Genomic DNA, 72,089 nt, shown 5'->3' with positions numbered 1-72,089 from the left:
GTAAGTTTCTGCATTTGGTTTCTGGAGGGGAAAAATGAAGCGTGGATTCCAACATCAGAGCAAAAAACGAGACCTTGAATTCAGTGTGTGAGGAAGCATGAGCCACGTGCTGGTCACCAAGGAGAGCTGTGGAAGAACAAGAAGGCAGTCGATTTGAGGTCTATGTCTACCACTTGGGCGGGCCACCTGAACGCTCTGATGCCACATTTCTGCATCATTTCTGTATCTCTAATAAGGATAAGGTGAGAGCAAAGGGGACTTGATAGGAAGGGACATTTAACTGCTGACATTGATGGGAAACAAAGCTGGACTCTGTTCCCCATCTCTGAAGCCCTACCTTTGAAGGCTTAAGATACTAACTCAGCTTGGGGCACCTGGGTGACTCCGTGGGTTAAAGATACTAACTCAGCTTCACTTTGTTTTCTTCATCCATAAAGTAGTGACAATACCACGAAGGGTGAGCCACAAATAGAGGGTTTGGTAGTCCACAGCAAGAGACATAGCTCTGACATTTAACACTGAGTAAGGGAGGCAATTATCAGATTGCACATAAGGTGTTATGTGTGTCCTCGTATAAATTAATATATGTAGGGAAAATTGAAGAGACACCCTTAGAATGGACTAGAGTTAGGGAGTCAGGGGAAGGTGGGGCGGGGAATGAATGAAAAAAAAAAAACGATGAAGGATAAAAGTAAACAAAATCATTGGCTGGCATGGACCATAGAGAGTCGTACTCCTGGACTGAGGAATGGGATTAATTCAATGCCACGGTCCATGAAGGGAACCAAAAAGTCACCATGCAAATAAATACTACAAACATGATAGCTGATGTGAACAATGTAAAAATATGCTCAGGAAGAAGGGAAATTGGGGAGCCTAACATGGATGTGAAAGTGAGCTGGGTGAAAGCAGAGGAAAGGACCTTCCAGGTCGCAGGAACGGCCTGTGCAAAGTCCCTGGTGCCATGAAGATTTTGGTGCATTCAAGGCACTGAGAGCCACGCGGCTGCTGCGTGAGAGCAGGAGTGGTTAGAGATAAGAAGAGGTAGACAGAAGCTGAGCTCTGCAAGGTCTTGTGGACCCCATGAAAAGTTGCCTTTTAACTGAAGTGTGATGGGAAGCTATTGAGAAGTTTTAAAAGCAGGAGCTGGTGGATAGTGATGGATTTGATGTGAATAGAATGTATGCGGCATGCTCAGATTTTTGTTGGCAATTCTAATTGCTGTCAGGGAGCCAGCGTGGACGTAGATAGATCTATTAAGAGCTTTCTTGCAGCTGTCCAGATGGGCCATGACACTGGAAAACAGTGTGGGCAGTGGGAATGCAGGGAAGGTAAGAGGTTGGGAAAATATTTGGAGATAGTATTAACAAGTCATTTAAGACAAACATGTCTTTGGCATGGATTATATATGTGGTAAGCATTGATATAAGCATCAGTCTTCTTTGTTGCAGGATTACACATCTCTTTCTGGTTGAGATCAGAGATAGCCGCATTACATTTATTTAGCCAGTGAATGTTAAATAAAGTAGTACATGTCCTTTCTAGGTAGAATTTTTAAGAGCTAGAGGATGTTTTGATATATTTTCCATTTCCTATGGCATGAGACCAGCAATGCCCTAGATGGAGGCTGTCTCACCAAGCTGGGTCTCAGCATGATAATGATGTGTGACCAAGCCTTAACTGACCAGTGATAAATGAGTGAGAAATTAATCTTCTTGGTCACATGTACATCAAATGCCTAGTAAGACTCTTGGTTTCTGCTCAGGTCATGATCTCAGGATCCTGGGATGGAGCCTTATGCTGGGCTCAGTATAGAGTCTGCTTGGGACTCTCCCTCTGCCCCCAAGTGCCACCCCACTCCCTGCACATATTCTTTCTCTCTTTCTCTCTCTCTCTTGCTTTCTCTAAAATAAATAAATCTTTAAATAGCAAAAGATTGAAGAGACACCTCACAAAAGAAGATACTCTAGTGGTCAAGGAACATGCGAGAAACCGTCCAACATCCTTAGTCATCAAGGAAATGCAAATGAAAACAAATGAGATATCACTACATACCCACTAGCACGATTAAAATGAAAACTTTGGCATGTATATGGAGCAACCAGAATCTTAAACATTGTTGGCAGAGGTGTAAAACGGCACACTGGCTTCCGAAAGCTGCTGAAGGGCTCAGCGGTTTCTTAGATTGATCTGCTCTATGACTCAGCAATGATAGTCCAAGGGAAACGAAATCATGCATCCACTAAAGCTTTGGATATAAGTGTTCATAGCAGCTTTATTTATAATAATCAGAGACTGGAAGCAATCCAAATGTGTATCCGTAGGAGCCTAAAGAAGCAAACTCGTAAGCTCATATAATTCAATACTACTCAGCAATAAAACGTGTGAACTAGTGATACATTGTAAAAATTAACCTTGCTATGGCCCTTCTGATCCAACCCTATATGGTCAAAACTGTGCACCTCTACTCTTGACCTTGGCATGCCGATTTCCTCTGTACTCACTATACTCCAGCCACAATGTCCTTTTTTCAACTGTTGTCAATTACTTGACAGATGAATGAGGATGGACTAGCATTGAGTATGTTCCTGTATCATCAGCCTTTCACCATCTGTAATACTCCTGAAAGCACACTCCATTTAGTTCAACATTTTACAGTGAGAATTTTCAAAAGTTGGAAAGTTTTACAGTAAACGTCTATATACCTACCACCAAGATTCTACCCTTAACAATTTATTAAGCTCGTTTTATCACATATCTATCCATTATCCATCCTTCTCTACCATGGCCCACTTTTATGCCATCAACTCTTCAGGGAAGCTGTCTCTGAACCCCCAAAGAAGTAAGCGCCTTATCTCCAGCTCGGTATCCTCCCTTATTATTTCTTATTCTTCTCTTAGGATACTTGATTTGATTACCATGAATAGCTTCATTTAATGTTTGTCTTCTCTGCTGGACCAGTGATTCCCAAATTGAGCTTGCAGCAAAATCACCTGAGAGGCTTGTTCAAGCTCAGGCTAGTGAGCCCCATCTCCCAAATTTCTGATAGAGCAGGTCTTGGTTGCGGGTTCCAAATGTTGCATTTCTCACAAGTTTCAGGTGATGCTGATACTAACGATTCACAGATGACACTTTGAGAACCATTGAGGTTGATTGTAAGCACCATAGATTCAGAGCTCAGGTCTGTTTTATTTATTGCTGATTCCCAGTAGTACCAGTGGGTACTCAGGTACTCAGGTGTTCTGAATTGGGGCCAGTACCTGAGTATACTCAGGTGCTCAGTGGTATGGGTTTGCTGAGTGAATGAAAAAATATATATATATATATATTATATAGTAAATATATATTATATATAGTAAATGAATATATGTAGTAAATGAATAACTATATATATACAATTAATAAATGAATATAGTGAAAATATATACACAATAAATAAAAAAATAAAAAATGAAAAGCATATATGCTTTTCATGTACTGTAATATAGGAATTCCTCATAACCATTATTGTCAATAAACAGCTTAATCAGTCATCACATCCTGTTTACTTATATTCCTCTGTTCTTAGATATTAACATTGTTCCTAGTTATATTCTGTTATATTGATTATAATTTTTTCCCAAATAGGCTTTGATTTTCACAGGGATTCCTTAACATCAGAAAAAAGTTTGTCACCAACAAAGGACAAAGTATACTTTCTGATTTTATGTATTTTTTTCTTATGATCTCAGGCATGGTAAAATCAGGGTATCATTTCCCACTTCAATGAGTTAGGAATTAAGACTTCAAAAAGCATATTTCTCCAGGGAAGAAGCAGAAAAAAGAGAAAAAGAAACAAAAACAAAAAGGAAAACCCTAAACATAGTTTGACTAATTGCAAACAAGCGAATGTTTGTGTGAGGTTTGATGCACAGGTGTGAAGGTGAGAGGTGAGGCCACAGAACGTGCCTTGAGCCACCGGTGTGTATCATCTGAACCGTGGAAACACCTGGTTCTAAATGACTGCAGGGATCCACTGTCACTAAAGCAATTGCCGGGTTTGGCTTCTTGAGATAAAGGATGCCAAAAGAACGGCCTTGAGTTGAGTGTGACTTGTTACAAAATAAACTTTATTAATTTATTTTTAAAGATTTTATTTATTTATTTATTTAAGAGAGAGACACAGAGAGAGCGGGAACACAAGCAGGGGGAGTGGGAGAGGGAGAAGCAGGCCTCCCGCTGAGCGGGGAGCCTGATGTGGGGCTCCATCCCCGGGTCCTGGGATCATGACCTGAGCCGAAGGCAGATACTTAACCCACTGAGCCACCCAGGAGCCCCTAAACTTTATTTTTTAGAGCATTTATTGGGTCACAGCAAAATTGAGAAGGTATAGCATTTGCTCACTTATTCTCAGCTCCCGCACGTGCACAACCTTCCCTATTGTCCACGTCCTCCACCAGAGAAGAAATTTGTTAGAGCTGATAAACCCACACTGACATCACCCAGAGCCCACAGTTGACATCACAGTCCACTCTTGGTGTTGTACATTGTATGGGTTTGGACAAATGCATAAGGATATGCATTCACCCTTATAGTATCATGAAGAATATATTCACTACCCTAAAATTCTATGTGCTCCACCTTATTCACCACCCCCCCCAACCCTTGTTAATCTCTGATCTTTTTACTGTGTGGATAGTTTTGCCTTTTAAAAAAATATCATCTAGTGGGAATCATGCCATATGTAGTCTTTTTAGATTGGCTTCTTTCACTTACTAATGTACATTTAAGCTTCCCTCGTGTCTTTGCATGGCTTGATATATCATTTCTTTTTTTTTTTTAAAGATTTTATTTATTTATTTGACAGACAGAGATCACAAGCAGGCAGAGGGAGAGGGGGAAGCAGGCTCCCCACCGAACAGAGAGCCCGATGTCCCAGGACCCTGAGATCATGACCTGAGCCAAGGCAGAGGCTTAACCCACTGAGCCACCCACGTGCCCCAAAGTAGACATTTCTAATTTGAATGGGGTCTAGCTGCCTTGTCATTTTTGTTGATGGCTGGACATGATATCCTGTAAAAGGGAATTGCAGTAAATAGGCCTTGAGGACTGTGGTGGGGAGGGGACATGTTTTATAATCCTATGGGTAGGTCTCAGTCTTTTAGTGGACTATGAACTTCACATATGATTCTCAGCTTCCCCCTCCGTGTTGGTGGAACAGGACGGCTAGAGTGGACTGCACTGGCGCGTTCCGCCCCTCTTCCTTCACTGGAAGGCTAGATAGAGATGGCTGGTGCTGGGTTGTTTTTCCCATCGTCCAAGGCAGCTCGCCTCTGATAAAACTCCAGCAAATCAGGCTTTAGTTAACTAGTTTTTCCTGAGGGCAGAGCTTAACAAGAAGAACCAAACACTCCAGCATCTTTGGAAATGGTTCCTTTGACCTTCCCCCTAATGGAAGTAGGAGGGGATTTTCCCTCCAAGTTTCCCTAATAAGAGCCTGGCGGAGCATCTGTTAAGGAACGCTCGGACAAGCGTGGGGTTTGTCTCCAAGGAGTTTTTGCCCCTCACGCTTGTCCACACGGAGTCTCCTGCAATTCACCCATGAGGACTCAGGTTTTCCCTTCCCAGCGCTGGTTCTCGTGGAGATTTCTGTTCCCGTAAGGGCTGCTTCTCTACACTCACGTGTTTGTCCATCCAGTGTGGGTGGGTGCGTGGGTGGGAAGTGGTTGGCTTCGTGATCTTCTCCTATGGATCTAAAGAGTTGATGATTTCCCAGTTCGTTTAGCTTTTTTACTTGTTAGGCTAGAGGGGAGACTCACCCCCTTTTCACGTGCTAGGCTGGAAGCCTGGGGATGACTTTTAAGTCTGCATTTGTTGTGGTTCCTTGGCTGCAATGTGGGGGCAGAAGGGAGGCATCCATTGCAAAATATCTTTGAAGTTTGCTAATTATTTCTGCCTGATTCAATGATGAAAAGTTTTCGAAATGATTTTTATCACTTTTATCATTTTCCTGCATTGGAATTGGGGAACAGAGTTACCCTAGGCACCGTTCTTACCCGATCCTGGAAGCTTCCCCCTCCTTTGAAAGCTGTCATGAAACTCCTTACAATGTTCTTTATTCAACGCAAGATAAAGTAGTCTGAGTAGAAGGCACAGCATTCATCTGTCTATAAATTCACCCAGCCTCCCTTTGCTGTGTGCCTTCTTGGTTACAGGTAGTGTGGGAAGGGAAGTTACATGAAACATTGTCTTTCCTCAAAGGATTTAGAGTCCAGAGAGGACTAGAGCTATATTAATCTTAGTGCATTGTGATGTCATCCTCGAGGAAATTACGTGTGAGTCACCTGGGGGAAAGATTGGTATTTAACCTGAGCATCGGGGAGACACTAAACCGAGTTATTTTTGTTTTGTTTTGTTTTTGTTTTTTGTGTTTTGTTTTTTTAAGATTTTATTTGTTTATTTGACAGAGATCACAAGTAGGCATTTAGGCGGGCAGAGAGAGAGAAAGGGAAGCAGGCTCCCTGCTGAGCAGAGAGCCCGATTCAGGGCTCCATCTGAGGAACCTGGGATCATGACCCGAGCCGAAGGCAGAGGCTTTAACCCACTGAGCCACCCAGGTGCCCCCTAAACCGAGTTTTATTTTATTATTTTTTTTAAAGATTTTATTTATTTGGGATGCCTGGGTGGCTCAGTTGGTTAAGCGGTTGCCTTCGGCTCAGGTCATGATCCCGGCGTCCTGGGATCGAGTCCCACATCCTTGCTCAGCAGGGAGCCTGCTTCTCCCTCTGCCTCTGTCTGCCATTCTGTCTGCCTGTGCTCACTCTCTCTGACAAATAAATAAAATCTTTAAAAAAAAGATTTTATTTATTTGTCAGAGAGAGACCACAAGTAGGCAGAGAGGCACGCAGAGAGAGAGAGAGAGAGAGGAGGAAGTAGAGAGCCCGATGTGGGACTCGATCCCAGGACCCTGAGATCATGACCTGAGCTGAAGGCAGAGGCTTAACCCACCAAGCCACCCAGGCAGCCCCCTAAACCGAGTTTTAAAGGCAAAATACTTTTAGTATAAGAAGGGTGGCCATGTGCATCTCAGGCTTACATATGTTCTATATCAATATTTCAATCAAGCGGAGGGGGAAAATGATGGGGGGTTGGCCAAAGGAATTTTAAGTGGAGGTAGCATCTAGGAAGACAGAAGGTATAAACAGAGCAAAGCTTTCCAAAGAACAAGAATTTTTCCATGTGGTATTGCTTATTTGAGATAATTCAGAAATTATCAGAGAGGTTGACCAGGGTCAGATCATGAATTGCTGAGAAAGTGACCAGCCAGGTTGACCCATGACTATCTCTTCAGCTTTATTTTACCACTTCCTCCTCGTTATCTGTGTTCTAGCCCCACTGGCCTTAGATCATTCTCCTAAATCTCTCTCATGCTTCCCCCTTCCTCTGGACCTTTGCACACTGCCTGGAGTTTCTCTCCTGCTTCCTTCTTTACTAACCAGGCGGTGCTGTCTGTTTTTTCAGATCTGGCCTCCACTTCTGTTTTCTCAGGAAGACTTCACTGACCCTTCAAATGAGATCTGTCTGTATCTTGCATCTTCTCTGTTTCCTACGCTCTTCCCACGTAGCTCTTGTCTTCGTGGGTATTTATGAACATGGTCACTCCCCCACTGTTCTGGAATCTCAAGCAGGAGAAAGGTCCTGTCTGTTTTCTTCAGGTTTATAACTCTTTTATGAGCAGAATTTCTGGCATATAATGAGTGTTTAACATGTTGTGAATTAAGGTGAAAACTGGTATATTCAATATCTGTATGCCTTGCTGTGTGTGCGTGCATGCAAAAGTTTTTTCGTTTAATCCTAACCCAGACTGCTGAAGTTGGTGGAATTATTTCTCTTTTACAGTTAAGATGCATTGGGTTATTGGGAGTTTGTGTCTTAGTCTCAGACTATGAACTGCAGAGAAACTGAATCCATCACCTGTCTGCCTTTCAAATGAAATTAGGAGTGCCTGGGTGGCTCAGCGGGTTAAGCCACTGCCTTTGGCTCAGGTCCTGGGATCGAGCCCCGCATCATGGGGCTCTCTGCTCAGCGGGGAGTCTCCTTCCCCCTCTCCCTTTGCCTGCCTCTCGGCCTACTTGTGATCAATCCCTCTCTCTCTGTCAAATAAATAAATAATTAATCTTTTTAAAAAATGAAATTAAATGGCCAATTATATTTACCAATTCCACGCATATGTATCTAGTACTTACTATGCGACAGGCACTGTTCTAGGCTCTGGGAATTCGGCAGTGAGTAATACCAACCAAATCCAAGTTCCTGTTTCCATGGAGCTCACACTCTAGTGGGATGTCAGTTAGACGCCCAAAACCTCAGAGCTTGGAAGTTACAGAACCAGCCTTTAACATTAGGTCTCCTTGTCTCCAAAACCTTTTATAGGCCACTGCTCTATGCGGTCTCCCTGATACAGCGTCCAAAATAAGTATATTTTCTCTGAAGATCACATTCAGCCTAGGATAAGCCTTGAACATTCCTCTTTCCCTGAGAGCACCCCTATCCGTTTATGAGGTGACCCAACTTTTTGGGGCCATCTTGGAAAGAAAACATTGCTTTTATCTTCACTCCCCTCATTGTTCTTTTGCTGTCTTAGCATTTACCATTATTCCAAAGGCAATTAACGTACTGTTTTTATAGTTCAAATATCTCCGCTCTAGAGGAATGGGTTGTGGGCTTTTTTTGTTTTTGTTTTTAATGTTTTGTTCTTATGTTTTTGGTTTTGTTTGTTTTGCACCATAAAAGGAAGTATCTTTAACTTCTTGTAAAATAGCAGACAACATTAATGCAGTCCATTTGTCTGGTGTAGTCCTTTCCTTTTGGACTTATTTTCTAGAGTTTTGGCTACTTAACCTCTTCCGAAGCTATTTCTTTGGCTAGAGACTTAAGTAATGATCCCCTCTTAACACTACCCTCTAGGGGCACCTGGGTGGCTCAGGGGGTTAAAGCCTCTGCTTTCAGCTCAGGTCCTGGGATCAAGCCCCGCATCGGGCTTTCTGCTCGGTAGGGAGCCTGCTTCCCCCTATCTCTCTCTCTGCCTGCCTCTCTGCCTGCTTGTGATCTCTGTTGGTCAAATAAATAAATAAAATCTTTAAAAAGAAAAAAAAAAAAACAACCACTACCCTCTAGACCAAATTCAGACAAGGCGCTTCAGGTGCTTCCTCTTTAAACGCTGTTTTCCTTTTATGCACATTTATAATTCTGGATGCTGCTTTTACCTGATATACATTTTCCTACTCTGAACTCCTGTCTCTCAAATGTCCTGTATCCTTTTAAACAATACCCCTAGGTGTCTTGCTCTTTCTTCTCTCTCTGACCATTGCAAGTATCATCAAGTTAGTCCTCTTGTGGGGGAAAAAATACGTAACAAAACAAAAAGCACTCCCACTGATGCATAGATCTCATGTTGTTTCTAGAGCTCTGTAGGTTACAACTCTGAGCTTCTGTAGCCTGTGCAATAGCTTGCTGGGGATCAGTCCTCCCAAGCATCTAAACTCCTTGTCATCCCTCTTTACTTCGGCTCCAGAATTTCTTTGTTCCTTTTCTGCTTATCAAGTCCTGCAGGCCCAGTGAAACTACGGATCAAGTTTCTCAAGCTTGGGCCTCCTCGTAGGTTATCTCTGATATTCCCTGTTAGGTTCATTGCCTTGCCTTCTCCACGCCCCCACCCCCCCCACCCCGCCTTCTTTTTTTCTTTGTGAACTGTTGCCAAGGATGAGTTTTGTAAAGTAAATCTTCCCTCCTCTTCCTGCCTCAGAGAGGCTGGTTTCTGCTGTTTTCCTATTGTACTTTGTTCAAGAGTTGCTGTTCTATTTCTCTTCACTGCTTCCTGAAATTTACCTTTACCTTCTATTTTTATCAGCAAGACCCTTCCTTCTGCTCTCCTTCAGGTCTAGAGATATTTCTTGTATATTTTGGGGAAGATGTTAAGACTTAACTTCATGAGTCTTGGCCTCATAGTATTCCTTGCTGCCTTTTTGTAAACTTCCCTGAATCATTTCGGTGTTTATCCCTCTTTTCCCACAAGGGTGAAACAACAAGTTCCTTTTTGTAAGGGCATAGGTATGTTCTTTTTCTTTTTCTTTCTAAATTTTTTTTAAAGATTTTATTTATTTATTTGACAGAGATCACAAGTAAGCAGAGAGGCAGGCAGGGGGTGGGGGGAAGCAGGCTCCCCACTGAGCAGAGAGCCTGACGTTGGGCTCTATCCCAGAATCCTGGGACCGTGACCCGAGCAGAAGGCAGAGGCTTAACCCACTGAGCCACCCAGGTGCCCCATTATGTTCTTCTTTTTCATATCACCTTTTTTCATATCACACTGAGAACATGTGGTTTCTTAATTCTAGGAATAGTCATTGTCTTTTAGAAAACTTAAAAATAATGTTTCATAATTATTTATCTAATTTTTTTCTAGAAATACCACAAAGCCAATATAAATGATTTAATCCCAGAAATTTGATTTTTTAAAAAATGTTACTTTAGTTATTCTTATTTGAGTACCTAAGTATTCAGATAGTATGCTATGTTCTAGGAAAACAAAAATAAATTTCTTGCCTAAAATGTACTCAAAATTTCACAGAGACATGGGAGTATAAATAATTTTTATGTGGTAAGTAAAGCTATGTGATAAAGAGTTATGGGAACATGGAGGAGACAGAAATTCATCTAGAGAATTAGAATTAAAGCTTCATAGGGGAGCATATCTTTGAACTGTGTATGAAACAAGTAAATTGGCATTACACAATATGAAAAGATATGAAAGCGATGTCCGTGTTGCAGAAATATATTTTATATGTAGAGGTAAAAGGTATGAAAGAACAGGGTACAGTTAGGGAAAGAAAACTTGTATGGCTTGAATCACGTAGAGATTATGCATTGAGGGGACATTGAAATCTAGTGGGCAGAGTCTATTGCGAGTAGATGACGGGGCTCTGTTTTGCCAGAGTTCAGGCTGTCGTCCAAAGTGAGTGCAGATGAGCTCTGGGAACACGCTAGGCTCGCCTGTAGAAATCTATTTGTTGGAATTACTCTATTCAGGTAGCTGAGTGTTCTTGTTTAGCAGTGGGCAAGGTTTTCTTGCTCTGCTTGATAATGTTGGTGCCCCCGCTGAAGCAGGCTCTGCCATCTTCAGTTCCCGGATGTCCACATCTGTCCAACAGAAGGGGAGGCTTTATAAGCCAGTCTTGGATGTAGGGTACTTTATTATTTTCTAAGGATTTGTTTATAGAGGAAAAGAGAGCAAGAGTGAGCACTTGTACACCTATGCCAGTGGAGGAGGGCCAGAGAGAGACTCTCAAGCAGTGTCCCTGCTGAGCACAGAGCCCCAGGCAGGGCTCCTTCTCAGGACCCTGAGATCATGACCTGGGCTGAAACCAAGAGTCAGATATTCAATCAACAGAGCCACCTAGGCACCCCTACTTTTATCCATATGCTGTTGGCTAGAACTAAAGGACAAGGCAGAAATCTCCCTGAAAGGGACACTGGGGAACATCGTGGAGTTGTGTGCCCAGGGCAAAAGTCTGCCCCAGCAATGCAAAAATTTTAAAGTGGTGAGAGTTTTCAAGAAAGGAAATGACCTATCTAGATTCTCACTTGAATGAAGAATACCAAGAGAGCAAGCTTGGAGGAAATAAAGCAAGTTTAAAATTGTATACGTTTGAGTTTGAGATGGTTTTAGGATAGGTATATGAAAGAAGAGGAAGCCTGGAGCTTGGAAGCAGTTAAAGTTATTGTTAATTCTTTGAGAATTATCCAAACAAAAGTGAGATAAATAATTCTTGTAATTTTAACTATCTGACTAGGGATAGTGTGTAGGGCGAGCAGAGAGCAAAACATCTGCCTTAAAATTTCTTATTTAAATAATTGAGCAAATTAACATGACTCAGAAGGGGGCACTGGTTGTCAGAAAAGTAGGAAGGAAACTAAGAACAATGTTACCAAAGCCAAGGGAGGAAATGGTTTCAGAGAAGGATTTATTCAGCAGCATAAAATGCAACACAAAATCCAGGTAGGAAAAAGACAAACCAATGAGCTTAACAATTAGAGGTTTTTAATGGCCTGTGAAAAAGCAGCTTCAATTATACTGTTGGAGTAGAGGCTAGAATGCTGTGGTTCAAAAAAAAAGAATGGGAGAGAACTATATAAAAATAAAGTATGGACTCTTGCAAGAAACCTGTACAAGAAGGAAAAATGAGAGAGAGAGAGAGATAGTGACTTTAGGGAGAACAGGGTTGAGATAAGGTTTTATTTTGAATTTTTAAAGGGTAGCAGATATTTGAACGTGTCTGTAGGATCAAAGGAAGGAGCAATGGAGGAGGTTTGAAATATCCAACAGACAGAATAATTGATGGAGCAATGCTTTAGAGGAGGAAAAGTTGCAAACCTAGGTAGGGGCATCAGCTTTAGAAAGAAAATGTCAATATTTTCTTTTGGAGAGGCAAAAAGAATGAAAAGTTTAAAGGATACAGTCATTTTCAGGCCAGAGGGAATATGATTCTGAAACTCAAGCTCTACAGTTATTTTCCTGAAGAAGTAGGAGGCAAGGTCTTCCGGTGAAAGTGAGTTAGGGGTGAGAGGAAAGTTGTTGGCTGGATAAACTGGAAAAGGTTTAGAAGTTTCATGGTAAAGGGCAGGAGGAGGTGTCTGAGGTCTTGGTGAAAGTTTCTAGACATTGCTGAAGGCCCTGCCAGGATAGCTCTTGCATTATGTCCTATATCTTCAGAACAAATCCTCCATTTAAGGCTATACTTTTCAGCCTCCACTCTCCCAGAGCCTATATGGGTTTTCTACGGTTCCTTTGGACCCACTACTCTTTATGGAGCTATTTTGGAAGACCAATTTGTCTGCCCTAATCTGCCAAACCATCCAATGTAATAGACCCGATGGGCAAGTGGACAAAACCTTAACCCTTTCCCTGTTTACTCTCATCTTCAAAATGCTTATTTGCAGATGACTTTGACATCCTCACTAAGATGGAGCAATAAAATTAGGTCTGTTACTAAAATACCTTAAGGTAACTTCTTTAGTACATATGCATTAATAAAGCATTAGTGATCACATTCCTTGTGATCGCTAATGATCACATTAGTGATCTACACTCAGTCAAGCTGGGTCTAACTCTTGAATTTGCTATTTCTTTGCTGTACCAGATCATTCTCCTCTCAACCTTTTTTTCTTCATCTAGAAAATGAAAATATTAATAATAACTATGACACAGGGCTGTCAGCTTCCACATTCATGACACTCTTTATCTTAAGATCTTGATCTGCTAGCTCATGATTCAAGAAATTGCAAAAGCTATGTATCTTATCATCTGAGATGCTGAGACAAGGAAGGAAATTGACATGGGGGTGAAACTAGGACTAAGAAGTTTAATTTTGATTCACCCTTAGCTTGGCCCTCAGATGTTTACATATTAATGGAACCATAGTTCAGATGACTACCAGTACCAAAGATTCCAAATCAGTTGTCTTAGTCTTCCCAGGCTGCCATCATAAAATATCATAGACCAGGTGCCTTCAACAATAGAAACGTGTTTCCTCTTTTTTCTGGGGACTGAAAATCCAAGATCAAGGTGCCAGCAGGGCTGGGATCCAGTAAGGTCCTCAGATGTATATGAAAATGGCCAAGATCTACAAGGAATATTTGACCCCACCCAGGGAGCTGGGACTCTTTCAAGAAGGAGAAGGAGAAGAAGTCATCTTCATAAAAGTCATGACCTTCATAGAAGGTCATGAGACTTTGCTGAGATTTAGCTCTTCTCACACTGGTGAGGCAGGGGATACTGATACAGAATTTGGGGGATCAGGAGTGACTGTAGACCTGGGTTGGGTTTGCAGCCATGGGTGTATATTATTAGTCAGCTGGAAGAAGGGGCTGACGCATCCTGTAGAACGATTCACTCCCCATACCGCACTTGATTGTGTTCACCACTTCTGAGAAAGTGTGGGAGAAGAGTGTGGGAAGACTGAAAGTGGAATCAGCATCTCAAGGTCAAGCCAGCTAATGATAGTGGTGGGACTAGAACCCGAGCCCCGAAATGTCCACGTGTTGTCCTTCCTCTGCTAGTATCTGTTGCACTTTAACTTTGAAGTCGGATGGACATTCTCTACAGGGAACAGAGACCTCATCTCTGTTTTCTCACTCTAAATTACTGTTTGAGACTTAGAGGATGAAGCAGCTTCTGGGATGATGAAAATAAGAGTTCACAATCTCCGAGTACTTACATGTCACCCGCTTTCAATATGTGATGTCATTTAATTCCCCCAAACAGCCCTGTGTCATAGTTATTATTAATATTTTCATTTTCTAGATGAAGAAAAAAAGGTTGCGAGGAGAATGATCTGGCACAGCTAAGAAATAGCGAATTCAAGAGTCAGACCCAGCTTGACTGAGTGTAGAGCCAAAGGTTATTACTAGGAAACTGGACACCATGTGCCTGGTAGGATCTGTTCACTCTCATAGAGCAGAAAAGCAATTTCATCTAAAATCTTTCTTGTATCAGTATTTTTACAGCATGTATTCTTTATCAATATATCCTTTGACCTGAACCATTTAAAGGTAATGCACATTTTCCCCTAAATGATCAATCAAACACTAATGATGAGCTTTATTCTTTTTCCTTCTCACAGACAATTTCAGAAACACCTACTTCACAGAGGTAAAATTAGGAGGCCTTCTCTAAAAGAATGAACAATTCAGAATCCCGTAATTGCCTAAAATAATGTCCTGATTCAAAAAAAAAAAAAAAAAGGAAAGAAAGAAAAGGCAACTGGAGGGTTAAAGAGAATAGAGGTTGAGATGCTCGTCCTAAAATTACCCATTACCCAAACTCAGTGAAACATCAAATGTACAGTTGGTCTCCTCCCCACCCCCCATGGCCAGTAGAGAGTTTCAATTATCCCCAGAGGCACATCGGCCTGCTGTGCTAAGTAATAGTCTCAGAATTCTGGGACTCCTGCAGCCCATCTCCACTACTGACTCACTGCATGATTTGCTAAAACTTGGTTTGCTCACTCACTGAGATGAGCTAGGAGAAATAACACTCCTTCTAATGTTTAAGGCTGTGAGCAGACAACCGTGCTCTCTGGGCAACGAGCAGAGGATGCTTAACAGATGTAATCTGTTTAGCGTTGCCATCAGAACCTGTATACAAGAAATTGTCCAACATGTAGTTAATGATATGCTTTATCATTATTCGACGGCATTGTAATTTGACCTAAATGGTAAACGGTTTGTGTAAATTACTGTATTTATTAGCAATGACTATCTCTTAATGTTGGTATGGCACTTTAAAGTTACAATGCACTTTACCATAGATTATCTCATTATCTCACATGAGAAGATCTAACGAGCTCTGTAAATATTAGTTTAATTTAAATCACTCCAAACCATGTTAGAAAAGCTGGCTAGTGATTACTAACTCCTTTTATGGGCGAGGAAGCCGGGACTTAGATAGAGACACACAGCTCCTTTGTGATGGGGCCAAAACGACAGTCAGATCTGACTTCCAGTGATGGTTGGTCTTTGCACAACCACATGTCAAATGTAGCACTTCTGAAGGTAGTATCAGTGCTAGGTTGAAGTGCAGAAATGCAGAGTGGGTGGAACTAAATGAAAAAGTAGCTTATCAGCTGTCCCTCTGCCGTTCAGGTCCCTTTAACTCGTTCAGCTGGCTTATCCTTCAGTCCTTCCTACAATGGGGTCTTGGACCACCTCCTTCTTTCAGTTACTGAAGGATAGATTTGTCCTCCACGTTCAGGGGGAGATACAAAACCTCCCCCTCCCAGAAGACTACTGCTACCTACTAATACTGTTACTATTAATAGAAAAAAAAATCATATTTGTATTGTGCTTTGTAATTAAGTTTTTAGAGCACTTTCTGTAGGTTAATGGCAGATGTCCAAATGGCTTATCACGGGAGGGTTTCCACTATCTTGCTCTTGTCTGCCCCCCTGAAATTAGCTCCCCTGTTCCTCCAGATGCACTCGGTCTCCAGTGACACAAAACTTAACAATAAACTTGAAGGTATTAAGGTATTTTGTACCCCCATAACTTTGTACGTGCTGTTTGCATGGGTTGCCTGTCCCCTACTTTATCTGAATTATCCGAAGGCTTATTAATTCCTTCTCTTCATGGCTTAGTGATCAGAGTGTCCTGGGGGTAATTTTAAGAAACACCATCCCTAGGCCGAGTCCTCAGCCAGTTGTATCTGATTCTCAAGGGGGGGCAAGCTTGGACGTCTGTAAAAATATCTCTGTTTGATTTTGGTGCATTTGAGGGTTGAGTATCATTATTCACATTTCTGACTATTCCATTAGGCCTTCAGCCCTTTGAGGAGATGGAGGATTTTATTCAATTTTGCATCCCCAGAGCCTACCAGGGACTTAATCCTGATTTCAAGATTGGATCTGTGTTGCTCCCCTAATTTGGGCTTAGAGGAAGTTACTCTGGACATCTGCTTTCTTGAACGGAAACCTGTAGTTACATCTGAGTAGGGCTCTCCATTTTCTGGGATACCTTTCTTCCCTCTGTCCATGTAGCTTGGTGACAGTGGCTTTGTGTCTCCCTATGATCCACGTTCTGGTGACAGCTGGTGCGTTGGAGGATGGGGAATTGCCTCCTTAACCCAACCTTGCTCCCAAGATCAGGGAAGTAGATTTGCACTTCAAAGAAGTAAATTTACATCAATGACTGTTAGGTCTTAATAGTTTCCAAAACAGACAAAGCAGAAAAAGCACCAGTAGGGGAGGGGATACACAGAGAACAAATAAGGAGATTTGCAAATAAATGGAAAAGAGAGAAACAACCATTCACTTTTTATCTCCAGTTGATCTAGAGAGGGGGGTTTAAGATTTTTTTTTTTTTAAAGATTTATTTATTTATTTATTTGAGAGTGAGAATGGGTGAGCAAGGGGGAGGGGCAGAGGGAGAGAGAAAGAATCCTCAGGTAGACTCCCGGATGAGCAGGGAGCCCAACATGGGACTTGATCCCCGGCCCCTGGGCTCCTGCCCTGAGCTGAAGGCAGATACTTAACTGACAGAGCTGCCCACGTGCCCCTTATTTATTTTTATTGGGCCTTGAACTCACAACCCTGAGCTTAAGACTTATGCTGAAATGAAGAGTTGGACACTCAGCCCCTGAGCCATCCGGGTATCCTAGGAGTTAAGATTCTTATTTTCTCATGTGGATATCCAACTGGCCCTGCTCCGTACTGAGTGAACTATCATATTGTCACTGCATTGCAATGTCATCTTTGTCATAAACTGATACTTTTTGTAGGTCCATTTCTAGATTCTTTTTTGGTGTATTTATTTGTTTGTCTTTGCACCGTCGGAAAGTATGCATTTTGGAAATCTTAATATCTAGCAGAGTAGCTCCTTCTGTTTTGACCCTTTGTATTTTTACATTATTAGAAGTCTCTTAATTTCTACCGTAAAGAACCTGCTTTGACTGGGATTGCACTGAATACATCAATCTATGAAGAGAGAATTAAAATTTTTATAGTATTTTGTAATCCAAGAATATAGTACGTTCCCATGATTTAGCTCTGCTTTAATTTCTCTTAATCATATTCTGTAATTTTCTACATAAAATTTGTACATTGTTCATAGATTTATTCCTCTTTTGATACTGCTGTAAATGTATCTTTTCAAATACTCATGTTCTACTTTTTATGAATATTTAGAAATACAGATGGGGGCACGTGGGTTGCAGAGTCACTTAAGCATCCAACTCTTGGTTTTGGCTTAGGTCATGATCTCAGGGTCATGAGATTGAGCCCAGTGTTGGGCTCTAAGCTCATGGTGGAGTCTGCTTAAGACTCTCTCCCTGTACCCTTACCCCACCCTCTAAAACAAATCTGAAAAAAAAGAAAAAAGAAATGCAGATGATTTAGGGGTGCTTGGGTGGCTCAGTCAGGTAAGCTTCCAACTCTTGATCTCAGCTCAGGTCTTGATCTCAGGAGCCTTAGTTCAGACCCTGCATTGAGCTCCACACTGGGCATGGAGCCTACCTAAGAAAAAATAAAATACTGGTGATTTTAAAGTATACTGACTTTGCCTCCAACCACTTCATTATATGTACTTAATAGTTGCAGTAGTTTGGGGCACCTGGGTGGCTCAGTGGGTTAAGCCTCTGCCTTCAGCTCAGGTCATGGTCTCAGGGTCCTGGGATCAAGCCCCTCATCGGGCTCTCTGCTCAGCAGGGAGCCTGCTTCCTCCTCTCTCCCTGCCTGCCTCTCTGACTACTTGTGGTTTCTATCAAATAAATAAATAAAATCTTATAAAAAAATAGTTGCAGTAGTTTTTCTTTATATTATTTTGAAAATTTTTTAATGTAATCCTATCATCTATGAATAAGTTTTAGATCATCCTACCGAGTTCCTTTAAAAAACGTTTACCATAAATGGTGATAATCAGTGTTTTTGTCTCTTCACAGTCTTAGGGAGAAAACGTTCTGTATTTCACCGTTCATTCACCATTTCAATCATTCACATGATTGCTATACATTTTGGGGGGAGAGTAGGTTTTGTTAATTATATACATTTATTCTCAGTTTTCCTAGAGGTTGTATCATGAATGAGTGTTGGGGTTTGTTTTTTTGTTTTGTTTTGTTTTAGATTTTATTTATTTGACAGAGAGTGATCACAAGTAGGCAGAGAGGCAGGCAGAGTGTGTCTGGTGGGGGAAGCAGGCTCCCTGCTGAGCAGAGAGCCCAATGTGGGGCTCAATCCCAAAACCCTGAGATCATGACCTGAGCCGAAGGTAGAGGCTTAACCCACTGAGCCACCCAGGCGCCCCTTTTTTTCCTTTTTTAATCTGTTCATGTAGTGAGTTCTATTGACTTTGAATCTTAACCAAGCTTTGTATTTCTGAAAGAAACCAAACTTGAATCATGGTATATTATCTTTTTAAAAATTTTTTATTTCTTTATTTTTTATTATCTGTCATATTGTCACTAGATTTGATCTGCGTTCCTTCCTTCCATTCTTCCTTTTTCTGGAAGATTTGCAGGTAATTTCATTAGAGAAGAAGCTTATAATTTTCATTTAATATCCCTGTCATCTTTTTAAATGGAAATTAGCCTGACTTCATCACAGGAGTTGGGATGTGGAAATCTCCGTGTATTTATTTATTTTTTAAGGTACATTGACTCATCAGGCAGATTGGTGGTGGGAAGATAAGACAACAGAACAGCAGAAGCATTGTGCACAGTACTGAAGGCAGTTTATAAAAGGATAAATGTCAATTGCTCAGGGAGTTTAAAACAGAGTGCATCTAACGTTTGGTGAGACCGGTGTTGGTTTATCTAGCACGTCATGGGTCAGCCTTTCATGGGACTCTTCTCCTTTTCATGGTGCTCGGCAATTTGTATAGATTATCTTAATCCAACCTATAACACTAAGTGGTAGATACTTATTTATTTATTTATTTATTTATTACTTACTTACTTATTTTGAAGATTTTATTTATTTATTTGACAGACAGAGATCACAAGTAGGCAGAGAGGCAGGCAGAGAGAGAGGAAGGGAAGCAGGCTCCCCGCTGAGCAGAGAGCCTGATGCAGGGCTGGATTCCAGGACTCTGAGATCATGACCTGAACTGAAGGCAGAGGCTTACCCACTGAGCCACCCAGGTGCCCCTATTTATTTATTTTTTAAGATTTATTTATTTGAGAGAGACCATGGGTGTGTGCGTTGGGAGAGGAGCAGAGGGAGAGGGAGAGAGAATCTTGGGCAGACTCCCAGCTGAACGCAGAGGCCTGATGCAGGGCTGGATCTCACCACCCTGAGATCATGACCTGAGCTGAAACCAAGAGTTGATGCTCAACGGACTGAGCCACCCAGGCATCCCAGTGCATACTTTTTAAATCTCCACTTTACAGGTGGGGATGTTGAGAAACACAAACTGTAAATAACTTGTCTAAGATGATTAAGAGTTCGTATTGAAGGTGGAATTTGGAATAGTGACAATCATCTTATTATATAGGTATTTTCTCCATTTTATTTATTAGATTTTTCCTCTTCAGAGAAATTGGGAAACTGCCCCCAACAGGGCACAAATAGGAAGGAACTGAGGTAGGTTTTAAACTAAGATCTGTGGGATACTGGCATATATGCTTTTCCTTCCAACCACATGGCTTCAGAGACCTCCTTGAACCTACTTTGCATACCATTCTCTGGAAAGAGCAGACTGCAGCTCTCCTCGCAAAGCTACACATTCTTGGAAATGGATGAGTGAGTACACAGGGCTCCTGCCCAGATTCAGGGTTCTTAGCTCATCTCTGCCACTCAGGAGCTAGATGATGATGGTCGGATCTCTGTCAAGGACCTGGGGTAAAGGAATGAAGATCATCCCCTGTTCTTTATGACCGTGTGGCAGTGGAAGCGTTGTTGGGAGACGTAACTATGATCCTCTCATTTTGAGCACGATGTGTTGGGTCTCACCCAAGTGCGCCCGGGCTTCATTTGTGCGTTAACATGTGTGTCTCCCAGTTTTCAAAAAATGTGGAGTGCTGAACACAATCAACGTAAGGTTGGCTCTACTTGCTATTATGGTAGTTTTCTTGAAAATGTTTCCATGGCACTACAACTGTCCTCCTTCCTCTGCTAAAACAGCAGTCAGGTGCAGTGATTTATGAACACAACTCTGTACTTGGGACCGGAGTTCAAATCCTGTCTCTGTCCCTTTGTAGCTGTGCGACCTTACGGACGGTTCCCCAACCTTTCTGGGTGCAGGTCCCTTCTCTACGTATGACGATTGAGGTGGTGTCTCCCTTATGCAGTCATTGTTAGGATGACACAAGTTCATTAAATCAAAGTTCTCTGAGCAGTGCCTGGCACTCACTAGGTGTTCATTTATTATTGCTGGAGGTGTGTTACTATTGTACTACCATATGTCTTCGAGCTGTTGCGTGGATAGTGAAGAAACATAAAAGCCAAGCCGTTGGATACCACCCGAGCTGTCAAATCCAACAAGATCTGCTTGGGACAATTTCAGCAGAAGTGTTTCAACATGTGGCATGAGCAGTAGAGTGACACCTTTGTCATGTATCATGGGAACAGATCACTTAAATGTACAGAGATATAGTTATATAGAGAGATAATTTTATAAAAATGGATTCATTCCACTGTTAAACTTCCTAATTACAGCACATACTCTGTGTGTGTGTGTGTGTGTGTGTATACATACATGGGTGATTACCTGCTAAGTAGTTTGTATGATGCCTGAGTACACAGGAGTACAACATCCTCACCTGTCCTCCTCCTCCGGCCATCACCGTGCTGCCTCCAGCCAGATAAGATAGCCGTATCACTGTTAACAGTTTTGTGTGAATCCTTTCCGTTCTGTTGCCATAAATAAATAATGCATTTCTTTGTACAGAAATGGGGTATTTGTTTTTCTGCAGTGTTTCTCATTACTTAATAATATACTGGAGAAATCTTTCCATGTGAGTGTATATATCTCTAGCCCACCCTTTTTAAACCTTGCATAGTATTTAATGGCATAAATGCACCCTAATTTATTTTACTATTGTCAGACATCTCAGTGGTTTTCTAGTTTTTACTATGAAATCAGTACTTCAACATTGTCACACATCTATTTCCATGCACACAGATGCGCATTTCTTTAAGATAGGTTTCTAGAGGTTAAGGGTTTTGGGGCACATGGTGTTTTATGAACTTTTTTTTTTGTAGTAATCACTGTTAAATATCTGCTCAACACGAGACGCAGGACTAGGAGTTTAAGTGTGTTGTGTCCTTTATTCTTTATTGCCAACTCCAGCTGTAGGTGATAAAAAAAGGTTCCCGTAGACTAGGCAACTTAGGCCAGTCCTACTGCTGATAAGTGGTATTAAATGTTCATTTTTTTGGTGCCCTTCTGAGTAATTTTTATGTTCAGAAAAGTCTATTCGGAGGTTTAAATTGTGTTTCAAAATTAATGTTTAATTTATTAAAGCAAAAAAAAAATCCAATACCTTTCTTCCTTATGCTTTTAAGTTCAGCTGACACAGTGTGATTCTGTTCATGAGTCTAGAGAATTTTAGCAATCACATATAAAGAGATTTTGCATAATGTTTACTTCCATTTACAGCCTTCATAATTAAACATCTTCAAACATTTTTACATGTATAAAACTTGATAAACAGGATTTTTTATTTAAGCATTCAAATTGCTGACAAGCCTTTGCAACTGCTTGCATAACTCCTAGAAACCAAAAAAATAAAACATAAATATGCTGTATCTAAAGTCACTTTCTAGTGTTGAACATAAATTGAATATGATTTTAACTTAAAATATATATCCAAATCAGTTGCTTACACATATCAAATGAGAGTAAGAAAAGTAGAATCTTATTTTAATTGGCTGAATTATATAAAACATGAAGAATATATAAGATTTTAAAATGTAGCAACTTTTTGTTTCAAATAATAATTTTATGGGTTTCGTTTCCTTAAATATGTCTAGAATTCAGTCTAGATCTTCCCAGAATTTAAGATGCTGAACCATTAAAAATGATGGGTTTTATCATATAATTTTAAGATTAATTTCTAGTAAACATTTTTGGTGATTGAATTCTCAGATTGCTTGAGGTCACATAATAACCAGAAATTGGGTGGGGGAGATACTGTCTAGCATTTTGTCAGTCCTCCTGACAAGATACACAGAACTCTGTCTAGTCACTTTGTTAATTACCAAAATGAGCTGTATGTTCATCTCCAACATTTTGAAAGAAGTACATTTCAAGCGCAGAAGAAGCTGAAAGTTTGTTACTCAAAATGTAATGTTTAAAAACACATATTGAAATTAACATTCGCTCATTTTCCCTAAGCTTCTGAGACTAATTGAACAGATGCCTTTAAATGAAAAGTTAACAGAAAAATTAACAGATAGTTGTTAGTCTTTTTAAAATATATTTCTCAGAAATGGAAACAAAGAATTCCTTTAATAATGTACACTAAAGTTAATTTTTTTAAAGCCAGTCAGACTGTGTGTTTTCCTTTGCTCTTTATAAAGCTAGAGTAGGACCCAAGGCCAGGACCATGGTGAAATAAACAAGGCACCCAGGGAGGAAACTTCAAGAAACCACTCACCATGGGGGTCATGCCAGTATCCACTCTATCCTTGCCTGACCCTGACCATGAGTGGCGCCTCCCTAGTCTCACACTGGCCTTCATTCTCGTCCACAATCCTAGCCCCAGTAAAACTTCCTTGAAATTGATGATATCTCAATTAAAATTAAAGACGATTCTTATGTTAGAACACAGCACAGTTTTTGTTGCAGAACTCAGAAGAGGCTCAGAATGATGGCCATTGCTATAATGAAACTTCTTTCAGAATAGACTTCTTCATGCTTACATAAAATGAAAAATAGGTATAAAAATAAATGCTAAATCCTTTCTTATTCCAGTGAGAAGTCATAATCCTCCAGGGATAAACGGACACTTTTTTTTTTTTTTTTTTAAGATTTTATTTATTTATTTGACAGAGACCGTGAAAGAGGGAACACAAGCAGGGAAAACAGGAGAGGGAGAAGCAGGCTCGGGGCTCAATCCCAGGACCCTGAGATCATGACCTGAGCCTAAGGCAGATGCTTAAGGACTGAGCCACCCAGGCGCCCCTAAATGGACACATTTGCAAACAAAAGCTGTGCATTAGTTCCCTATACACTGTAACAAATTGCCTCAAATTTAGTGGTTTAAAACAGCACAGATGTCCAGAGTCTCACAGGCTAAAATCAAAGGGTCCTCAGGGCTAGGGGCTCTCTTCAGGCTCCAAGAGAACCAACCTTTTTTTTTTTTTTTTTTTTTTTTTTGCCTTTTCCAGCTCCTGATGGCATCTGCATTCCTGGGTGTATCTTCTGCTCAGTCATTTCCTCTTCTTTTCTTACTCTGACTCTTTTACTTCCCTCCTTCTGAGATGACCCTGGGTGCACCCAGGATCAGGATAAGCTCTCCGTGTCAAGATCCTTAATTTAATCACATCGGGAACATCCTTTTATCCTAGGAAGTAACGTACCTGCAGATTCTCAGTATTAGAATAGAAGCATTTTCTGTCTACCATGACCCCATTCCACCTTATTAAGAGATGCATTTTAAGTGAAGTTTTAATACTTAATGAAAAATGTTTTAGTGACAGTGTTTTCTATCTCTAAACTCAGTTCTGTATGAATTATAGTAGTATGAATATCTCAACTCGAAGACCTGAATTTTAAAAATTAGACGCTTATGGTTACAGAAAAATGCAATAAGCAAATTGTACAACATCTAATTTTTCATTATGCAACAGTGTGCTAGAATGACAGCGTGGCAGTCCTTCAAATATAAAAATATGCTACACAAGGATACAGTTCTATTAGGATATGAAATAGATCTGTGAATTCAAAAGCAAAGTGTAATGATACGAAATTTTTAAATGTTAAAGACCTATTTCATGTCATCTATAAATGGATAAAGGCACGTGTCAGATCGTGAGTGGTAGAGTCCTTTGAATATATTGAAAATACAAAAAACTCTTATTTTCAAATATTAATATTTATAACAGGTTAGAAATGATATACTTTACAGTTGTTTGATCATATGATAGAAACTTTGAGGTGAAAATATAAAATTGTATAACAGGCTTCCAAAATATTTTATAAGATAAATGAGCAAAAGTTTGTAGCCTGAAGATGTAGGGTCTTAATGTCATACTGAAATATTGTTCTAGGTCAAGAGCTGCCCATCAGTGCCAGAGATTGTTACAAACAGAGTTTGATGCATGATTAGCATGTAAACTCTTTTCAATCTCCATCTCTCTTGAGTCCTTATCTGTGGATGGTGGTAATAGCACTAGCTTTGTTAATACCTAATGGGGAAAACTGTCTAATTTTTTTCATAAATGAAAAAGTACAATACAGATTATAGTTATTAATGTTGTTTACTCTTATGTAGGTACTAACCAGTAATAGGGCTTTTCCTGAACCCTTTGTTTTAGAGACAATTTTGCCATGAACCTGCTTTTGAGATCAAAAGATCAAGTAGGAAATTCTGACAAATGCTCCTCTTCTCACTCATTAAATATCCCTAAGGGATGACTTTAATGGGAACAACTGGTAACTGTTTACTGAGTTGTAAAAGTTCACGTCTTTGGAGATTTTCATTTTACACAGCCTTTCAAAGAGGGATTTTAAAGGTTACATTGAAATATGTCATCCTTACTCCTCAGTCTTCATGCCTCTGACCTCAGAAGGACACCAATAATAGCTTCGTGAGAGGGGGGATTTGCTACTCTCTAGAGGCATTGGCCATAATTACTTGGTGGGAAAAGCTAATGATTTTCTCACTTGTAAGAAGACTGGAGCTTCCATTGGTTGTCATCCCTTTGGTAAATTGAATGGCTTTTCTTATGGTAATGTAGAGAATGAATGAACTGCACATTAAGGAGCTGTCTGAATAGGGAAATGTATTGACGTTTCAGCATTATCTGAATTGTGTGTTAAGAGTGGCTTTGTCAAATTAAAATGAATGGCAGGTCAAAGCAAGAAATAGAGAAGCTCTTCCTCATTTCTCAGAAGACATATTAAATGTTCTTTAATTCTAAGAGTCCAAAAAATATTAACCAATTTAGATTACAGACACAAGTTTTCTTTATGGGGCTTGTGTTGGAAACATGGAGAAATGAGAGGTTGGAACAAACCTTCGCAAAGGCAACTCTTGCCTCTTATTTTGATGCTTTCCACCAGTTTTGTGTCTTAGCTCCTTACAGAGAGGGCGGCTTTGTGTTGTAGACGTGGCTTCAACCAGAGTTCATGAGAATCTGATTCCCTTTCTTCTAATTTACCCCTACATATGTGGCTAGTCCCTTTATTTCTCTGTTTCTCATTTGTGAACTTCTAGCTGTTGAGTCAGAGCAGCATTTTTTTTTCTATACCAAGCTACACACAAATTACGAGCATAGCTCTGCACGAACCCCACCTCCACCACCACCCTCCACCCCCCACTGTTTTTTTTTTTTTTTTTCTTTTTGGTGCTGGGCTTCAGATTCAGAGAAAGCCCAGCACTGATTTTATGAGAAGAAAACCTCTTCCCATGAACAGAAAGCCACATGACCTTTAGCATTTGTTTTTCTACTCCAGAAAGCCATCAAAGTGTCATTGGGGGAGGTGGATATTATTATACAGCTAAGCTTGCATGTACTTTTATTAATTTTAAAAAGTATATTTTTTGAGTGTGAAGTAACAGATAAAGGGAAGATAGATATCCAGGAAGGAGAAGGGAGGACCGGAGATGCAATGTGACTTCCCCAAAGACCTAGAGTCTTTTGCAAATTATCCTGTGAAAGAAAAGGCTTAAAGTTTAAAGAAGCTGGAAATCTCTTCCAAATGGCTTGGTGTTGGTCAGGCCAACACTAGATGAGTTGGATTAGAACCTCAGAAGGGAAAGAAGAAAGGGAAACCCTGGGGCCCACCTTCAGAATTTATTATAAGAAAATTTGCTGAAACTTCAACCTCTTGATGAGCAGAAAGCCATAAGCTAAGAACCATGGGAATGCTGCTTGTTGCATGCTCTGCAGATAAAAGCCTGATTGTGAAATGGGGAAGAGGGGTATAAGACTTGGAACACCAGCTTTGGAAATAATTGCATTTGCTGGGTATATGGAAGAAAGCTGGATGTGGTGGTGATCGTCAAGGAGCCTCACTGTGGCTACAGGGGCTGCTCTGGCTGAGGCCACCCGGCCCCAGTTTCTTAATGTGCCCTTGACCTTGAATTTTAAAGACTCCTGCTTTTTGCACTTGAAACTGCCACCCATTCTCCTAGCAGCAGTTTGCCTGGTAGTGGGGAGTGAGACCGGTCTGGAATACAGTCTCTACTGGTGATTGCTTTCGTGCTCATCAGATTCAGTTATTTGTGATTAAAAGTAATATGTCTTTAGGCCTCAAAAAAAAATAAGTAAATTTTAAAAATACTTGGAATGTTATTGCAAGTAACACAGCATTTAGCGTTAAGACGCATTTCTGAACTCACTCTAAGAACTATACCAATGACTTCAACTTTTACCAAGAGTCTCGCCTAAACTTAATGTCAAAAGAATTATTATTATGTCAAAGGAAAAGGTTAATAACCATTTTTAAACTTCTGCTAGTTAGCTGGCAACACCTTTGGAGAGAAAAAAAACAATGCTTTCAATGATCAATTAATTCTAAGAAACTCATCAAGCTATTTTTTTTTTTTTTCCCAAAGGATAGAGTCATCATAGGAAGAATATAAATATCTCTTGTATCCAAGAGTCCTCAAAAGATAATCCAGCTTTAGGTCTTTGTTTCTCTGTATGTCTACTTTCCTCTGGCAGAATTTCTTGGATAAAGATCCTGGCGTCTATCTTTCTCTTGGGCTCTTCCTTTGCTCCCTCTGGATTTTTTCCTGCAAAGGATGGAGCACGGAAGCTTTGGAAGCTGACTCTCCTATTACAAAATCCTGTGACATGAGGCTCAAATCATCTCTGCTCTAGGCATTGGTACATAATCTCTTCTGCTCCCATGCTTGTCTCTTCTCCTTGGCTACAAGTGATCCCTTGGGTCACTCTTTCATCATTGTTAGGATAAGGAGGCTTGGAATTCAGGCATAAGTGTATAGAGACAGGAGCAAAGTGGGGGTTCAGTCTGTTTGGCTTGAAGATTCCAGTCATGGCTTTAGCTGAGCAAAAATATCCTACAAGTCCAAGTCTAGTCAAACAGGCCACTATGCTGAGCTTTCAAGTCAAAACCTCACAGTAATCAAGTAAGTGCATTTGCCTGTATTTTAGTCAAATAGCATCTTTGTCCTTGCTTTTTGTTGTCATTTTATGATAATACCTTGAACTTCAATTTTGGCTTAGGTGAAGGAGCTGGTGGAGAAAGGGGATACAGAATCAGAAAATAGAGGGAATTTGATGAAGATAGGTGCCTTTATTTTTCTTGAGATAGGCTGGAAAGGGTTGGTATTGAATGAACATCTAAGAACATAATTTGGAGATAAAAGTTCTGTGTGTTCAAACAATCTTTTTCTCGGTGTGTTGTATTTTAAATACCATCTGACACTAGTTCTAGCATCTTTTATTCTAGGTCTTATCCTATCCCAGCCCTGGAGGAGCCTGGACTCCTCAGTATTTCCTCTGTTGTCTGATTCTTCATTCCTTCTTCCCCTACCAGCTTCTTCTTTAGCCTATAAACGTGCTCAAGTACTCAGTTGTCCTAAGAGAGTGAAACACCAAGGCCAGTGATGTGAATGTGTATTAAGCTGAAGTCACTCATGTAGACATGGCGGTTTAGGATGCCTGGCGACTTGGGGAATTGTGGTTTTGTTTCTTTATTTTTCCACAGATGAATACACTTCCTTGATCGAGGGCACCCAATCAAAACAAAACCCCAAAACCCCAAACATGTAAAAACCCAGGGTGCTAGAAATACAGAGTCATTCAAATTAAAGCTCGTCCAGACGCTGGTCACAAACCCTTGTGAGATGCATGTGAGCACCAAGTCAAGGGGGCGGGGAAGGAGTGAGGCCAAGAGAAAGGGTGGGACGGGGCCCCCATGGGCCCCCTAGGGAACACCCACATAGTGGTACCTCGATCTTGCCAGTGACCATGAAGATCTACTAGGCTCTGACCTTTTGATCCCCACCCCATCCCTGGCCAGGGCTTTGAATGCCAGTCCCAAATGCTTCTGCCCTCCCTGGCTCCGTCCTCAAGCGCTGAGACTTCCAGCCTCGCTCTTCGCCTCCTCCACGCTCTTCTCGGTGATTTGTAGCAGGTCGGTGCTGTGTGAGCCGCACTGAGGCTGGGGGCTGGGGGAGGCAGGGTGGACACAGGGTAAAGGGAGGAGAAGAGCTGTCCAGCCATCCCTGTCTTCACGGGATCCCAAACCGTACAACCAGCTCCTCTTTTGCGTCCCCTGGGATGTGAGAAAGCGCACTGTAGGCAGGGACAGCTTTCCTGGACACCTGCTGCGAGTCGGAGAAGGGGACAGGCTCACTGGCCTGGTGAGAGATGGCAGCAGCGGCGGTTTCTTCCAGCGAGTCAGGCTGCTGCTCTGCACAGCTGAGTGGGAGCTGTACTGCCTTGCCCGGTCCATGTACTCACGCTGCTCGGTGCCCCGGGAGGCCGCAGAAGACACGCCAGTGATGTTGCTGGCTGTCTCAGCAAGGATGGAGGAGAGCATCTGTGCATGTGGGAGGCAGGCTGTGGTAGTTGGGCTCAGCTCTATTGAGGGCTTTGGTAGGGGAGCTGCTCGGGTCCAGCAGCAGCTTCTGTTCTTCTCTGTCCCGGTCTCAGCTCTCCTTCTCGCTGCTGTAGCAGCACCCCGTGGCCGGGATGGGGCCCGCGCTCAGGCGGCGCCGAGGAGAGATGGTGTGGGTTGGGAGACCTTCCAGTCACATGACCCGTGGCTGTGTGGGTATTTAAGAAACTGCATGTGTGAATAAGCATGAGTTAGACTGTCCTTTGTAAACAGAGCCTGGTGCATACTCTCCATAATGTTTTGTAACTTTGATATCTAAGATACAGAGTTAAGAAAGGGCACCAACTTCAGAGAGCCATGTGTGCCATTGATGGTGATGCTTACTTATATGGGGAACAAGTTGTTTAGTAGGGTCATGTCAAAGAGCTATGGCATATGAGGTGATCTTTAAGCCCCTGAGTGTTCTGCTAACACTGTATTTAAACCCTGAGATAGGAGAGGTAGACCAAAACCTAGAGGTCCTTAAAATGGTATGTACAAAACCAGGACCCCGTTGGGAGCCTTGATGTGAAACGAAAAGTGTTAAAAGAGCTCTGAAAGTGGAACATCTTCTGGAAAATCACTGTGCATCTCTTTATAAGGGAGAAATTCTGTGAGGAGGGTAGATTAGCCATTATTTTTTTTTTTGTAAAGATTTTATTAATTTATTTGACAGAGAGAGATCATAAGTAGACAGAGAGGCAGGCAGAGAGAGAGGGAAGCAGGGTCCCTGCTGAGCAGAGAGCCCAATGTGGGACTCAATCCCAGGACCCTGAGATCATGACCTGGGCTAAAGGCAGCAGCTTAACCCACTGAGCCACCCAGGTGCCCCTAGATTAGCCATTATTAACACAATGTACTAAAACAAGTATTTGCCTCACAGAATTTGGAATCAGAATCTTTGAGGGTGAGATTTGAGCATTATATGCTTTTAAAAGATTTTATTTATTTGATAGAGATCACAAGTAGGCAGAGAGGCAGGCTGAGAGAGAAGGGGGAAAGCAGGCTCCCTGCTGTGCAGAGAGCCTGATGTGGGACTCGATCCCAGGACCCTGAGATCATGCCCTGAGGCGAAGGCAGAGGCTTAACCCACTGAGCCACCCAGGTGCCCCGCATAATATGCTTTTAAAAGATTCATCTGGAGACATTTATTTGTGCCTGACCTACACTTCATAACCTCTTGGATTTATGAAATTCAAGTGTTTCCCAAAAAAATTCTCCATTTAACTTAACGTATCTTTAGTGTACACATCTCTTTCTTTGGGGCATAATCCCAGACACAAGACTACCAAAGCCACAGTGAAAACAAATAAAACCGTGAAACTGCAGAGATTTTCATGGTCTGCTTGAATATCGGCATGGAGGAGCACTTGAGGGGTCTGGTCTTGGAACCTGTGTTCTATATACACAGATAGTAGTGATTCTGTGAGAACTCTGCCAACCACATGGTAAAGGGTTGATTCTGGGCACTCTCAGGAGTTCTTCCATGGTCCCTCAAACACAAGTTTTGTCCCGCTGCAGACACCAGTGGCTTGCTGCTTCTGCATGTGACAGCAGGACTATAGTCTGCTGGCAGGGGACCTTTCAGGGAAGAAGGTATTCTGGACCTTCTGATGACTGGGAATATGGCACATGGAAGACAGGGGTGATTGTAAACTGAAACTCAAAGCCCTGGAAAACACAGAGTTCATTATACTTGGCACTGAATTAGCTTTCTAGAAGCTGTCTGTCTTGCGTGCTTGTGTGATGGGGTGCCGAGTCCTAGATGAGAAAAATCTTGCAACCAGGCTGATTGGTTCCTCCACTAATGTATGGATTTCAAGCTTCCGTAGGCCCCTGGAACTACCTGGTAATTCATCCCTATTTCTCTTCCCTTCTCTGTTCCTCACAGTACTGTATCCTAAGAATTTCCTGCATGCAATTCAGTGTGTTTTGAAAACACTGTTTTTGTAAGAGGCTACTTTCTATTCCATCATATGGTTGTTTTCTAGTGTCTTTAAACATTCACTTATTGTTGAGCATGGAGGTTGTTTCCAATTTTTAGTTATGAATAAGGTTTCCATGGATACCTTTGTGCTATATCTTGAAGAAATCTATTATTTCTTTACAATAGATTCCTACTTGTAGAATTACTAAGTGAGAGAGTAGAAAATTTAAATATGTATGTGTACATAGTGTATAGGTTTATGATCTAAATAACACGTGTTTATTATAGAAGAAAGATACCGATAAACAACTATCATCTATAATCCCAAGACTCCAAGATTAACACAGTTAACATTTTACTAAATCTTTTGGAAATGCTTTATGCATACATAGTCATGAACTTTTTTCCCCTCAAAAACAAAAAACAAAAAACAAAACTAAAAAAAACCCACTCATTATATATACATCTTGCCAGATTTCTTCCAGAGGAACATGACCGTATAAACTCCTACCTCCTGTATATGAGCACTTCCATTATTATAATTAAATAAATATGTTGGAAGTGATATCTCATCTTTATTAGAATTTATGTAATTCTGATGAGATCAATGATCATTGTGCATGTTGGTTTTTTTCTGTTCCTTTCCCTTTTTATGGAGGATAATGTTATTTTAAAATACTTAAAAAAAAAGGGGGGGGTGCCTGGGTGGCTCACTGGGTTAGGCCTCTGCCTTCAGCTCAGGTCATGATCTCAGGGTCTTGGGATCGAGCCCCGCATCAGGCTTTCTGCTCAGCAGGGAGCCTGCTTCCCCCTCTCTCTTTGCCTACCTCTCTACCTACTTGTGATCTCTCTCTCTGTCAAATAAACAAATAAAATCTTGAAAAAATATATCAAAAAAGTACAAGGAAGAAAATAAGTCATAAGTCATTCAAATATCCATCACACAAAATTAACCATTGTTTTGTTTTAGTAAAATTTCTTTTTTTTTGAAGATTTTATTTATTTATTTGACAGAGATCACAAGCAGGCAGAGAGGCAGGCAGAGAGAGAGGAGGAAGCAGGCTCCCCAATGAGCAGAGAGCCCGATGCAATCAATCTCAGGACCCTGGGATCATGACCTGAGCCAAAGGCAGAGGCTTTAACCCACTGAGCCACCCAGGTGCCCCTAAAATTTCTCTTTTTTATAAGTTGTGTTACACAAGTAGTGTCTGAATACATTTTCTCTTTTTTAATAAAGAAGGCACCTTGTACATCAAACTAAAATCCCCTTGACTTTGATCTTATAATAATTATTTATTTTTCTTTCCTAAGAACTAACATGCATTTAAGGAGTCCTCTTCTAAAAATTACATCTCTATTTCTTTATCTATCTCCGTGAAAAGTATATAATAACGGTCTTGTGCCTGCACTGTTCTTCCCCTCTTTTTCTTCAGCCAACATGTTTCTGAAATATCCATATCGGTAATTTTGAACCACTTCATTCCTTTGAACTACCTCACACGCTGTTTGAATTCACAGTGTATGTAGACATAGATTTATCCTTTCTCCTAGTGTTAGACATTTAGTTTGTATAATTACTTAAAAAGAAGTCTCCGTTCTCCCCGGGTATATGAGGATGTTTTATTTTTTTCAATAACTACAATAGCCCTGCTCTGTCAAGCTTCCTCTAGCCCCCTCCTGCTGAGTCCTGGGATCCCTTAATGACAGCTCATTGGAGCCAGTGACGTCCCTTTCTGTTATTAAACCAGTTTCACTTCACTTCTTTAAGACTCAGTAATGTACCTTTTATCACTGTAATCTCCTATTCGATTCAAAGCAATATCTTTCATTGCTGCACTCACTCGGTCATGATGTGGGTCTAAGGCTTTAGACTGGGGATTGGGGCGGGGGAGTTGGTGGGAGGCAGAATGGACTGCCCAAGAACCCTCCTTCCTCTACCTTGTTCCCACTTTTCCTTTCCATTTTTCTCTCTCTTGGTGTTAGCCCAAAGGAGCGAGGGGGATAAAACACGTCATGTGTTTAAGAGCCCAACGTGGAGATCATCTCCTGGGTTGGTTGTAAGCACTTTCCCAGCTCGCTGATTTTACAGTAGAAGAGTGGCGGCAGCTTCCCACAGCCCAGCTCAAGGCCAGGCCTCTGTGGCTTTACCCTGCAGCTTGTCCCCAGCTGGAGAGCAGGGCTCGGTCTCCTTACCTTCTGTGACCCTTGACTGAGTTTAGGGAGACCAGCAGGTTCTACTTTCTAGATCTGTGGGAGTGGGGGACCTGAGTGGATTGTCACTGCCCCCAGCTGGCTGCCCCTCTGTGCTGTCCCTCTTGTGTTCTTTTCATCTGGAGAGGGGTTCTCCCATGACTAAGCAGAAATCTAAGTAGAGGTAAAATGTCAGTCTCCCTTTCTTGGAGACCTCCCCATACTGTCCCCAGAGATTCTCTGGGCTTTTCCCTTCCTGGGTATGGGAACTGGAAGAACAACTTCCCAGTTCTCCTGATAGGACCACGGGGGAGGAGGGGAGGTCATGTGTCAGTTCTACTGACCCGTTGTCTCTGTGTAGGCTCCAGGGGGAGAGGGCTGGACCCCACATTGGGCAGTTCACTGTAATGTCTTCTGTTCTCAGCTGTGTACTTTAGTTCCAGGAAAAAAGGAAATGTCCTGTTTGTACCTCATGGCATCTTTTTTACGACAGTTTTCAAGGTTTCATTGTCCCACACAATGCAGTTCTGAACATCCTTGTGCTAACCTTGGGCACACATGAATACTTGTGATCCAAGACCTCGAGAAGAGGGCCTGATGAGTCATAGGACACACACAACTTTCAGTTTTGACAGATACCACCAAGTTGTCTTCTAAAATGGCTTCACTGACTTGAACCCTCTCAGTATTGTAAGAGATTGTTTCCCTAAAACTTCATCATATTTGACATGACAGACTTTTTATCTTAGCAGTGGAAAGTATTATCACATTTTTAATTTGTCTCTCTTGACTTTTTTTCCCCCCAAAGAATGAATCTTTTCAGTGCTTCCCCCTTTCTCCTGTGGTACTGTTTGGCTTTTAAATTATTTGTATGAGATCTTAATTTTTGGAGAACATCAATTCTTTGTCATAATGTTTCATTACCGCCCCCCAAGTATTAGTAACTCTTCATTTAGAATAATTTTTCTAAAATGTAAATCTTACTGCAACTGCAGCACAGTCTTGCTTAAAATGTGGTGTTTCCAATTGCCTTCAATATAAATTTTAAACTTTAACAAGCATGTGAACTCCTTTAAAATGTATCCTTGCTAAACTTGTTCAGCTCATCCATCAACGTGGCCTGCCTTACACCCGTGTGTTCCCTGCATACTGAAACATCCCTGGCTAATTGTTATTCCATTCCTTCTCTTGCCTCTCTACTTTGACCTGTATTTTCCCCATTTTCTCTGGGATGGCTCTCTACTCCCCAACTTTTGTTTCTCTTTGAAGATTCAGCGGATGCAGCCTCTCCTCTGGTAACTCCTGTTTCTTCTGTGTGACTTGACTCTCTCTCGAATACTCTTCTCATAATTCTAACAATTGAGCGATCTCTTTTCGGCCGGGTTCCGGTTTAAGGATCCTTGATGTCCTCATGTTCGGCCCTGGGCTTGCACGTAGGATGACCTGAGGGGGGGTATATTTTAGGTGTATGAATAAAGAAAGAAGTTAAGACACAGAAATCACACTTATTGTATCATGAACTATCTGAAAGAAATATACATTTATGGGGCACCTGGGTGGTGCAGTGCAGTCAGTTGGCTGTCTGACTCTTGGTTTTGGCTCAGGTCATGATCTGAGGATTGTAAGATCAAGGCCCGCATTGGGCTCTGAGCTTAGCGGGTGTCTGCTTGAGCTTCTCCCCTCTCTCTCCCCTTCCCTCTACTCGTCCCACCTGTACTCTCTCTCTCTAAAATAAATAGATCTTTAAGATATATGTGTGTGTGTGTATATGTGTGTGTGTGTATATATATATATGAAGTGATTGAGAATATAATTATACTTTAAATAGTGGAGTTGGTAAGTAGAGAAGTTGAGAGGACAGATCAAGAATTGTAAAGATAAGTGATTCCAGAAATAAATTGCTTCACCTGATGGTATTTTACAATGGAGTTTTCTCCTAGGATGTAAGCAAATATGTAACAAACACCACAGCAAGCATAACAGTTTACGATGGAGAATTCACAGAAAGTCATGGTTGAAAAGTAGTTAGGTGGTTTATGACCATTCTAAATGCCTCTTCCACATCGAGCAGATGTAAATGAACTGAGGATTAAAATAAAAAGCTGTAAAGAGGACTTTGGAAAAGACTGCTAGTGGACACTGAGCTTTCCTGCCCATCTGAGGAAAGGGCTGGGTTGTGCCTGTCCTTCACTTTGTGCCCATGAAAGGGTCTTACTAAGACCATGTAGAGAGTTGACACACACACTGGCCTGAGGTCTGATTCCTGCCTGAGCGAGGAATAGTGTAAGAAATGGTCTGACTCTTGTAGACAAGAGATCTAGAGATGACTATACTGAGTTGCCTGCACCCCAACATACATCGGGGGAAGAATGCATGACTTTATTTTTCATGGAGCAGTGATGGATAAGATGGAGTTGGGGAAAAGTCAGAGGGTTGCCTGGAGGGACATAGAGCTATCTATGGAGAGAAAATGAAGGTATCACCCAGTTTTCGGAGGGTGAAGATCAAACAAGTGGACAGATGAACAAGAACAGAGATCAAGGGACCCCAGAATGGCCCCCACAGACTCCATGAGAACACCGCTGGAGAAGTCTTCAGTTCCAGACATCTGCCAGTTCTGGAGAAAAGCCATCCGTCCAGTAAGGACCATCCTTAATTCTTTTTCACTCTTTATTCCTCATGTTTCAACCCAAAGAGGTTTGGGATTTTGAACACACATGAAAGTGGACATTTCAGTTCTTAAGCTGAAACAATATTTCATAACTTAAGAATTGCCGAGACTGTCTTGAGGTGTGCCTGAATTTTCTATAAGGGTGGGAGAAGACAAAGACTCATTGAGTGGTAAACACAATGAGAGGCAATATAAAAGGGCTTTATAATTTCATTCTGAGACTCGTGCTTGTTCAACGTGCTGATTACACTTTACTGAGAGCCTGGTGAGCACCTGTCAATGGCGCCTACTGGAGGTGTCTGTGACAGGGCCAACTGTGTTAATAATTTACATGTTAGATCAGTTCTATTGCATTTTATAGACATGCAGATTCCTTTTGAGTTTCCCCCCCAGATATCAGGGCTTGGGTTCTTCAACTTTTGCCTCTGTCTTTTGAACCTCTACGGTCAGTCTTAATAAGTGAGAAGTTGTGCATGTGGTGAAGCTAGCTCAGATAAGCTGGACTAGATTTTCCTACTCTCCTGTTCTGGCCTCCTGGATAGAATCAATAGTATTGATCACAGTGGCTGAGTCGGCCAGACATCCACTACCCCAAGAAAAGGATCTCATCAGTCTGCGGGTGAAAACTCACAGGAAGACATGGCAACATTTTTCAGAGAATGATGTCTTCTGTGCAGGCCAGGTTAGAAAGAATTAAGGGGAGGATACTCTGTAGGGTCTTGTCTGTTTTTAGCATTGACACTGATATTTAGGGATGTTCTGTATTTATTATAAAATGATTGCTGATTTTTCACAAGAAATGAAGATCACTCTATTTTTAGGCTCCTCTATCAGTCTGAGTTCAGGCTAATGCGCAGCCATTCTGAGTGTCCTGGTAAGGAATTCGTTACAGGAATTAGACCTTCTGTGTTGGAGGGAGGAACTGGAGAATCAAAGGATTGAAAAGGGGAGTTCAGTGCTCAGAGAGGAAGCATCATGAACCATCCTGGGAGCAAGGGAGTGAGTTAGAATTTAGATGAAATCTGAAAGGCTCCTGTGTGTCTGCGACGGGACAGCTAAGAGATGCACCAGAGGATTTGGTTTCGTAGATGTCTCTGGAAGGCAGGGATTGTTCATGGCTGTCAGCTCTGTGACTTTGCAGCAAAGCATCTGGTGGGAAGCCTGGGGCACTGTTAGCAGGACTAGCAGCTGGGAAGGAGAGCTGGGTGCTGAGTGGGAAAGAGCTTGGCCCAGCCGGGATCTGCTAGGACCTCTGTATCTATCTTCAACATCTCTGACTTTGCAGAATGATGGTTGCTGCTTCTGTGTCCCAAAACTCATATGACTTAATTTTTGACAAACTCTAACCCAGAATTACATAGACAAGGAGATTCTGGAAAATGTAGTTCTCAGCATAACCAAGTTGACAATAGAACAACCCACCAGTCAACCCCTTGTCCAACTGGCATACATAATACACCTCTTTTACCTATATTTAACTTCAGATGAGGACAATAGCAAAATGAGGCCTCTGCCTGACATGATCTGATCATTTCTTTGTACCTCAGACATGCTAACATTCCCTCCAAGGGAGAGCACACAAACTCCCACTTCAACCATTTTTTGGATGATATTTATTCCTCTTCTGGTGAAGTCACACTCCCCCTTGACATCCTGTTACTTAAGTACTGAGTTATAAGGTTGACTTACAGAATGGGAAAAAGAGAACAAAGGAATTAAAAACAGAATTAACATTCTATGCAAATATATTTCAAAATAAGGAAGACTTACTCTTTCCTAGCTTTTCTGCAATTATTCACAAGATCATAGCTGGCCATTATGACTTCTTTCTTATTTATTTATTTCTTTATTTATTTTTATTTTTAAATTTTTTTAATTTTTCATTTTTTATATAACTTCTTTCTAATACATGTTTGATACTCCTTTTGCCCTTACCAAGCATTTCAGCTTGTCATGGTTCCTTGTTTACAAAGGTGATCAAAACCTTCATTTCTATATAGGGTTGTTGTAGTTTTCCATTAACTTTGACCACAGGCCATGGGACAGCTAAGAGATGCACCAGAGGATCTCCTGCATTCTAGACATGACCCTCCCTGTTCTTACTGTATAGATGCAATTTAATTTCCTTCTGTCAGGGAAAAAAAAATAGGATTAATCACCCAGATGTAGAGTAATCCTATCTTTACCCATTGTTCCACTGACTCACGTAGATCTAAGTGACCACATGACACTTTCCACTTTTATTTTTTTATTTTTTAGAGATTTTATTTATTTATTTGACAGAGATCACAAGTAGGCAGAGAGGCAGGTAGAGAGAGAGGGAGGGGGAAGCAGGCTCCCCACTGAGCAGAGAGCCTGATATGGGGCTCAATCCCAGGACCCCAGAATCATGACCCGAGCCGAAGGCAGAGGCTTTAACCCACTGAGCCGCCCAGGTGCCCTCAACTTTTATTTTAATGGCATAATTACTAACCACAGAGGAAGCCTTTTTCTCTTGGGAATGAAGACCTGTAAATAAACAAGAGGGCAATGTTACAAGTTTGGGGAAGAATTAGCTAGATAATCACTAGGAGAAATAATGAAAGTGGCCACTCCCATTTCCACCTCTTGAATTTCTGATCTTCGAAGGAAAGATAGCATTGTATGTTGGTTGCAGGTACTGTGTCTTTGAGGCCGTCAACCCAACCTTGCAAAATGTTGCTACCCAACTAGGACACTGGGTCTTCATAAGTGCATTCTACAATTCAGCAACTTCAGGGTGTTAAGGGACATGGTAACACCAGTAAACTGAGTGCAAAACTCTTGCTGCACTGGTCAGATTTCTGTTAGAAGCAGCGTTCTGTGCTATCATTGACACAGTGGTTCAATGTCAAGGAGAAGCACTCATGGACCCTGCAGACTAGACTCTGAATTAGCAATTAAGAGTTGACTAGAACCCTCAGGGAAGACAATGAATGGGACTGACCTTGCCCGATGAAAGTAAATTGTTTTCGGTGGTCCGCACTGTTAGGTATATGGAGGAAAATCATTCACCAGAATGATAGCTAGGTACCAGGTACCAGTTGACTTAGTCCATCAGCTGTAATTAAAGTTCTTACCATTTACAATAATCCCCTGGTATTTTCAGAAGATCCTTCTGTCTTCTTTGGAAGGTGGAACTCTTATATTTTCTGAGGCTTTGAGGGTGGCAGTAATATTTGCAATCTCTCCAAGAATGCAGCGTCATTTTGGTTTCTTATTTTAGGAAGTAGACTCAGTTCTGGTGGCTTCCATGTGACATTTTCGACAAGAACAGCCATCACATTATCTGTGTGGAAACCACTGTGGGAATCTGCCAGTTTCTGAGATGTCTATTAATTTTAGATTATGGAACAGAGGAGATAAGCACAGATTGGGTGTGGGGGCCCACTGTGCCTGCTGTGAGGTAGACCTGGGCCAAAACTTCATAATCACGGGGCCTCCGTAAGCCCCTACTCTGAATGGTAGATCACAGTAACATGTTAAGTCACCAGAAATTAGTGTCAGTTCAGAGCTGTTGTGTAATAATTCCTGAAAGACCAGCATAACATTCCCCCACTTCTTCTTTCCAAGCCAACTCCCTAAATGGTCACTGGTCACACTGGAGAAGAGCAGGAGAAGGATTCGAGGCATGCATTTTTAGCATGCACAGATTCCCTTCTCAAGGGGACTCAGATTCCTCTTTACTCAAGTGACTAGGTCTATAAGCTGGCTCAGGTCAAGTTGGAGGCTGCATTTTGACCATTCAAGACAGATTTCATCTGATCTAGAATCTTTTTTCACTTATAAAAGTCAAAACTCTAATTTTCTGATCTTTTAGTCCCAAGGACAATATGCTAAATTAGCCAACATCAGCGATCTTTGTGCTTTCAACCATTCTGATTACTGCTTTGGCTCTAACCAAATTGGAATTAGAAAAATCTCACATTTCTTTTTATGTGCATAGGGCTCCTTTCCATGGGTTGTAGTTTGCTTCTGACCCTATAGGTCATGCCAGGACTTGGGCCTGGAAACAATGGCAGGTGGTGGGAGAAGGTCCTGAGGAGGACCAGCAATCCCCTGTAGGTAACTACCTCATGGGAAATAAATGCACGTGCTTCAGCCATGGAGAGATGCTACTCATATGAGGGAGTAAGGTCTGCTTCTGTTGGAAAAGGGAGCTCAGCAGAATTTTCAGGGTGTGATGTGCTCAGTTTCATTAGACTCTGCCCATTAAATCCCGCCATCCAGATTTCCAACATCCTGCTCCTTCTCCATCAATACCCTCACTATAACATTTAAAACAAAACCAAAAAAAAGCCCTGTGCAATTGTGGATTGCATCTGTATTGTACTTAAGTCACCCACAGGATTAGACTTTGGTTTGATTTTCAGAAATCTTGTGCCTATGGTTATAGGAGATAAGGTTTTCTTTTAGGGCAGTTACTAAAGCTTTCTGATTTTTTACTGGACCTTGCAGTGGGAATTTAAAGCCACAAGATCATAATTGTATTTCTCTGAGTGCTCTAATGCATTTATAATTGGCCAAGTAATTTCCATATGCCTTATTTTAACTAAAAATGTTTATAGCAGCAACCACTTGGTCCTCCAAAGCACTGCCTTCTATGGGTGCTTGAATATAGATGTCTAGAGGTGACAGTTTAGTTTTCTGTATTGTCACTTGGATTGTCGATTGGAATTCCTTGGACTACCAGTGTGCTAACACTGGTGACAAGGTCATTAATGTCCGTAAGTCTAATTAGATGTTAAAGCCAATTCCAGATCCCCATTCTAAAGATTCTGTTGTCTTAGTGCCACTTCTGGGACCCGTCACCGTATCAGTCATGGTTCATTCAGGGAAGCAGAGCCACTAAGAGTGTCACAAAGTGAGAAAGTTGTTATACAAATTAGATGCTATGCAATTACAAAAGGAGCTGGGGAGTTAGAACTTGTAGGGGAATATTGAAGCTGGCATGTCTAGCTGTTAGAGTAAGACCATCAAGAAAGGCTGATGAAGTCTGTGAATGTCTTTGCTCTTCATGGCTACTGCCTTTGAATTTTCAGCAAGGCATTGGATAGGGTGCACCTGGGGTTTCTTTTGGTGAACAGATATATTAGTTATCGGTTTATGTTAGTATGTAACACATTATCACAATGGATATATTAGTTATCTGTTAGTATGTAACAAATTACCACGAATTCACCAGTTTAAGACAATATGTATTTATTATCTCACAGTTTTCTGTGAGTCAGGAGTCTGGACACAGGTTAGCCTGCTCCTCCTCTTAGGGTCTAACAAGGCTGCCACCATGGTATCGTCAAGGGCTGGAATCTCATCTGAGGCTTGGGGTCTCTTCCAAGCTCATGTGGTCGTTGGCAGAATTCTTTTCTCTGTTGATGTATTTATCAGGGAAGCCTTGTTTTCAAGGCCAGTAGGAATGAACCTCTCTGAACTTGACCTTCTTTTAAAGGCTCTGGAAGATTAGGTCAAGCCCATCCCAGAGAAGCTTGCTTTTGATTAACTCAAAGTCAGCAGATTGGTAACCTAGCTGTGGGAGTGGTAGCCTATCGTATTTACAGTCTGCATCCTCCCTCTAGCCACCCAGTGGCAGGTCTTACACAAGGGGAGTCCACCAGGGAGCCAGAAGCTTGGGGCTTTTTTGGAACTCTGCCTACCATGGCAGGGGTGGCAGCTAAAATAATCTGGGCAGACTGGAACCTGCCAGCACATCTTGGTCTCTCATCACCTGCAGCCAGTAACCAACGTCAAAGGGTAACAGTCATGTAGCTGTACTTCCTCCTCACCCAATTCCTGCAACTTCATCTGCCTGACCCAGAACCTTACAGGAAAGTGAGTTCTGGAAAATGCACTTCCCAGTGCAACCAAGCTGACAACAAAAAAATTCAGCACAACCAGGGTGGAAAAAAATGGATTAACTTGCACTGGGCAGGGCACACCTACTTTCCAGAGAATCCATCATGTATAACAAAACAAAGTTACTGTTTTCTTTTTCTTTTCATTTATTTAAGTTCAATTAGCCAACTTATAGTACATCATTAGGATCCCATGTAGTGTTCAATAATTTATCAGTTGTGTATAACACCTAGTGCTCATCACATCATGTGCCTGCCTTAATGCCTGTCATCCAGTTACGCCATCCCCCAATGGCCTCCCCCTCCAGCAACTCTTTGTTTCCTGTAGTTATGGGTCTCATGGTTTTTCGCCCTCTCTGAGGACTACAAAATGGTGTTAACTATTTTCCTATGAAGAGATCTTCTTCCTGTACTGCTAATAAAGCCAGCCCCCCTGAGTTGCCTGTTAGTGAAATGAAACTAGCCATTTTCTGTTTGTTGCAAGTACAAAGAATGGTGTTTCCCACTCTTACTTTTTTGACACAGCTAGATCAGAATGGATATCTTTCTACAATGAAATTTTAAAGAAGCCACTTTTTTTCTGTTTCATGCAATTTAAATGAACATTTGATAGTAAGAGAAGATGAGATTATTTGCAATATTGAATATCTGCCTTTGTCTCCATAGTGCCTTTCTCCAAGGAACTCAGGTGACTCTATCTCTGTAATGCTTATTATCATGTATAAGCAAGTGCAGGTTACAGCTATATTATCATTTTATAGTTGAGAAACAGGATTTTGATTAAGTGAAGCACCCTATAAAATCAGAACAAATTATAAAATGCCAGAAGATACAAGGACTTTCAAAGAAATTCATCCAGATTTGGAAAAAATAAATTAGCACTTGGTTGGAGAGAAATGTAAGAAATTGGACAGAAGGCAAAAAGCATAGACGGGGCCTCAGGAGGTTTTACCATAAGTTTCTTGTGGGACCCTCATTAAGTTGCTTCAGATTTCTCTGCCTTATCTCCCCGCTCATCTGAGATTTTTCCATCTCCAGAGCTGAGGAAAGTGCCAGATACATTGTCTGTGCTTCAGACCTGTTGAACCATTCAATCACCCAATAAATGGCTCAGAAATCCATGGAAGGATTAGAATTAATTTTTGCCCAGCTTTGATACTCTACTACCTCTTCTGTCTGATTGTATAGTTAGATTTTCATTGACCTTGGTGATTTTTTTTCCAGAACAAAAGTGGGGGTTTCTCAGCTGGAGCTATCCGCTCTGTGCTAATACTTTACATCCTAGAATTCCTTACATTTTGCTAGACTGTGTATACTCTGGCAGTCCCTAGATATCAGGTCAGTTCTACAATTACTGGGTAAAATGCCAGTGGGCAGAAGCTCCCAGTACTTGCTATTTCTATTCCTAGTCTTAGATTGTTCTATAAAGTTAGAAAACCATGCCGCCTCAGCTCTGCAGAGATCGGTCTCCACCGAGTCCTCTTGGCTGCTTGCTAATCGTGTTGCCCCGTGAAGAGTCTACTCCTCTCCTGAGAGTAGCTCTTCTAAATATTCTACTCTAATAACTATACGCATCTACCACTCACATGTTATTTCTTTTTTAAATTTTAATCCCAGTAGAGTTAGCCTACAGTGTTCTGTTAGTTTCAGGTGTACAATATAGCGATTCAGCATTTCTGTGCATCACCCAGGGCTCATCATGACAAGTGTGCTCCTTAACCCCCATCACCCATTTCACCCATCCCCCCACCCACCTCCCGTCTGGTAACCATCAGTGTGTTCTCAGTAGTTAAGAGTTTGGGTTTTGGTTTGTCTCTCTCTCTTGTTTGTTTGTTTCTTAAATTCTACATGTGAGTTACTTGTCTTTCTCTAATTGACTTATTTCATCTAGCATTTTACTCTCTGGATCTATAGAAGTTGTTGGAAATGGCAAGACTTCATTCTTTCTTCTGGCAGAGTAACATTCCATTGTATATATATATACACACCACATCTTCTTTATCCAGGTGTCAGGGGACACTTGGGCTGCTTCCTTAATTTGGCTGTTGCAAATAATGCTGCAGTGAACATAGAGGTACGTATATCCTTTTGACTTGGCGTTGTCATATTCTTTAGGTAAATACCCAGTAGTGGGATTGCTGGATCATAGGGTAGTTCGATTTTTAATTTCTTGAGGAACCTCCATCCTGTTTTCCACAGTGGCTGCACCATTTTGTATTTCCAGCATTGCATGAGGGTTCCTTTTTTCCACAGCCTCACCACCACTTTCTCTTTCTGCTACTTCATTATTAGTGTATAGAAATGCAGTGGATTTCTGTACGTTGACTTTGTATCCTGTGACCTTACTGAATTCATTTGTTTTTGTTTTTTAAGATTTTATTTGAGAGAGAGAGGGAGACAGAGTACCAACAGGGGGAGAGGCAGGGGAAGAATCAGACTCCCCACTGAGCAGGGAGCCCAACATGGTGCTCGATACTAGGACTCTGTTCTCGATCATGACCTGAGCTGAAGGCAGATGCTTAACTGACTGAGCTATTGAGGTGTTCCTCTTTTGTCAGTTCTAGTAATTTTTTTGCAGTCTTTAGGGTTTTCTATATATAGTATCATGTAATCTGCAAACAGCAAAAGCTTTAGCGCACCTCCTTATCAATTTGGATGCCTTTTACTCCTTTTTCTTTTCTGATTGCCATGGCTAGGGCTTCTGACAGTACGTTGAATGAAAGTGGTGAGAGTAGGCATCCTTGTCTTGATCTTGACCTTAGGGGAAAAGCTCTCAGTTTTTCACTATTGAGTGTGATGTTGGCTAGGTTTTTTTTTTTTTTTTCTTTAAGATTTATTTATTTATTTATTTTAAGTGGTAGAGTGTGAGTAGGGGGAGGGGTAAAGGGAAGGTGAGGAGGAAGGCCCCCCACCACCGCTCCATATACACACACACTAAGTGCAGAGCCCTACACCAGGCTCGATCTCAGGACCCTGAGATCCAGACCTGAGCCAAAATCAAGAGCCACACACTTAACTAAGTGGGCCACCCAGGCACCCCTTTGCCTATTTTTTTTTTTTTTCCCTTTCACTGCCTCAGCTTGATTACTCTGTCTTCCAGGTCACAGATTCATTTTTCTGCTTCTTCTACCTACTATTTATTCCATCTAGTATATTGTAAATTTCATTTCCTGTGTTCTTCATCTCTGATGTGTTCTAACTCTCTTTTTTAAGGGTCTCCCTGATGTCCTCCACTCTCTTCTCAACTCCAGTTTCTTTATGATCACTAATTTCTTCATCAGACAGATTACTCCTGTTTTGTTTAGGTCTCTTGCTGTGGGTGGGTCCTGTTCTTTTACTTGGGGGAATATTCCCCTGTCTCATTTTGTGTGGCCCTCTTTGTTTCTGGGTGTTAGAAAGTCAGCTCTATGTCCTGCTTCGGAAAGTAGTGACCTTATGAGGAGGAGGTCCTGTGGCATCCTGGGGTGCAGTCTCCCCTCTACACCGGAATCTGGCATTTCCAAGGCATCTCCTATGTGTGTTGCCTATGCCCTGCTGTTGGTAGCTGGACTGCTCTTTCCTTCAGTGCCGTCATCTGCAGTAGCTCTCTTTGCCAGCTGTGGGCAGTGTTTGGTCCCTGGACTGTTAGTGGGCCAGGGCAGGGCTGCCCAGGCTTGCCTGGAGTCAGATCAGGCATCTGCGAGGTGCAGTAGCACCAAACTGCAGTGTGCTTTCCCTGTGTTGTTCCCTAAGAAGCTTCCATTGGTGGGCAGGCCTGCAGGCTGACCACCTGTCTGCCCCTAGCCCCTAGCCCACTCCTGGGACGGAAGTCCCAAGGTGGCCATATACTTATGCTGGGGGGTAGAGGAGGGGAATGGCTCCTGCTGGCTCCTTTGTTTCTGGACGAGTCTTCCAGTGATCTCTGTCCTTCTAGGACCCCTCTGAGATGAGTAAAGTATCTCTCTCTCTCTCTCTCTCTCTCTCTCTCTCGTATGCCCCAGGCATTTTTCAAACCATCGCTTTTACACGGTGTTTCCTCGGGCTCTTTCTTGTGCTGTCTCTTAAAGGGCAGGGACTCCGCTTCCTCTTGGTCAACCAGCTGTCCTTGAGTGGAGCCACTGATTTCTTTTTTAAATTCTGGATTTTAAGTCCTGTGGGTTGTAAGTCATCTTTCCTGGGGGGACTCCTCAGTGTGAGGGCCTGTTTCTCTCCCCTCTCTGCACCTTCAGGTCCTTCCCTCCCGTGGACAGTCCTGCAGCTCCGTTTAGCTCCCCACCCCACCTCCACTTTTCCTACCCTCTTTGATGTGGCTTTTTCTCTACATTTAGCTGTAGAGTCTGTTCTGCCGGTCTTTGGGTTATTTTCTGGGTTACTTACCCTGATGTTAGTGTTACCTAGTTGTAGATAACACTGGGGCGAAGGAGTTTAGGTCCCTCTTACTCCACTGTCTTCCCAGAAATACCCACCACCCACGTGTTATTAAAGCAACCCTCCCTTTTCTACTTAACACTTCTTCCCTCACTTGTTTACCTCCTCATCCTGCTTAAATTGGCTCTAAAAACTTGCTAAAGTGGTTTTTTTTCCTCAATTTATTTTTTGCTCATCTGACTTGCTTTCTCAGCTTCAAATAACACATCGATGCAAATGATTCCCAGATCTGTGTCTTAGATGCAGATTTATTTCCTAATTTCGAATCCCACATTTCCAGATACATGCTAGATATTTTATTTGAAGTTTGTCCTGTCTTCAAATCAACATGTTTTAAAAGGAAATGATGATTTTTTTCCTCTGGTTCTCCCACTAATGCAAATGGAATCATTGCTCTTTCCATCACTTGGGATTGAAAACTTGGCATCACTCTGGACTCTTTTCCTTGTCTCTTTATTTCAAAATGTGACGTTCTGTTACTCCTGAGTTAATTCTTCATGCAGCTGGGTCATGCTGCAAGGCATTCTGAGACTACTTGGTTGTGGAATACAGAAGATACAAAGAAGGTGGGACTAATTGGAGAATGTGATCCGGGTTCACAGGGCTGCCTTCTTTGGAAAGAGCCTTATGGACCCTATCTATGGTCCTTACCAGGTGTTGCTAGAGGAAGTGATAAACTCGGGCTATTGAGACCGCTCTTGAATATCTAATTACAGATATGCAGAATAGCTGATTACAAGACAGGAGAACTCTGAGGGCATAAACAGTACTTGAAGTCAGTTACCAACCAGTGAGAACGCAGTCCTTGAAATCAATGGTTGGGAGACCAAGACTCTGCTGATGCACACATATCCTGTTAATCTTGTACCAGAGCCTCCATCATGTTGGTTGCCTAGTCAGAAATCTCCAGAGGCTTCACATTTTCAACCAAATGGTATTCAAACCTTTCTGTCAAGCTTTTAAAGTTCTCCATTATTTTAGGACCAACATCCCCTTTCTGGCTAACTGTTCACACTCTACCAATTGAAACTTGGGATAACTTCCCAGCACCTACTACAGAAAATAAATAAAAATGATCAAAGATGCCAGATGGTAACCAGGTCTATGATGAAAAATGAAGTTTAGGTGATGGAGAATGAGGTGGGTTGGAATATGTATGCCGTTTTAGAGAGCCGTTAAAGGAAGGTTACTTGGATAAGGTAACATTTAATAGGATGTGCAGATGCTGTGAGGGGGAGGCATGCTGGTGTGCTCTAGGAACACACAAGAGGCCACAAGGGCTGGAGAGCAGTGAGTGAGATCAAGGGACACCAGCTCTGGGAGGGCCTTTTAGATATGGTGACCTTAAGTCTTCCAACCCTCCTAATCTATGCTTGTCTTCCCAGAGAAATTTTTAATGATTCCTTTTCCATGCTCCAACATGTCCTGGTTTGGATGGTCCTTACATTATCTAGTGTTCTTTGGTGAGTGTGAGGAAAATAATACCTACTTACAGGGAGAATTATATGATTGTATGAGGTGGTTCATTCATTCTTTCAACGAACACTTAGAGAATTTGCTATCTGTAGATACCAAAGTGATTAAGAACTGGTTATAGCTCTCAAGGAACTCGTAGTATATGAGACAACCAAAAAAATTAGTAAGTATGATGTTTTAAGGGTGATGACTGCATGTAAAAAGTGTAGAAATAATACAGGGTGGTTGACTTCTGGAAGTTCACGCATGTTCTAGTAAAGGCTTCATACAGACGATTATATGTCTATGGAACTTTACAGAGTAAATGGGAGTTTGACAGTCAAGGTTGGGAAGAGATCCAGGTGGAGGATAGAGCAAATACAGAATCAAATGGTAAGAAATAGTCTGTTTTATTTAAGTACAAATGAGTGAGTGATACTTTAAGAAAATCAGATGGTGGAATGGAGGGAAATTGAGTTCTAGGAAATGAGACAAGAGAACGAGGGAGGGGCAAGAATTTAAAAGTTTGTTTTTGGAACTCCAAGGAATGTGGACTTATATCTAGCCAATAGAGAGCTGCAGGAGGGTGTCCCTGGTCATTAAGAATGTGACAGGATCTGATTTATATTTTTAGGATTACTCCAGGGCCATCTTAAATGGATTTTCTGGGTAAAGTCAGGGAAATGAGTTAGAAAGTCATTATAATAACTCAGAAGAGAAATATGTATGAAAGACATATCTGAGTATACAATGCTTGATGTATAGTAGGTTCATAGTAAGTGATGGCTTCCTTTCTTGTACGACAATTCTCTAGGTTAGTGATAGCAGCTGTTATGATCACCATTTTACAACTTGGGGAATTGAGTTGCTAGTTCCAGTGACTTTCCCTGGGGGGGTTTAGATTATAAATGACAGGCCAGAGCCACTACTTTCGTATTTTTGCTTTCAGATTCAGTATTCTTGCAGTATCTAGGAGCTTTGAGGATGGAAATAAAAATAGCAAGTCTTTAGATAAATAGAATATACATTTTGTGTATATGGTCTTCAAGGGTCCAGGTATGAATCAGACCTTTCCTTAACCAAGTCCCATCTCTATAGTTCAACTATTTCATGGGTACTTGTGGAGAATTTATTATAAGCAGAAAATGGGGACACAGTGAGGAAAGAAACAAAAACCTTGCTCTAAGTGAGCTTAAAATTCTTCCAGATGTGAGACAGTCAATAAGCAAGTGAATAAATGGATCCTATGATTATAAGCAATGGTAAAAGAAAACTATGTAACAAATTAATAGAAGATTAGGGGATGGAAAATAATGGGAGGTTTGTGTTAGAAAAGGTGATCAGGAAAGACCTCTCTGAAGAAGTAACATTTGTGTTGAGACAAAGAAGTAAAACTTGTGAATTCTGTAGGAAGAGATCATTTCAAGGAGGCAGAAAGACCCTCACCAATGAAGGCCCTGAAACAAACTACGTTGTATGGTTAGAGATCAGTCAGATGGCCAATGTGGGTTGCACTGAGAGAATAAGATGATGATTGAGAAAGAGGGTCGAGAGGATCACAGGAAAGAGTTTATATTTTAGCTCAGTGTTGGGGTGTGTTTGTGTTTCTTTTTCCTGAGAGTGAATAGTGATGCTGTCTACTAAAAAGGGCATGGATGAAGCTTCAGGGTAAAATCAAGATATGAGAGGGTTGAGAAACCTCCAAAAAACCCAAATGGAGATGAACCACTTGGAATTAATGGAGAACTCAGGGAACAGTGGACAATTTTAGGTAGACTCCTTCCTTAGATGATCTTATATAGAGAAAAGGGGGAAACACCATCTTTTACAAAGTTTATATTTTGGCAATAAAAACCAAGAAGCAGCTGATGAAGAAAGAGAAACACCAGAATAACGTGATTTCCCAGTGACAGAAGGGTTTTAAGAGAGAGGAAATCGTCAATTATGTCAGATGCTTCCAAGACCTCAAGTAAAAGGAAGACTGAACATTGACCAGTGGGTTTGGGCAAATGAAGGATATTAATGACCTTGACAAATGGGGATTTGGCAGAGTGAGGGGGTTGGAGGCCAAACAGAATTGGGTTAAAAGAAAAAGGGAAATCCACAAGTGAACACTGGTAATTCATACCTTGTCTGAGAGTTTACCAAATGGGGGAGCTGGGAAATAAGATGGTAGCTAGGGGAGGTAATAGGGTGCTGGGGAGGGTATTTTAAAATGAGAGATATTATAGACCTTTTGTGGGATAACAAGAATGATCCTAGAAAGGGGAAATTACACTTCTAGGGAGTATGGGCATGGAAAGTCTTCTCAGATGAATTCATGCTGGCCTAACTAGGTAGACTTGTAAGCAACCATACTGAGAAGAGAACCAGAATTAGCTAATAATTTATTGTATACATACTATGTGGAGGCATTCCACAAAGCATTTCCCCATGTAACACACTACAACTCTCTGGTGTAGGCACTATCATTTCTTCTAACTTACAGATGAAGAAAATGTGTCTTAGTGTTCCAATGACTTGCCCCAAGGTCACACCATTAGTAAGTGGTAGACTCATTTCAGACCTGGATCCACTGGTTTGTGCACTTAATTCCTCTACTGTAATGTTAAGGAAAGGAATCAGGACTTCTGTCTAGCTCTATGAGTAATAGCTGTAGATAATTAAGGATGATGATATATTTCTTACTCCTAATTGCTGCATGGAATTGTTATTAAAATTTCCAGGTGGTTCAATAATAGTTTGATATCTCAGAGTTTTGGTTAATACTGATTTCAGAGTTGCAGGTTATTTCTGCAATCTGACTGTGCCCAGAAGCTCAGCCTAAAAGTCACTATTTCACAGAAATCATCCCAAGAATAGGTTCCTTGAGCGTGTACCATGTAATGGGCTTTTTACCATTTTGTCTGTTATTCTCCATTGAATTAAAACAAAACAAAAAACCCACACCATTTTATTGATCTACATTGAACCAGTGTAGTTGGTGGATATATATATAGATGAACAAGATAAAGTTTCTGTCCCCAAATGTTCAAAGAAGCAGATTCAGGGTGGATAGTGCCTTATATAGGTGTTCCTTCTGTCAGTAGAATTCAGCTGGGTTCTTTGAGGTCCTCACATCGTTTATGCCTTGAACACAGCTATACCAAGTCCTTGCATTTTGCAACAGAGAAGGAAGTCAGACTACCAGTGACAAAACATTTTTTTCAAAGAAAAGGGTGATTAAATGATTTTCTACTTCATTCCAAAAAGAATTTGAGGAAGTTTGCAAAGATACAGAATACAGAGTTAATATAATTAGGGACAGAAATTAGGAAAAAGAAAAATAAGATGACTTCAGAATAGGGACTGAATACTTCTCATAAGTTGTGAAGATTTGGCCAGAGGTAGGAAAAAAATTCATATACAAATACAGAGCAGATGCTCTCTAATTGGATAGAAATGGAGTAATTATGTTAATCTGTCTTTTCTAAATCTGAAAAGGCCCTTAGTTCTTTATATAAATTTAAAATTAAAATATATCCATATTATTTGGCCCTTGCCTCAATTTCTCCTCTTAGGACAAAACTGCCCTCTGGTGTCACCTTCACTCAGCAAGATGTTTCTCATGTAGCTCATATCAGCAGGAAGTCTTCCTCTTCCGCCATTCCCATGTGCCCACCTGGCTATTGGGCAGATGTTCTCCTGTAGGGTACACAAATCTCCCAACATTAAGTTTTAATTGCATCTCCATAATTGTTGTTTAAATGTTGGCATTCATTTTATGAGCTGATTCTGCTATGCTAATCAGTGCTCAATTCAATCCAGAACAAACAAACAAATAATAACAACAACAAGAAAAACAGAACTCATGTATTTATAGCTTTTGACTAAAATATTACCACAAATCACAACTGTGACTAATTGCCTCACGTCTATCACAGAACCAACACAGACACCCTCTTCACAGAGCGTGCATCACGGTAAACAAAAGCTACTCTGATTTGTTTTAGAATAAATTTGACTTGGGGAGGCACTGGGGCTCTACCAATAAGCCACAAAAGACAGTTTCCTTTGAATGGAACTGAGGTTAGGCCTTGAAGAGCTTGCTTTTCTCCTTCTTAAGGAAATTGGGAGAACCCAGCTGGAAACTCCTTCCATAGTGGCAAATGCAAGAACCAGTTGAGAGCCTCAGATGCTTTTCTTCAAACACTTTGGACAATAAGAAAAAAGTTGCATATTGTCAAGGATGTGATCAGTCCAAGCATAGGAGAGAGCTTAATGGAATGAAATGGGTCTGGGATTTGGAGTCAAAGGATCTGGCTTTGATTTGGCCAGGGTATAGATAAAACCCAAACTATTATGTGATTTTGGGCAGCCCCATGTCTTTGTGAAGATTCTTTTCTCAGATTCTTCAGTGGCAGGATGTGATGATAAATAATTTAATCTCTGTATGGCATTGTTAAGAATTAAATGAGAAAATATAGTTCAGTGTTTTATAGATGATTGAGTTAAACAACAAGGAAACATTATGTCTTAAAATAATGTTTCTATACATATTTGATGCATAACACAGCTTTAGCCAGCGCTTTCTAGACTTTTCTGATTGTCCTGTTCCAATTCCAGTTTTAGACATAGGAAGGAGAGATTTGAATTCTGTGGTTTAGAATAAATAGATATTTCTATTGCTGTGCTCCAGATTTAAAATTCAATAAATTATAGATTTGTTATGTTCTTAAAGTTAGAAAAATTCGATCAGTGTTAAACACCAGTCTCCAAAATAGTTGTTTCCAAGACATTTTCTTGTCTGGTTGACAGGGACCCAATTTTTCACGAGGGTTTTCATTTCAGTTTCAGGTCCTTTGATGAAAGCTCTGCTCTGTAATATCCAAGTACATCACTGGAATTTAGCAACCAAGTTCATTATTGGAATTTAGCACTGATCTGATAATGAGTCAGAAAAATCAGATATGTTCTTGATAGCCCTAGTGTGGATTATAATTTGTCATCTTGACAGAAGGCCTAGGAGGCAAGAGTGGGGGATAGAACTTTATTTACAAATGTGCTCATTGCCAAGAAGGCTGCTCTGATTTTAAAGCAGATGTAAGTCCTGGTCTTAGGCTGCCAGAAGAACATGGCTTTTCTTTCTGAGTATTGTGGGTTTGTCCAGAGTCTTTTCCCCACCTTGATTTCCAGTTCCACGTGGTCTGCTTCCTGAGGGTGTTTCAACAGGTTATTGACATCTGTCCTCCTCCGTGTATAGGTTCGGGCCTTTTCAGGGCAGTTAAGGCAAGGTCAGGCATGGCCGTTGTCTTAGTCTCCAAGGGTCCAACCTCAGCAGTATAAACTTGGGTCGGGAGCAAGAGTAGAAGCAAGAGGACCAGTAAGAGGGGGCGGGGAGGGTGACTGTGATTTCCCAAAAATCGTCTCCAATTTTAGTGTATGGAAGAATTATACAGAAATTTGTCAAAGTGCAGATTTTAATGGGGTAAGGCCCAGGGTTCTGCGTTTCTGTGAGCTCCCAGGCCCCGCAGGCACTGTTGGTTCATGGACCCTCTTTTAACAGCGAGGATCTAGGATGGGTCCAGACCTCGTTGCTACTTCTGTGCTCCCTCCTCCTCTGACTTGACCCTTCAGGGCAGTGGTTCTCTACTGAGTTCCCTGCATCTGAATTCCGACTAGAGAGTATTTAAAAGAGATATCGATGTCTGACTCCATGTCCCTGAAATTCTGATTTAATTCTTGATGGTGGAAGGCCCAGACATATTTTTTTAAAAGCTCCCCAGGTCATTCTAGGGCATAATCAAGACTGAGAAGTCTGGCTTTGGTTTATTTGGCTTGATCCCAGCTTCACACTTGGACACTACTTTCAGATCTCTCTTGGCTCCATACTTCACAGCACGCAGACCAATTACCCCATCCCGTAGACCCCAGGATCTGAGCGCTATGCTGTAGTCCTGACTTGTCCAACAGAGAAACTACAATAGATGGCCCACTCTCTTCATCTGATGGCCTCAGTTCTTGACACCCCACAGTATCTTTATTATTTTATTTTACCACAGTTTGTTTATGTGTCTCCCCCATTCAGCTACTCATGGACAAGGACTGTATCGTATCTATCTTTATTTTACCAGGCCCTAGTATAGTGTACACAGTCTGCACAGATGTACAGAATAAATGAAACAAATCACTGCAGTGTGCTTAGTGGGCTCCCGGAAGACCTCCTTAAAATCCTTCAATGAGGCATTCAGGTATGGAATGTGGAGGGTATACACAGCTGCCTCCATTTCCCAAAAGTGGTCAGGAAAAACCTGACTGAAAAGAACACACACTAAATTAAACCTCAGTTAACAACCTGACTTCTTACATATTCACATAGAATTGTCTTACTAAAAATTTAGCAAAACACTACTGCTATCCTAATTTCTAACACTCTTTTATAGAGCTTATTATATTATTGGTTACTTTTCCAAATGTAAAAATGTGTGTGTGTGTGTGTGTGCGCAGAATTAATGGGGTGTGTGTGTGTGTGTGTGTGTGTTTATAGCACATGCTATTATGACTTCCCATTTTACTGGTGAGATGATCCCTGGCTTGGAGGGTTTCTGCGGTTTGGCTTAATCACAAATCTGGTAGGTGGCAAAGCTGGGATTTAAACCAAGCAATTTGAATCCAAAAATCACTCCCATAAAAACTACCCCACAAGCCTGCCTGCCACAGATGGTCTGAGGAGTCTGGAAGCCAAGTAGAGCTCTCATACTCACCCTAAACACCTGTAAAAATACCTCTCCTCTCCCGCTTTTTTTTTTTTTTTTTTTGCTTGTTTATTTTTGCTGGTTGTATCTCATGGTATGCTCATAACCAACTTAAATCTAAATTTTTAAAAAGATTTTATCTATTTATTTGAAAGAGAGAGAATGAGTAAGACAGCATGAGCCAGGGGAGGGGGAGAAGCAAACTCCCCTGTTGAGCAGGGAGCCTGACCTGGGATTTAATTTAAGGACCCTGGGATCATGACCTGAGCCGAAGGCAGTTGCCCAACCAACTGAGTCACTTGGGCACCCCTTAAATCTAAATTTTTAGATGTTAACATATACCTTAAATTATTCTTGTGTATTCAATCACTCCCTATAATCTGGATCTTCCCTATCAGCTTCTGAAAACCTTTGAATGGTTCCAAGCATGAAAAAGAAAGGATTTCTATGTAACATGGTAGAGGTACAAGTAACTGTCACTGTAAGGGCAATTATATTACAATATATAAATGCATCAAATTAACATGTTATACACCTGGAATTTATATATTATATGTCAAATGTAGTTCTACAAAATAAATATTTAAAAATACCCATGAAGCTTTACAATTAAATTCATATTCCTTTTCAGTTGCTACCTCATCTCTCCTCTTCTCCAGATGATATTTTATAATAACCCTTCATCCACCTATGATTTAATCCTTAGCCCCACGTAGCCTGATATCTACCCTCATCACTCAGAAACAGCTCTCACTCTGCCACTCATGACCTCCACGCCATTAATCTCCTTTAACCTATTAATTTCAGGTCTCACCTTACTTGAAATTTCCGTACCTTCTGCCTGTGTTAGATGCTGTCTTCTTAAAACACTTACTTCCTTAGGGCGCCTGGGTGGCTCAGTGGGTTAAGCATCTGCCTTCGGCTCAGGTCATGATCTCCAGAGTCCTGGGATCGAGCCCTGCATTGGGCTCTCTGCTCAGCAGGGAGCCTGCTTCTCCCTCTCCTCCGCTCCCCTTGCTTGGGCTCCTCTCTCTCTGTCAAGTAAATAAATAAAATCCTAAAAAACATATAAACAAACAAACGGAAGCACTTATTTCCTTGACTTCCATGATGCTATGCTGCTCTGTTGGATTATTCTGCTTCTCTGGCTGTGTATCCATCTTCTTTGCAGATTCGTCCTCATTTGTGCAACAATAACATGACAGATTCCTTAAGCTTTTCTCCTATGCCCTCTCCTCTTTTACTCAGTGCTGTCCTTGTAGATGGTGTTTCCCACCCTCAGATTTTCTTTCCTACTATATTCAAGTTAGACATTGGCTTTGAGCTGTCAATAGTCTACTTTGATTGATTCTCTAGGATGTGTCAGGGGTCCATCAAAATGAACATGTCCCAAACTGAACCAGTTATTTTCCCCACCTGCCCTCTGAGTTCCCTAATGAATCATCTTCCTGGGTCCTCTCTCAGGGGATGGGGAGTCCTCCATGGGGGAATGCTCCCACACATTCACGAGTCATCTTTGGATCCTCTCTGACTTCTAGTCTATAGCCCTTGATTATACTTTCTCAGTACACTGTTATTAATACAAGTGCTTTCTATACTTATGACAATTCTTGGTTATTGGAATTTCCTCCTCCTCTGTCTTCTAGGAGTCAGATGCTTATTCCAACCTGGCCAATTCTCTGGAGGCTCTGAAACAGTGTTTACTTGAATCCTTAACTCTTGATTTTCTTGAGTACTTTTAAAAATTCTAAGTCGCACCAAGCTGTATCCATCACTAAATGTTGATGTTGACCCTTCCAAGTCACCATTTCTGCCACTACAGAATCCAATTTTCTCTCTGACGCTCAGCCTGAACTCTGTGCAGACTGTCTCTTGATTCTCCCCTCCTGCTGATGAGCTCATTCTGGGGGAGAGAGAACACAGAGACCAGGGCTTGCTTGCTTCTCTTTTGCAGCAGTCTCTTTAAGGTTCACATCTTGCTGGATTGACAAATACTCAAGTCTGCCTTCTATTTTTCTATTTCTGGAGGTTTCTGAGGGGCATTTAATGATTTTTCAAGCATTTCAGTCTTTCCAGTTGATTCTCCCCTGCCTGGCACACATGGTACATGGACCCACACATCTCTGAGGCCAGATCCATCCCAGTCTCTTACCTGAGTGGAAACAGATGCTCACTGCAGAAATAAGCTTCAGAGGGACGCACATAGAATAATCATCCTTCTGAAGACAGACTCCCCATGGTAACAGGGCCGAGCATGATCAGAGCAGAGCTGAATAAATGAAAACGAAGAGATTAGCAGCCAGGGGGCCACATCTTGAAGGGATACCCATTGAGTGCCAGCAAATCAATGCTGTAACTTAAAGATGATCTAGTTCAGCCTTTTTGCTTTACAGGTAAGGAAACTGAGTCCTAGAGAGTTGAGATAATTTGCTGCTAGAGCAAAACTAATGATGGCAGTGCAAAAATCTTTTGCTGCCCAGACCTCCTTGGATCTGGGCTGGTACTTGCTGGTAGGGTCCTATGACAGACCTGCTTCTCAGGATGCATGTTGCCTGTCCCATCTATAAGCAGTCTGGCTCCCCACACCCATCCTTTCTTGTTCCCTTTCTCTGTGAATTAAATTTGTAAGAAAAAAAAAATTCTGAAGCATAACAAGTGTTAGAATTCTTTTGTTCCTTTTTTTTTTTTTTTTTAAGATTTATTTAATTCTTTTAAAGAGTGCATGAGTGGTGAGGGGGATGCAGAGAGAAAGAGAAGAGTGGATGCAGGGCTTGAGCTCATTACCCATGAAATCATGACCTGAGCCAGAATTACGAGTCAGATGCTTACCTAAGTCACCCAGGCACCCCTTTGTTTCTGTTCTTGGTCCACACACACCAAGAGTCATCCTGGGTATTTTTGACCAACTGTCCTTACACTGGTTAAGTTTTTCTACCTCTTGAACCAGATTTCACCTGGTATTGGGCATTTGGTTCTAAGAAGTGAGGCAAGACAGCATTGAATTAGCTGCAGTGGAAGGTAGTTTCACGTAGCAACAGAGGGTAAATAATTCATTTCTGTGGTCCTCTGACCATGGTGATGTTATCATATGTAAGAAATTACCAAACTATGGAATAGAGAATGTGGTAAGAGAGCTCAGTGTCTAACCCCATGGGATTCGATGCTATTTTCTCACCTTTATCCCTGTATCTGTTTTTACTTAACAACGGACTAGAAAAGCTAAGGAGAATGTCTGAGTACATGTGGAGAATGCTGTCTTTACACAAGTATTTATTAAGGACTTGTGATCTATTAGGCACTTTTATGAATGTCTGACTCTTCCCCTCTAAAAAAGTAATCAAGGTAGAGGTAGACCCTTTTCATATTTTGCTTCTATTTCAACAAACGGAAGTGGCTTCCAGGCCCTGCACAGTCGTGAGGGATCATCCTAGCTGCTGAGCCATTCAAGGTAGGTGGACAGTGGGAGCACAGAAAATGGTAGAATTACATTGAATGGCTGAGACGAATAGCTAGCTAATTTGAAAACAGTATTCTTAAACCTGTACTAGATTCTAATCCATATCCATCCTCCACTATTTTTCCTGATCTAGGGAGATGTCCCGATCTGTTTTTTCCTGCTGTGATTTCAGTATCCCTTCTGACCATATGTGGTGCCATCCATTGGCAAAGCTGTCTCTTGTTGCTCATTTCTGGAGTCTTTGAACAGGGTACTCTTTCTTTTGGACTGGATATCCTCCCCTAATCAGTGGTAGATTTTGCCTTTTTCCCCCCTAACATCTGCCCTATCCTGTAGACCTGATTGAGTTAAAATCTTACATTCTTTTCTGTGTAGTAGACCTATCATGGCAAGTCATACATGAGCTAGCATACTCCTTGAGTGGGGACAAAGGGCATGTAATTGCCCTTTGTCCTGATTCACTGGTTTTGACTCTTCTTTGCTCAATCAAGGGTCTGCCTTCTAGGTAGTTGATTGTACCTCCAATTCTGCTCTTCCCAGGGCAAGCCCTAGGCCCAGCCCCTGTGATAAATTATTATGTAGGCTATAGTTGTATAGCCTACAACTATAGATGGGAGCTTGCTGTCCATTTCTTATTTTCAAAGCAAGCCATATTGTCATTTTTTTGACCCAATTTCCTCACTGATGCCAAATGCCTAATTATTTGAAAGATCTTTTCATTTATTTATCTTAAAACATCAATAATGGCAATAATCAAAGATTTCTCATGTAGTTAGGCCAAGTGTTATCTATGTGGGTGAAACAAATTTTAATTATGACGTTGATTCTGATCAACTGTAAAATAAAGAGAAGACGTCACAGTGGAGAAGTTGTTTCACTGGCTTTCTGTGAGGCGTTGTAGTCGTCAGTTCACTTGCCTCAGGCAATGAGAGTGATAGAGAATCTGAGAGCTGAGACCGACCTTTAGCACGTTGTAAGGAGACCTCCCTCACATCTAGAACGTCCTGGGTGGTGGCCCTAAAAATCCAATGCTAGCAAATAAAACTGGCAGGTGGATATTCTCACCAGTGCATACGGCTTCAAATTGGCAAAACTATAGAAATGCCAAGAAGAAAAGTGGCCTTTACAAATACTTCTATTGATTTTTGAGAACAGCTTAAAATTTAGATTTTCAGATAGGAATGATAGTTCCCATGGCAGTTATTATATAGAACTCCAGAAGAATCCTGTAGGACAGTTACAGCTACATAATCTGCTATATGCCCGACACTACATTTTTTTATATCCCTCACAACAACACTATGAACTATTAACAACTTCATTTTATAAATGAGAAAGTGAATGAATTAGTAGGGAGGAGAACCATATCTACGATTATGCAAATAATATGCAGAAGAGCATTAGATTTGAATCCAGAAATGACTGACTCTGGGTCTATGATATTTTCACAACACCTTGCAGTTTCTTTATTCCAGCCAAACAGTGAGTTTTTTAGAGGTTGCTTCTGATTTCAACGCAGGGAATGACTTTTATCAGCTAGGCATTACATAATATAGGCAAGATTTTGTTTCAGAATAGGCTGTTATTTATGTGGTGATTTTGGGGGAAAATATTTCCCTTGAGCTGGGGTGCAAGCATGGCACTAATAAGAATGAGGATGTACAACTGATGTAATTTTTGAAAATAGGGAAGCAGGTGACGGTGTATCAGTTTAAAAGACACTTTCTTGTGGATGGTAGAGAAAGGGATAAAGGGACAAAGAGGTGGCAAAGGTTTCTCATAAGCTGCCACCAGCTTCTTCTGTAGCAGCTTTGCTGTATTCAGAGGGAATAAAGAGGCTTTTTTGTTTTTGTTTTTTTAAAGATTTTATTTATTTATTTGACAGAGATCACAAGCAGGCAGAGAGAGAGGAGAAAGCAGGCTAGATGCAGGGCTCAATCCCAAGACTCTGGGATCATGACCCGAGCTGAAGGCAGAGGCTTTAACCCACTGAGCCACCCAGGTGCCCCATAATGAAGAGGTTTTTGACTAAACCACTGTCCATGTGGGTGAAGGAGGTGGTGGTTCGTTTTGAGCCATCCTAGTTGCGTGGTGTCTAAGATCTATTCACAGATCCTTCTGGTCAGTGACTGAATTCACTTCTGTTGCACCCCAGTCAAGGGAAATTTTAATGTCTGTAATGGGTTGAACAGTGGCTCCAAAAAGACATGTCCACGTTCTAATGCCTGGTACTGTGAACGCAACCTTATTTGGAAATGGGGTTTTTGCAGATGTGATTGAAGGTCTTGAGATCATCCTGGATTAATCAGATGGGGCCTAAATTCAATGAAATGTGGCCTTATAAAGGGAGAGGGAGATAAAGGGAGAAGGTGTGAATACAGAGCCCCAGTGACTATAGTCACCAGGGGCTGGAAGAGCCAAGGAAGTGTTCTCCACTAGAACCTTTGGAAGGAAGCCTACTAGCACCTTGACTGTAGATTTCTGGCCACCACACTGTGAGAGAATAAATTTGTGGCTTTTTAAGATTTTGTTGATTTGAGAGAGAGCCCACAGGGAGGAGCAGAGGGAGAGGGACAAGCAGACTCCGTGCTGAGTATGGAACCTGACACGGGGCTTGATCCCAGGACCCTGAGGTCTGACCTGAGCGGAAACCAAGAGTTGGATGCTTAACTGACAGAGCCACCCAGGCGCCCGAAATTTGTGCTGTTTTTAAGTCACTCAGTCTGTGGTAATTTGTACAGCAGCAGCCCTAGGAAAGTAATGCAATGTCTAAATGGGAATCTCTCTTTCTCAAATTTGTTTCTTTATTTATTATTTTTATTCCTTGCTTCTGCCAAGGGGGTGCTGACCCTCCTCCCAAACTACATTCATGAGCGTTATGCAAGAACGGAGGTAAATTCATACTTTCACCATTTCCCCTGGAAAATCTCAATTCCAACAATGAATTTGACCAGTGAGAATTTGGACATAGATGGGAAGGGCAAGGCAGGCCGTGGGCTCACTTTCCTGCATGCTTTTGGACTTGGCAGTCAAAGCACGCTGCAGAACGCTATGTCAAAAAGCTGATGCTAATATTCCTGGGGATGAGAGTAGTACGAACAGAGTAGGCCCGTGGTTCATATTTCACAGTTGGGTGGATCTTTTGTCATTTGGGAATGACACCTTTGTCGATATGTGCCCCTCTTTTTTTTTTTTTTTTGGCTAGCGGTTTTTAGTCAGAGTTACTAGTTAATATGACAAGACTTTGTATGTTGTGGCGTCAAAGAGAAATAGTATCTACTGTAATAGCCAATCCTGTTCTTAGCAAGCATTGCGGCTGTCCAGGCAAAGTGATTTCCTGCTGAGAAAATTCAGGCACAGAACCATAAAATACTGTATGTTCTTTCTCTCCCACATGACGTCTTCACACATGTTCCTAAGCAAACCACTCTCCAAACATGTTTGCCTCAGTGCCCACAACTCTTAATGATGGTGAATGGGTTTTTTTGTTTTGTTTTGTTTTTGTTTTTAATAGCTGGAGGCTTTGAATCAGAGGAATTTTGGCAGAGGACTAGGGAAGGTGGGGTTTAACCCAAGCTGGAGGCAAATACTAGGTTCTGAAATGGAGGTGGCTATGAGCCGTGCACACATGTAAGTACATAAAATCAGGAAACTCCCCCCAGCCTTTTTGCTTGTCAGTCTCTTACATAAGAGCATACCCCTCAGCTTTTCCATTGAGATGTTTTCCTGCTGTCATTCTCAGGTTCAACAAATACCTGTTAAATATCTGTAGCTTCCTAGACCATGTTAGGTGATTCATATATTTTATCTTATTAAATCCTTGAAAATAATGACACAAGGGTGTTCTTATGGAGCAGAAACTAAGGGTTAGAAAATTAAATTATGTGTTCCAAATGATAGCCTAACTATATCTCAGAGCTAGGGATTTCAGCTCTCGTCTTGAGGCCCAGATGTATTTATTTCCCCTTCCTTTTTGTTTAAGAACTTAAATTGGTCAAGCATTTCTTAATGTGACTTAAGAAATGTGCATAGTGCAGGTGTTCTCAATGGGCATTATTTCACGATAGTATTTACCATGGCGGTAACTGCAGAGAAAGTTCTTCAGGGTAAGTTGTAATAGAAGATCGCTCTGTATAGGGATATTTAAATTTTTAAGAAACAAAATTGCCCTTCAAGCTGCAAGCATTTAATTTTTACTGTGCTAACTTTAATTAAGTTTCATTAATGCTGCTGAGGTTGGTAAACTTAAAGAACTTCAGATGACACCCCCAGAAGCCCTGAAACATCTTCTTACTTGTTGAACCTGCCTTCTGGCTGAATCTCAACTCATGCCTCAACATAAATTGCCTACTCTTTCGCTTTCTCTGAATCCATGCTATCATCTACCCATTTGTTATATGAAATCCAATTTGTAGTTGAATCTTGGTCCAATACTTCACCAGCGAGAGAGATGAGCTCTGAGACCATATATGATCTTAAAGAGTGCAACGGAGTTGCACTGAGTTCTGCTGAGTTCTGACTCCTCTAGTTAATAGCCAGGCTGTGTCTTCTTCAGGGTTTGCTCTGGTTTTGTTCATCTTGCTGTTTAGATGACAACTGGTGCTTCGGGGGTGAAGGTTCTCCCCGCTACTCACCTGTGCAGATTAGTTCTAGAGAAAAAAGACCTGGAGACTACTGTCTAATCCTACAGGTTCCCAGGTTCTGTTTCTAGAATCTTGGAAAACAGTAGATATCAACAGATGTCCTTGAAAGCTCTAAGAGGAGGTAGAGCATCTTTTACATTTAAGGCATCAGAAACCCTCTGGAAGCTGTTAGAGCAACAGCCTTGGAGCTTTCCAGATTGAAGACGCTAGAGAACTCTGAAGCTTTAACTCCCAAATTCAGTCCAGAATTTAGGACCAGAATTTTCTCAAGACTGATTCAGGTCCTTTGGTTAAGTCTGATACTATTTCCAGACTTCATTGTGGCTCTCCTACCCTGGGTGACTTTCCTTTCATCCTTTCTCCAGTGGTTGCATCACAGCTCTATCTTCCTGCCTGTCTTCTCTGGGGCTGCTGTAATAAAACCCTACAGACTGGGAGGTTTAAATGACAGACACTTCTGGAGGCTGGGAAGCCCAAGATCAAGGTACTGGCTGATTTTGTTGCTGGTGAAAACTTTTCTTCCTAGTTTGTAGAGAGAAGTCTTCCTGTATCCTCACGTGGCAGAGAGAGAGAGAGAGAGAGAGAGAGAGAGAGAGAGAGGGATTAGGTCTCTTGCTTCTCTTCTAATCTGCTAATAAGGGCACTAATCCTATCATGGCTGTTCTACACTTCTGATCTAATTACTTCCCAAAGACCCCACCTCCAAATACCATCACATTAGGGATTAGGACTTCAGCAGAGGAATTTTGAGAGGACAGGAACATTTAATCTGTGGTACTGCCCATTAACCAAGAGGAGCCATACCTGTTCTCACCTAACACAGCCTCCCACCTGTGCACTGGAGCCCAGCTCTTCACTCTCTTCTCAAGAACTCACCTCTAGAAGTCTCCATTTCTCCTATGTTGTTTCTCTCTACTAGCAAGTGGCATTCCTTTTGGTATAGAATTCTCCCAGTTTTAAAAAATCCCAAGTAAAGTAAAACCTTTTTATTTTCACATCCCCTGCCATCTACCACCTCATTTCTGTGTTCCCCTGTGTAGCAAAATCCTTCAAGGGATCCAGTATCTCAATTTCCTGTTCTGTTTTCCTTTAAACATCTTTTTTTTTTTTTAAAGGGTGGCCTAAAATAGGACACCTTTTGTGGGTTTTTTTTTGGGGGGGGCGGGCAGGTTTAAGACTTTATTTTTTTGAGTGAGAGAGAGAGATAGGGAGCACAAGTTGGGGGTGGAGGGAGAAGCAGAACTTCCCACTGAACAGAGAGCCCCACTTGGGACTTAATCCCAGGACCCTGGGATCATGGCCCGAGGCAAAGGCAGACACTTAACCGACTGAGCCACCCAGGTGCCCCTTCTAAACACTCTTCTATCAGGCTTTTATTTCCAGTGCTAGTTCAGAACTGCTTTCCCAAGCTACCAGTTTTCTGAATCCATTTGGCTAGTTCCAGTCCTCATCTTACATGTCCTGTGAGCAGAAGTCATCATGGAGGACCACTTCTCCTTCCTTACTGTACTGTTCTCACTTGGCTTCCAGATGCCATACTCTTCTGTTTCTTCCCTGCATTACTCATGATTGCTCCTTCTTAGTCCCTTTTGCAGTTCTTCCTCTGTACCCACTCTCCCTCCCTGACTTCCAAATTTATCTCCAGCCATGGCCTCTCTCTTAAACTCTATACCCATATATTGAAGGATCTCCTTAGATATATCTAATATAACATGTCAAAACTGAGCTCTGGGGTATCTCCTCTCTCATACACAAACCTGTTCCACCTAATGTTTTTTTCCTATTTCAGTTGATGGCCAGTCCATCACTCAGCTATCTCGTTCAAAAATCCTTACTCTTTAAAAGAGCACACGCAGTGGGGAGGGACAGTGGAAGAAGCAGACTCCTCACTGAGCAGGGAGCCCGATGTGGGGCTCCATCCCAGGATTCTTGGATCATGACCTGAGTCGAAGGCAGATGCGTTACGGACCCACCTAGGCGCCCCTAGTTCAAAATCTTTAAATTGACGACTTTCTTTGTTACATATACCACATCCAATTCACCAGGAAGTCCTATTGGAGTCTACCTTCAGGGGATACTCAGAACTCTAACGTTCTGCCCTGCAGTAGTCCAGGTTCAAGACACCATCATTTTAATCTTGGGTTATTTCAGTAGTTCCCTAAATAGTTTCCCTGCTTCAGCCCTTCCTTTGTCTTAGTCTCCTTTTCTGTCTGTACTTAGTCCCTTGTTTCCTCTTAGAAGAAACAGTCTTCAGTCTGACTCAACGGAAAAGCCCAGAGTGATCCTTTTAAAACATAAATCATGTCTACAGTGGTACCCTACCTTATTCTTAGTGAAAAATCAAGGCCCTGGTAGCTTACAGTGGAAGTAATGACTATGTCACAATAAATACTGCGGTTACAAGTTAGTCATTTACTTATTATGAAAAGTGAAAGGATAGGTATCTCTTGAGAAGCCCTTTAAATTTTTGTAGTGAACTACAAGGCTTAGTATAATGGTACATAAAAGGTGGGAAAACATTAGACATTTTTAGTATAGTCAACAAGCAAGTATTAAACACTTGCCATAAATAAAATGACATGTTACATGAGCTGGGGATTACAAATCCTGGACTAATCCTCTAGGGACTCATACAGATACATATTCATACTGGTGCATGCCACAAGTGATCCTCCTTCAAGGCATACATGCTTTAGTAGAAGTACGAAGTGCTGATGGGATATAGAGTAGGAATATCAGAAAGAGCTGAAGATTTAAACAGAGTTAAAGCATGGGTGGCTCAATTGGTTAAGACTCTATCTTCTGCTCAGGTCATGATCCCAGAGTCCCGGGATCAAGCCCCACACTGGGCAGGGGGGTCCCTGCTCAGGGGGGAGTCTGTTTCTCCCTCTGCCCCTCACCCTGTGCATGCTCTCTCTCAAATAAATAAATAAGTAAAATCTTAAAGAGTTCTGAAATTTGGGGGAGATTTAGACAGACTGGGGTAGAGGCTGGGAGTTGGTGCTAAACAAAAGCATTCCATAGGGAGGTGAAAATAGGAACCAAGTCACAAAAAACTTCCAAATATGCTACAGTAGCAATCAATGGTCAATATGACTGAAAGGTCATGTGCTTAGCTGAAAGTAGAGTACTAGGAGGTTATATGTAGTGCACAGGCAGAGAAAATTACATAAAATTTGAAAGAGCTGAGGACTGTTCACACAGAATCTTACATTTCTCAGCTGAAGATTCTAGTGCTTTTCTTTATTCCAAGGGGAGCCATTAAAATTGTCAAGGGAGTGTTTTACTTGCTTCACAGCTTTAGTTGAATTAATCCAGTTGTAATGTATTAAATAGCCAGTCTGTCCTCACTACTATTGTTCTGGATATTTTGATATTCATAAAGAACATTTAGGCCATTTGACAAAATATAAATTTCAGGGCCTATGTCCCGACATTATCTGGCATAGGACCCAGGTATCTACATTGAACACAAACCTATGAATGATTCTGTGGGCCATAGGTGCGCTGACCCATTTTGGTGAAATACTGATTTATAGCGTACAAAGCTGTAGAAGACTTTTTTGTGTGTGTTTAAGATTTTATTCATTTATTAGAGAGAAAGCAAGGAGGCGGAGTAGCAGAGGAAGAGGGAGAAGCAGGCTCTCTGCTGAGCAGGGAGCCCAATGTGGGGTTCAATCCCAGGACCCGAAGATCCTGACCTGAGCCAAAGGTAGACGCCTAACCAACTGAGCCACCCAGGCTACCCTTTAGAAAACTTTTTAAGCTTGTGCTGTCTATTAGAGTTCTATATTTTAATATTTTAGTTTGGGAGTCATCATTTATATTCCTAGTCTGCAGATACATATGTGTGTGTGTGTGTGTGTGTGTGTGTATGATACTTACAAAAACACTTCCCCTTTGCTCAGATCATCTAAAAATGTAACAGACATTGTGAAATTTCATTTTGTTGTAGATCCCAAGAGTAAGAGCATTCTCCTATGTAAAACATCATTGCCATAGATAAGAAAATAACAGTAATTTAATACTATCATTAAAAATAATTCATTATTAAACTCCTACAGTTACTCCCCAAATATAATTTATAACTATTTTTCTAACCAAGATCTAATCAAGGATTATGCACTACACGCCCCATCTTGGGGGGAGTATGAGCCTTCTCACTTTCTCCTTCTGTTCTTTATGAGATAGAATAATTTGAGGAGTTCCCTTGAAAGCTTGCATATTCTGAATTTTTCTATTTTTTCATGATTAAGTTCAAATTAAAAAAATTTTTTTTCTAAAAAAATTCCACAGAGGCAAGTTTGGTTACTTTCTAAAACATCGTATCAGGAAGTCCATAATGTCAGGCCTTCCAACAAAAAGATATTTAACCATACAGATAAAATAATTTATTCAAATACCTATTCAACATAATGTTCTGATTGTACTCCCTTAGTGGAATATGTTCCCAGGACAAAAATAACTACTAAAAAAATTTGGACTTCATTTTGCAAGTTTTCTTCTTAATGGTTTTGACTTGGTAATTGCTAAATCGTTTTGTATTTATCATAGGTCACTGTAGGGCAAAGCAAGTGATAAAATGTTATTTGTAGGAATATATATTTTTAACCCATTTCTTACTATTGGAGAAATGAAATACAAATAAGAATGGTTTTGAGGGCACCTGGGTGGCTCAGTGGGTTAAGCCTCTGCCTTCGGCTCAGGTCACGATCTCGGGGTCCTGGGATCGAGCCCCATATCGGGCTCTCTGCTCGACAGGGAGCCTGCTTGCACCTCCTCTCTCTCTCTGCCTGTCTCTCTGCATACTTGTAATCTTTATCTGTCAAATAAATAAATAAAATCTTTTAAAAAAATGGTTTTGAATTTGGATTAGAAGTATTAGTAGAGACTGCAGAGGCTGGGTGCTCAGTTAAGTGTCTGCCTTCAGCTCAGGGTCTGGGGTCCATCCCTGTGTCAAGCTTCCTGGTCAGCAGAGAGTCTTCTTCTCCCTCTGCTCCTCCCTACCCCCCCCCCCCATTCATGCTCTCTGTCTCACTCAAATAAATAAATAAATAAGTAGGAAGGACTGACATTGCAAAACCAATTAGCACACCTGTTTCTTAGTTATTGGTTTCTAAATATCATTTCTCACTTTTAGTATCAGAATTCCTTGAAGAAATTGCTAATTTCAGGAAAAGTACAGATTGAGCCTAGAATAAAAGCCATCATTTTATGCCAAAGCAAGAAAGGGCTCACATGTTAATGAAGTCAATGTCAAAAGAGCATGTGCTCACTGAAGTTGGTGTGAAGGGGTTTTAGCTGGTCAAATTTGGGGTAATTAAAGTCTCAAATTAATCATGATGGCAACAGATCATAAAATAATGAACAGAAATAGATCTATACATTTATAGTAATGTCCTCCCCCTACCACCTAAAGAGGATAAAGAAGGACAGATAGGTTTTACTTTTTTTTTAAATAGAAGGATGCCAGTTGTGATGGATTAAAGATTGTTTACTTTCTCCATTTAGAGGTAGGATATTGAATATGGGCTGGCTGCATGTGGTAGAAGGGGATATAGTGACAATTCTGGGTCTAAACTTTAGGAAGGTAAGGAAAGCATCTGTTTCCTTATTCTTAGAAGATTGGATCTGGCATGATCGTGCTCCCTCTCAGAACCCAGTAACCATGCAGTGAAAATCCAAACCCACAAGGAGATGCTAAATTTTGGGACACTGATCCATAGCCTCAGCAGAGTTCCCAGACAACAGCTAACTTTAACTGCCAGCCATGTCAGTCAGCCATCTTGGAAGTCCTAGTTAAGTCCAACTCCACGACTATACTTCATATCATGTGAAGCTAAAGAACCCCACCAGTTGATCCCTCTCAATGCACAAAATCATAACAGACAGTAAAGTAGTTGCTTTAAGCCATTCCATTTCAGTATGGTTTGTAATACAATAGATAACCAAAACCTGGCTTATACATGTAGAAGGAACGATATCATTGAAAAATCAATACTTCGTATACCCCAGTGTAATAATGGATGCAGGCAAGGATACTCAATGGATGCTAAAACTTTAGGGGAAAATTAGCATAATAGTAATATGTATTCTCATCTATTTATTAATTACCATTTATTCAATTGTTCTTTGAAGTCTCAGGAGATTTGGGGCCTGGTTTATTCACTGTTATTTTTCACCCAGCTTGGAATACAATAGATTCTCAATAAATGCTTATTAAATGAAAAATAAATGAATAAAAACTTAAGGAAAGGATACTTAAACTATAGTTAAATATACTTAAACTATAAAAGACTCCTTTCTCTGTTTGATCACTGTCCCCAAGGATATTCAATTATCTCAAGAAGAGTGAAGCCTTCTACCCCAGAGGAGAACAGAATCCTAAAACTCTATCTGTCCAGATCCTTTTCTCAACAATAAAAGACACATTGCAAACCAGCTGTGTACTTCAGACAATTCATGGGTTCTGGTGTCAAGTGAATAACACTGAACTCTGAGTTGGAGCCTTATACTTAGACAAAGTTTCATCCCTTCCTCTCCCCTATGACCAATAACTAAGTCTTTGATCATGAACTTCACATTTCTTTATTTCTGATGTGGAACAAATACGAGATTAAAATGGGAGAATTTGTTAGCACAAGGAGAGAAATGTATTTAAACATCTTTTGAACATTATGTATTGTTGACTAGATGAAAGAAAGAAGGAAGCTGAGACGGAGATAAGGTAAACAGCTAATACTTTGATATTAAGGTAATAGGAGAAATAATCACATATTTCAAAAATGTAAAGTACTGAGTGAAAATAAAATATGGGGAAATTCAGAGGGATCCAGACGTGGAAATAGGCTCTGTCATGTCCCAGATAGGTGATTGATAATAAAGAATAGGTGAGAAAATCACTAGTTCTTAAATACCATCTTATTCATGATCTGTGTTAGAATGCCAGGCATTACATGATTTTCAGCAGTAAGGGTTGGGTAGTAGTTTGTAATAAAGGATGTTTCCAAATATGATGTTGCCACAAGTGGGTTCAATTCATTAATAATGGATAGTTAATGTATGTGTAATCCCTGCCTTCTAGAGGACAACGGAAAACAACAGTGACAATATTAAAAATATTTTTCAAGATTTGAGAGAGAATGCAAGTGAGGGGGAGTGTAGAAGGAGAGGGGCAGCATCTCAAGCAGACTCCCTGCTGAGCAAGGAGCCCAACAGAAGTTTCGATCTCAGGACCCGAGCTGAAATCAAGAGTCAGATGTTTAATTGAAACCCAGGAGCCCCAAAAATATTTTAAAAAGATAGGAAGATGGCCACACCCGAAAAGTGGTGGGATAGAATATATATGCAGTGATTGAGCCATATATGGTGACAGGAGTGGCAGAGGCAGAAGTCCTGACTGGCTAGCTATCACGGGTCCTTTCTACTGTCACTGATACAAGTCCAGTTGGCAAAGCATACTGACTAGCTGAGTTTCTCTATTATCCAGTCCACTTCTTGCTTGTTATGTTTGACTAATTATGAGTAGTAAATACCCAAATCAAACTTTAATGGTTAATTGGTGGGTTAACAAGCCCACAGAAAGCACTTTAATTAATTCCCCTTGTTGTGCTGACAAGAGAGACAGGGCTGAATCTGAGCATTTGCACTGGAGTTGTTCGAAATCTTGATAAAAGCATAAAGAAGACACCTCAGAAGAACTACAATCTGCACTCTATTCGAGGTTGGAATTTTCTTAAGATGATCAACGTTGAATAGTTGTCAAGATGTGGATTTCATATAAGCAAGATGTGATTCATTTTGTCCACAACCTGACTTCTCTTCATAGGTACTCTGGTGTAATCATCCATTCTGTCAATCTCCCAATCACCTAGACTTGTTAGTACATCGTCTTTTACTCTTCCCTTTACAAGTCAGGAATGAAAGGCAAGGCTGTTAACAGTTACTTACTGAGAACTGAGTATTGTGGATTTTACTATATAACTAATGACTAATTTTATCCTGACAAAAATCCTATGAGGTAAGTATTATTAGTCCATTAAATAAATGAGGAAAATAAAAGGGATGAAGATTAAGTGACTTGCCCATGCTTTCTCAATTTTATCAATCAAAATTTAACAGGAAGTAATTTCTATTGAATGTATGTATTTATGCATATATACTTATGCTTACATATACACACATATATGTATCATACACACGGAGAACAGAAAAACATGTTGTGTTTAAGTATACAATAAACAAAATCCAGAGTGTGAGAAACTTTAAAGGTTGAATTGTCTAACTCTTTCAATACACGTTTAATTGGAAAAAGATCAGATAGTTCAAAGAATCTACAGAAAATCTGAGAGACTAGACTTGGCAAAAGAAAGCAATTAAGAAGATTCTAAGGTAATAGATAGTACATTGGGCATTCTAACTTGGGAATACTCATGCTGTGGCCACAGAATTCTTATTTACTCCTTTCAGAATCTTTTAAAACCTGTTTAATTTTAAATTAAAACACAGGAAAAGTGACACAAAACAAAAATATAGCGTAAGGAGTTATGATAAGGTTAATACCTCACCACCATTCCTAGAAATCCCACCAGTGTTCCTCCTTCCCTCTATGTCTCAGTCCACTCACCCTTCCAAATGTTGTCACTATTTCACTTTATATTAATCATTTCTATGAATTTCCTTAGAATTTCACCTAAATGTGCATTTCTAGATACTATAGTTTGGTTTTTCTCATTTTAAAATATGTACATAATGTGGTGAGCACTGGGTGTTATACACAACTAATGAATCATTGAACACTACACCAAAAACTAATGATGTACTGTATGTTGGCTAATTGAATTTAAATTAAAAAAAAGTTAGTTGAAAAAAAATTATGTGTGAGTTTCTACTTACAGGATCCCTCTTCATCTCTGTTTTCCTTAAGATTTCTCTGTTGAAGAAGTGTGTCCATTTGACCTGTGGGGTTTCTCAGTGTCTGGATTTTGCTGCTTGCATACTTTAGTATAGTGCAACATGCTGTTGTTATTTAAATTAATCCCCTCTGTACCACATCCTTCTCTCTTTTCTTCCACAATGAAAACTCCTGTTGCTCAAGGGACACAAGGGACAGTGACATTAGAATTATCACATAACTATCTTTTACTTACCCAAGTTATATGTACACAGTTCACAGTAACAATACTATTGCTATTTTAAATACTGAAAATATTTGAATATTTTTGCATATGTTCTATTCACCAATTTATATTTTTAAAAAATAATTATGTTGTATCTGTTTAACAGCCTATAGCTCTTGCTTACTATATTTTTGTCCTTTATTTAATCTTAGCTTGAAGGTAACCATGTTTAATGATTACAATTCGTATTCAACTAAGTCTTTCTTTTTTCTTTTTGGTTGATTGAAGCATGTATTCTAGTGAGTTCCTAAGGAATGGCTCATGGGAGGAAATCTCCAAGTACTTGCATGATGA

General features: G+C 41.0%; 1 pseudogene; it reads right to left on the bottom strand.

Moving 5' to 3' along the window:
* Window positions 1-28,894: 28,894 nt before the first annotated feature.
* Window positions 28,895-56,418, bottom strand: LOC116875967 (annotated as a pseudogene).
* Between the last annotated feature and the right edge of the window lie 15,671 nt (window positions 56,419-72,089).

Source organism: Lontra canadensis, unplaced genomic scaffold (assembly GCF_010015895.1).
Source record: "Lontra canadensis isolate GAN:19392208 unplaced genomic scaffold, GSC_riverotter_1.0 scaffold43, whole genome shotgun sequence".
Taxonomy (NCBI): Eukaryota; Metazoa; Chordata; class Mammalia; order Carnivora; family Mustelidae; genus Lontra; species Lontra canadensis.
This window is presented reverse-complemented; position numbering and strand designations above follow the sequence as displayed.